We start from the raw sequence: 56,966 nt of genomic DNA, 5'->3' as shown, positions 1-56,966 counted from the left end.
TTAAGGTCCCGAGACCTAACAGCACCACTCTGTCCCACCCTTTCTCTCGTTATAACTTTTCTCTCTTCTCAACAAAGACCTTTTGAGGTAGGTGGGGCTGAGAATGTTCAAGGTCACCCAACAAGCTTCATATGAAGGAGCAGGGGAATAAACCAGGTTCTCCAGATTAGAGTTTACCATTGGTAACCACTTCACCATGCTGGCTCTGTGAAGGTTGACAGGCCATTGCAGAGCAGGTCCCCATAGTGCAGGGTTAGTGGGCAGGCACAGTTCAGTGCACACACAGTTCAGGTCCACACACCTCAGCCTAGGGCAGTGGTGGCGAACCTTTGGCACTCCAGATGTTATGGACTACAATTCCCAATTGGCCATGCTGGCAGGGGCTGATGGGAATTGTAGTCCATAACAAGGGCAAGGAGAAGATAAAGGAGATTCTTCCTGTCTGGGCAAAGTGCTCTGTCGTTACAACAAGTAGTAAAGATACTGGACAAACAAAGCTCCTTTCCTAGAGGTAGCTGGAGTATTTTTCACAAGACTCACAGAACTGCCAAATGGAATCCTTTCCATAGTATGTGCCCACAGTTGCTGTATTTACCTAATTATGAATTGGGGGTAGTGGGTGGTGGTAGGGGGTGACTTCCCCAATTACTTGCGTGAGTTTTGACTACATCTACATAAAGCTGTTGTGATACATGAAAGTTGGTGCTGTTCTGTACTTTATTCTTTGAAATGCATTTTTAAACTTCAACTTTGAGTATAAGGCCTCCGCTTTAGGCTGGAAAGAAGACACATTTTCCTTTCTAGGACACTTGATTATCCTGAGTAGCAGCACGGCCTTCTTTGCCATGACATTTCCTTCCAGTATTGCCGAACCTCTGGAAAGCTGCAGGGTAAACTCCTTGGCAATATTTCAGGGAAAAAAGCATTTTTAAAGTCGCAGTTTGTTCCCACTATGTGTACTCTAAACTGTGCTTTCATAATGGGTAGCTTGTTGAAGGGAGGGAGGAATATGAAACTTATGCAAGCATTTGAAATAAAAATGTAACAGTTTGCTTTGTCATAAATTGCACACTGAGCGTACACATGTCTGCATGACAGAATCTGCACATGTGCCTAGGATGAAATTACTGGAGACAAGATGCAAATCAGCTTGTATTAGAAGAAGAGTTTGGATTTATATCCCCCCTTTCTCTCCTGCAGGAGACTCAAAGGGGCTTGCAACCTCCTTGCCCTTCCCCGCTCACAACAAACACCTTGTGAGGTAGGTGGGGCTGAGAAAGCTCCGAGAAGCTGTGACTAGCCCAAGGTCACCCAGCTGGCGTGTGTGGGAGTGCACAGGTTAATCTGAATTCCCCAGATAAGCCTCCACAGCTCAAGCGGCAGAGTGGGGAATCAAACCCGCTTCCTCCAGATTAGATACACGAGCTCTTAACCTCCTACGCCACTGCTGGTCCCAGTATTACCCAGTCAAACTACATAGATACTCCAACATAACATTTGTGCAGAACCAAGTTTCATGCAACTATATAGGGAAGAATTGCATTTGCTCACCTAAAGTGGCTGGCCTAATTGGATTCCCTTGCAGCTGGGGCACAGTGTGTGTGTGTGTTGCACAGATATTAGACACCAATGCCCTTTTGTGCTAAAGGCCACACCCATAGCCAGAAATGTCATGGCAAGAGGGTTTGAGGATACATCTAGCCGAGAGGGGATAAATGCAAGACAGTCAGAATCTATACATGGGTTGCCCAGGGTTATATTTAAGAATATACAATAAAATTTATATTTAAACATCCCTTAAATAAGTGCCTGGTGCTGCCTGTCAGTCACAACAGTGTCTCTGTCCCTGTTGGTTGGAGCATAGGAAAGCAGAAACAGACAAGTTTTTAGGGCACTTTTATGCTGTTACCTTGTCCCTATTTTTCTCTGTTGCTGCCTCTGCTTTCTCTGTAGCGATGTGCCAATGTTTACAAGTGACCTTAGTGAGCAACCACACACAACATTGCCCCAGAGATCCAGAAAAACACTTTTAAGAAGCTGAACATTCAAGGAACGGGGTTGAACTTGATGAGGTCCCTCCCCCCTCCAAGGAAAAGCAGTTTGCATCTTTCACCCCATTATGAAGAACAAACAGCAAAGTATTATGAAAAAAATGTATTTCACTCATTTAAATAACTATAATTCAGCGTATTAAGGAAGAAAAACAGCCAATCACAAACGGGGGTGTTTTTTTTTACATAAATCAAATTAATTTAACCACACAATAAATTAAAACATTAAATATTAACTTTTTCAGTGCAACATATACAGAAGAACAAGTGTAACCTTGACTAACAATAAAACTTAGGTTGGTTATAAACAGTAAACTTAATTATGAAAAATGGAAGGGGTGTTAACAGATCAGTACTTTATCTGAAAAGGGGTCCTAGCATTAAAATTAATCTTTGAGGATAATAAAAATTGTGTCCAATATTAAAAATTGGCACCACTCATGAGAGCAAGTTTGGTCTTGTCAGAACATTTAAGACAGACATTTCTTTTCCATAAGACCCCCCCCCCCCCATATTCTGCAATAGTGGCCAAGCTTTCGATGAAGCACCAGTTTCAGATCAAAATGTTTTCCTGAGTAGCAACGAGAGCCCCATTCAAGAGGCAGAAGTGATACCAGCCTTCAGCACAACTTTCATTCTACTTGTTCCTAATGCAGATCTTTCTCATCGATCCTTCCCCACAAACAACAACCAGGTGGTTTTCAGCACCAAATCTAGTTTAGCGGTTGAACATCAGCGTGGATGCCATTTTCACTTCATAGATCACATACAGCAAATTTCTGGCATTATGTCTGGGCACCTAATGGAATGTCAACCCATGACTAAATATCTGCTGAAGTTTTCCTTAAATTACGACTTCCAAGCATCTGGGCCTCCCAAGGCGTCCTTTCAGGAAACAGATCCTACTTGATTATCCAGTGAAAATGAGCTGTCCTTTAGTAGCGACCTTAGCAACACTTTGGGATGAGAGCAGGACCAAAAAAAATCAGGGGCATTTCTCTTTTGAATCTAGTTTAATAAGTCACTTTTTAAAAAAGGAACAAGAAAGTAGTTTTCGGACAAGATTTAAACAAACTTGCCGCCTCCCCTCCCCCCCCTTTTAAGAGGCCATTCTTCTGGGGAAATTAAAGGATTGAGATGTGGGGAAAAGAACAACTAAAAGAACTCGACCATTATCAGCAACAAGGATTTACGAGCCAATTTTATAGTCAAATTCTTTTTTAAAAAGTTATGCATCAGGTTTGTTCTTGAACCATTGTATGGTTCTCAAGAGTGTATGCTTTCATAGCAATAGGAGTGTTAGTTAAGGTAATCCAGAAAAGAAAATCTTATAAGTTATGAATGAAATGACTTATGAAACACAGAATCCTTTGAATTTTTACTGGCAACATTTCCAAAATGGATGTTCTTTCTTTAACCTGGGAAAAATAGGGAGAAACTGATGCTTTCAGAGTAGAAGGTTCTACTTGCATAATTTAAAATTAAAATTATTCTTCTAATTCAGAAACACTTCTGCAACTTTTGGACCAAGTTTAGAACATAGCAATGGTTGTACTGTCGAAAATAAGTAACGTTTATATTCTAAACTGGAAGCAGGAAGCATTGGTCCTCACAGGGTCTGGATACATGCTTAGGAATGGACAATGCACCTTATAGAACAGATCTCTGTAGCCAGCAGTGTAATAAGACCAGTTCTGTTTCTGTTCTAGTATGTTATCATATGCCCACTTTGTAATACAGTGGGACCAACCTGCATGTCACACATCCAGAGCTCAGCTGATCTAGAAGACATTGCCCACGCCTTTAACAACAGATATTGGAACACATATTGCGAGTCCTTTCACAAGTCACTCCTGTCTATGGGACCTTGAATCAATTAGTCTACCTAACTGAGAAAGATTATATCTGTATACACAGGAGAACAGAGGCATAAGATCTGACATCATTCTGCTCAAAATGCTGCTTTACACCACTAACTTTTCTCCTTTGAAATAGATCAGGAAAGAATATGAATCTTATGTTCTTGTAGCTCCATGTTACCTGGAAAAATTTCATCTAGCCATTTTTGGGTGCAAAGAGAAGATGCTTCTAGACACAGAAACTGATCTTCTTAAATGGATGATTTTGTTCTTTTAAAATAATCTATGCATAGCTAGTTCCTCCTTTTGAGGGAAAAATGTAACAAATGCATGAACCCAAATTCTATATCCTTCAAGGATGTTCCATAAAGTCTCTTGGAAAACAGAAAACTAGCCCAACCTCTACAACACTTCCTTCCTTGTATAAGTCACCCCTTCGAGCACATTTCTCATGGCTGCGTAAACATGAAGCTGTCCAATGTGCAGTTCTCTTATGACCAGCTTGTATTCTTCATTAAAAGAGTCATTTGAGATTCCTTGTTTGTCATAACTTGGATATCATTTAGTCTGATGTGTGACATTCTATAAAGCCACGTGGACTGTGATTTCCCTCGGGCAAAGTTCCAGAAAGTCCAACACATAATACAGAGGAGACAGACGAGTAGCCAAAGAGGTGTGGTATCTGCTTGCCATTATCCTTCCAAATCTGGAAGAGTATTGTCTATATTAAACATTGTTCTCTGGAATATCTTAGTTGTCTTGTAGGATATGCAGTGGTCCCATCTACACATAGCAGTAAGAATCTCAGATGACCCTGGTCTCCATCAGACAACTGCAAAAGGAAAAAAAAAATCACATGCATCAAACACCTTAATGTTACCATCAGAGAAAGATTTATGATTTGAACTGTACAACATAATGAACTGCAAAACACAAAATCACAAGATATAGGGACAGTCAGTGCTGTGTGAGTGCGCATTCACAGAGCATCAAATCACAGCTGACCTATGACAACTCCATAGGTTTTCAAGGCAAGAGATGCTCAGGCCCCTTCCGCACATGCAGAATAATGCACATTCAATCCACTTTCACAATTGTTTAAAAGTGCATGTTGCTATTCCGCACAGTAAAATCCAGCTTCAAAGTGGATTGAAAGTGCATTATTATTTGTGTGTGGAAGGGACCTCAGAGGTGATTTGCCATTGCCTGCTTCCTCATGGGCTGAGAGAGTTCTGAAAGAACTTTGACTGGTCAAGATCACCCAGAAGGTTTCATGGGGAGCAGTGGGGAATTGAACCCAGTTCTCCAGATTAGAGTCTGTTGCTCTAAACCTCATGCTGGTTCACTTACTTACATATGTTTGAGAGAGAGAGAGGGAGAGGGAGAGAGAGCGACAGTTCGGTCCAGACTAAGGTTTTTGGTAACAAAATGGAAGGGGCAATTGTTACTAATACCCCCCTTTATTCTGTACCCTCAGGACCCTGCATTGCCAAGGAGAAGCATTTTGTGGAGATCAGTGAAAGTGAGGAGGTGGGAGAGTTTTGTCCTATGGTTGGATGCAACCACGTGATGACCCACAAAAACAATTCTCTGGCAAAAAAATATCAATTACCTTTCTAAAGCCCCTGAGATCTGCACAGCTGCATCTTCCCCCACCATTTGGAATTCTGTTCTTGACCTAGGCATCTCTGCCATGATGGTGTGTGTGTGTGTGGGGGGGGGCACTTTCCCCACTCAACACCACCAGCCATGATTTATAAACAGACAACCATCAGTATGGTAAAGAATTTACAACTTGACAAAGTCCATCATGACCTTTTCCACACAAGAGATCATGGAAGAACAAAGAGAGACTTTGTGAGAGCAAATTCAGATGACTTAAGCAATTATATGGTAGAAAGCCCTACTACTTGGGGAAAATGGCCACCGGTATTTACTCATAGCCCAAGCTCTTTCCCAAAGCTGCCAAAGACCTTTTAACAAGAAATGTTGAGGGACTCAACCAGGGATCAAGCGGGTACTTTATTATTATTATTATTTATTTGACTTGATATATTATTTATTTGACTTGATATACTTGGTCTTCAAACTGTAACTTGATGTACCCCTTGGCTTTATGAACTGAACCAAGCAAGCTACTACCATCCTTCAGGAAGTCACAAACAAAATTTCTGTTGCAGAAATTTACATACCTGTCTCAGAGTGGCAGCAAGATGTTCCTCCTTTCAGGAGCCCATTGGGCTTTTCATGCCTGCAGATCACTGTCCTGCACCACTCACAGCGTTTCTTTATTCTGCAACAGCTGTAACACACAATGTTAAAAGGCTATGAGGTTTGTGACCGCAAATAATTTTCATTCGGAAGGCAACTAAGAATGCCACAAACGTGCTAAAAGACAGAAGAGATTACAAAAACCTCCTAAGACAAACAAGTCTATTATGAACTTGGTATACCCATGCTGCCCTTGGTATACAAATGTTGCCAACTCCAAGTTGAGAAATACCTGGAGATTCTGGGGTGGACTCTGAGGACTGCAGGGCTTGGAGAGGGGAGGGACTTAGTGGGATAAAAGGCCACAGAGTCCACCCCCAAATGGCCATTTTTTCCAAGTGAACTGATCTCTGTCGCTATCCGGAGGTTGGCAAACCTACCCCCCCCCCCCTTGTAGGAACCAGAACTATTTTACCAAGTACCTCTACAAAAGACTGCCATTCCATAATGTTCCATGGTTGATAATTCGTGGGGAGCAGTGGAGGTCACTTCCTCTCACCTAAATTGTCCTTAATTTTGCCAGTTTGGAGCACTGATTTCTATAGATGTGCCCATCTGGAAATTGTATAGATTGTTCAAAATCTGGTCACCTAAACTAACCATCACCTCTTCTGTATGATCAAAAACTATAAGAGTTACTGTTGGATTCCAGCTGATCACTAAAATTCACAGACTCAAGTTTTGTGTGGTTTTTAAGCGTTCAGGGGTCAAGTCTCAAAATGTCATTGTGTTCTAAATTACTGTTGAAGGTTTTCACGGCTGAAATCAACTGGATATTCAGAGGGTTTTTTTTACTAAGCGTGCGTGGTTTGGCAGTTGTAGCTTCTAATGTTTCACCCACATCCATGGTTGGCATCTTCAGAGGAATGTCACGGTAAGATGCATTTCTCTCTGTGCCACTGTGTCATACAAAAACACATGTTGCCGTGACACCCTTCTGAAGATGCCAGCCATAGATGTGGGTGACACGCTAGGAGCTAAAATTACCAAACTACACCCACGCATCTTAGAAAACCTGCACCAGCCAGTGTTCTGAAATGTTAAAACTAGGAAGTTGCGATGGGAAGACCTTCATTTGCATTTGTAACTGGACAATTTGTTAAGACATTGCTTATTTTAGAAAGCAATTTCAGCCTGTAAGAACCACAACTCACAATTACACAGGGTCTCTGACACAGCTCATAATTATATGGGGCATCTGATACTGACAATGTCAGAGACCCTATATGATTGGCAGTTTTCCTCTAGATTCACTCAGGAATTAGCTACAGGTAAAAGTTATCCCATTACAATAACAAAAAGCATGGGAAGATGGGACAATGTTCTCCTCAAAACAAGGAGATTACTAGACTAATGTTACAATATTTGTTTATAAAAATTATTGTTTTGACATGTACATTTTATATTACTCACACAAAGTTGATCCTATGTGTAAATCTGGTTTAGATTATATTTCTACAGTGGTGTGTTTCACAGTCTGTGTTTTTGGTTTGTGCACAGCTATTTCTTTGCAATTGTTACCCAATCTTTTGTCAGCCTGACTGAAGCAATGGGGCTTGTCAAGTTCTCTGTCTACTGACATGTAGACCTTTTTTTGTTTTCTCCTCACTGTCAGGGAAATGCATTTCATGAACTAAACTGAAAGGTGGGCCAAAACTTCACAGAAAAAGGGATTAAGCAAGACATCTTGTAAGGCTGGCTGGGAAATCAGCCACAATACTACTACAGCCATTCCTCCAAATGACATGGTAAGGCCATTAATTTTAGCTGAACAGAAGCAATTCCAGTTGCAACACGCACACAACTATCCACATGTTCTCAGGACAAAGATACCAAAATACATGATGTCACAAGGAGGTGTAATTTTAGGACATTTTGGGCAGGAACAAAGACACACATTTGTACACAATACGGTATGTCTTTCTGCAACAGGACACAACTGAACAGCGTGCTATTTGTGGATTTTTAAAAATAATTTTGTCCTTTATAATTTCTGCAATATGGAACATACAAAAATAGTGACCAAGAGAAAAACCACTCACATTTTCCATCACCACAAAGATACCAACAAGTGATTTAAATTATAACACAATGACATTACAAATTGACTGTAATGTTGTAAACCATTCTGAGTCTATGTAAGTGGGGGAGGGGGGAAGGGAGAGCGATCTAATAATCAAATGAATAAATAAATGAATAGAACAAGCTGCTGAGAAGAATTCTTGTTCAGTGTCACTAAAATCTAATCCCTGTCAGCCTCCCAGGATCCCATCTTGATGGCTGATCACATCTTCTTCCACTAAGACACACATCTCCATTTGGTGCCTTCAGTTTCAGAGGATGTCATATCCAAGACTCACTCCTTGACCATCCTTCGAATATCTAGGTGATTACACAAAATTAAAGGGGTCTAGTAGAAAAAAATACAGCCTGAATAATGTTTATATGTATTTTCTGAAAACATATTAGGAATTATCTCCCCCTTGAAAATTGCTCAAGGGAAGAGTCCTAAGAAGATCCAGCAACAGCCAGTAAAGTTCAACTTGCTGGAACTGTGTCTCTTCAGAGGGTACTATGACACACAAGCAGCCTCGGTGCTCATGGGTTTGTCTACAGTATACAGAACTGACAAGCAGAAAGTGCTGCCCAAATAGATCATCCTGCATCTACCCAGGCTTGCAATCAACACCTGTGCCACTTGTAGACACTCATGTTACACCTGTGTCATGCTACCTCCATGTTACACCTGTGCCACTTGTAGACACCCATGTTACAGGTCAGAGCCCCCTTCTTCCCCATTTCCCAATAAAATCCTAACACAAAACAAGTGATTCAATAAGACGCAGATTCTCCTCCAACTATGTGGAAGTCATTTAAATCAAGATTTTCCTGTAGCCAAGAGCAAGAAACTTTACTCACTGTATCAGTACGCAGATCATGATAAGTACAGCTGATGCTACTATTGAGACCACCACCAACGCAGTTATGGTTTGTTGCTTCTGGTTAGCAGCTACTACTGCAAGGAGATCTGCATGTTCACAACGTGTTCCCATGAACCCAGAATGACAACTGCGAAGTGGGGGGAGAGAGTACATGTGCATGTTAGCCAACCAGCAAGTTTTAACACAGACTTTAAAACTGAATTTCATGTGATCAGCATACTGTAAGGTCTCTGAAACCAGAAAGTGGGGCGCAGGGAGGAAGACTACAACCTGCAAAGGCACTAACTGAAAACTCTACCTAGGTTCTTCCTTCCAAACATGCAACCATGCACACGCAGCGAAATCAGCATTCATTTCAAAGGGTCTATTGTCTAATGGTAAGGATGTACATGTTCCCAGTGTGGATTGGATCGGGTGGAGAAGCTTATGGAAGAAGCTTGTGGAAGAAGGGTCTTTCTTGAACTTCCTCTTCCCCAAGCGACCTGTTGCATTTGTCACAAAAATCTCCCGAGGTTTGCCAGAGTCAGTGAATACACGGCACCACAGGAAAGGTGGAAAGGCACTGTGGTGACAACAGGGGAGAGGGGGAAGAACATAAGGCAAAATTGCTTCCCACGGATGAAAGCCATCGACAAAAGAGCATGAAGATGATTTAGCCCAATTATCATGGCTGCAGCACCCCACACTACAGTGCAATGGGGCCATTCCTGACTTCACTAGGATAAGCAGAATGCTGCTAGGGGAAGGTGAGGGAAGCTAAACTCTTCTGACTCTTTTTGCAAGTGTTCCTATTGGATTCAGCCCAGGATGTTTCCTTTAGGAAAGTGTTAAGGCAACTGAAGAGCATAGGCAAAACAGGCATGCTCCCAAGAAGCTGATAGCTGCAGCTAGATTAATGCAGTAGACATTTTTCTGTGAGGTAGTGATTTACTCCCACATCCCTCCTCCTCTGGGTTCTGGATCAGTGCCTCTGCTTTTGTATTACTTTGAACCAGTTGACAGCTCATTCTTTAGACAGTCATGCTACAGCAACTTTCAGTGGTCTGGTAAAGCAAACACTAATGATACAGAAAAGGGTGGGAGAGATTTTTTTTCAAGTCCTCCATGTGGAGGGGGAAAAATCAGGAGTCATCTCAGCACACCAGGGAATGAGCACATGAACTCACCCGAATTGGTGTCTGGCAGTTTCGCAACCCTAGGCCATAGCCAAATGCACAGAGGTGAGAACTCGGAGATGTGAGAAAGCAAACTTACAGGCAAGTGGGTTTCTCCTCCTGCACCAGGAACCTGCAAGTACCATGGAAGCAGAACTCGCTATGAGCATCTGGACAGCTGTTAAAATGAGATATGACAGCAGCAGCCACTGGGGGACCTAAAAAGGGTAGATGAGAAAGAAAAGAGATAGGTTAGTTTTTAATTCCATTGTGGACAATCTCTGCCGCCTTCAGATCATATTGTTCCAAGGCTACTCCTGTTCTTCTGTGAGGATGTTGATCACTCATCGGAGGCTAATAGGAAAGGAATTCATGGCCACATGTGAGAAAAAATAAGAAAAATGGAGATGTTTGTGTGTGTACAAAAGATAGTCTGAAACCTAAAATTGCATAATATCAGGATTTAAAAAAAACAGATAAGTTTAAAAATTATTGTTAAAATACATATCCAAATGCTCAAAAAATTGGAAGAAAAATATTGCTTTCAAATTGTTAAAAAGATTAAGTATTTAGGGGTGATTATAACACACACTAACTTGACACTATATCAGAATAATTCTGAGGAAATGTGGAAAAAAGTAAGAGAGGACCGGAACGGATGGAAGAACTTGAACTTATTCCTAGGAAGAACTAAAATGAATATTTTGCTGAGATGTTTGTTTTTATTTCAAATTATAAACTCTGATAAACCACTGACTTAGCTGTGACTGGCTGCCAGAACGAACGGAGACTCAGGGCGGGAAAAACAATTCCCTACGATACTGGAATCATCCCGTGTTCGCCAGAAAATGCCAGAAAAGATGTACCTTCCTGGCGGTTTCTGAAAAACCCTGGATGATGTGGGTATTGCAGGGTTGACACGGGACTGAGCCGAATTCGACCCAGGAGCAGTGGGGAGTTCTCCCATTGTTCCGGGACACCTATCAAGGCTATCATCTGTTATTTCCCCCATGTGGAATCTACCTTAGAGGAATACATAAGGGAAAACAAGACAGAATATAAATTGAAATCCTTAGAAACTTTGGAAAAAGAAGGTAAAATAAAAGATTGGTGGCTTTATGTGCAGTTAAGGAACAGAAACACCAAAGACAAACAAAGAATTTGGATTTAAAAATAAGTCCACATTATTGATCATTCAACTGATAAAAAGTAATGAAAATTTGATTGGTAGAAAGGCGAGGAATGCCAGGAGACAAGAGGCTTTAGATAATAAATTTCATTCATCAGAGATTCTAGTGGCAAACAGGAGAAGACTGGACTGACAAAGAAAGTTGGCCCTTTTTTATAAGAAAGGGTTAAGAATACTTCACTGTTCAAAACAAAACCATAAATCTTGCATACTCATGACAAAACTTTGCACTTCAATATAGCACTTCCAATTAACCATCTAAGACAGTGATGGCGAACCTATGGCACGGGTGCCAGAGGTAGCACTCGGAGCTCTTTCTGTGGGCATGCGAACACAGAGTTCGTCATGTGGGAGGCGGAAAACCACCCCCCCCCCCACACACACACACATCTAAGCTGGCCTGGGCCACTGAGCACGACGTGCGCACACCGCGGTGAGCAGGGAGGACTTGGCTGGTGGGCCTGGTGCCTGTGCTCCGGGTGGCTGCTGCCTGAGGGGGGAGGCGCAGAGGAAGCAGAGATGCTAGAGAGGCACAGAGCGGTGCACGCGGGACTTGCTGGAGGCTAGAGCATTGGCCTCACTGAGTGAAGGACAATCTGATCAACTTGACACTGGCTTGATTTAGAGTTCTTTTCTATTCATTCATAATCAAGAATATATTATATAAATTCCATTAATATATTCATTAAACTATACATAGAATAGCTATTTTCTAAAACCGTTTTAATCCTAATATATATAACCTATTTAAACAAACTTTTTACACCTTCAGCAAAATTCATAAACTCGCTTAAAAATTTCATCAGACCTTGTTACAAAAATTACATCAAACCTTGTTACAAAAAGCACCTGGTATTTTAATCTCCTTTCCTTAGAGAAATTATCTATCAGACAGAAATAAAGAGGTTTACATCAACTGGGTTCTTTAATTATCTTGGTGTGTGCATGTCTTGCCTGACCTAGGTTAAAACCAGAAAACTTTGGCCAGCCGCAAAGGCTTCTGGACCGTATTTTACTTCTGTTAGTACAAATATATAAAGAATGTTTGACCTTAGAAACTGAGAGTGAATTTATTAAAGAATTTATTGTAATCTGGGCAAGGAATGTGGGTCACAGCATCCAGCTAGAAGACTGGCAGCATGCATTGGAAAAGGGTGTGAAATTCACAAACAGCTACTATATAAGAGAAAAAATATATATAAAATGCATTACTGGTGGTATTCAACACCATGAAGACCTCAAAAATGAGTAGTAATAATAATGATTTATGCTGCTAGAATAGTTTTCTGTTGTTGCTAGAATTACATTGGCTAAGAAACGGAAATCAAAGGAAGTACCCACAATTCATGAACGGCAATATAATATTATGGATTTAGCCAAGTTGGCAAAATTAACTAGATATAAAAAAAGATAAGTGGATTATGGATTTTAAAATGGAATGGAAGTTATGGATTAAATATATTGAGCAGAAATTTTAAAATAATAGTCTGACTTTAGGGTATATGATACAATAGGGATGGTTATATGATTTAAATATAAAATATGATTATTATATAGGGGTTTTTGTTTGCTTTCCTTTGTCTTTTAGATGGAAGGGGTTTTTTTTCCACCTTGGAGACAGAGACAAACCAAACAGCAAGGGTTTAATGGTTCTTTGAGTTCTTAGCAAGGAAAGTCAGAAGTTCCTTGTAAAAACTTGTTAAACGTGGAAAAAAGTGTGTAACATGACTCTTTTTCTAACGCTTTTTAGACAATTGTATTTTACTTATTAATTAAATAGTTAATTTAAGTAAGAAAGTCAAAGATGTTAATTCATTGCAAAGTTGTTAATTTCATTGCTTCAGAAAAAAAACCTGTTGCTTTGATTCCCACAGATCAATCCCAGAGATCAATCCTGAAAATCTTGCCTTTGGTCATCCTTTGCCTCCATGGCAGCTACGGGGATTTTGAATTCACGTTTCCTAGATGCATGTCCAACTTCCTAGTCAAGTCACACAGAGGTGTGAACATGCACTTGTTTCCCACTGCAGATTTTGTCTCCAAACTGCTTAAGATAAAATTATCAGGAACTGTTATCGTTCAAAGGCATCTTCCCTGAAAAGTTGTAGGCAGGAAACAGAGCACTCAACAATTTGTAGGCCAGGTTCACTGGAGAGGGAAGCGAATGTGGGGCTTTCCACATGCAAAGCATCTGCTCTACCAGAGAGTCACAGCCTCCACACTTCCTTCCAAATACAGGAAGAGGGTGATGCATGACCATCATTTAAAAGCTAATTAATTTTCATATTACATCTAACAGGCTTTCAAAACACTCATAAAACCCTAAACAAGCAATGCACTCCACAACATTAGTTGAGAAAGCCCCCTTAAGAAGACTCTGCTCCAGCAATTCTGAAGCCATTAAGCATTTGGCTAAGTCTGACAATAGGCTGTGTCAAAGGATTCCTTGGAAGAGTTTTATTTTTATTTATTTTATTCAGCTTATAGGCCACCCTTCCCCATATGAGCTCAGGGTGGCTTACAACAAGCAAAATCAACAATAAATAGTATATTCCCATCAACGTCCCAGTTCCATTAATATCAACCAAGGGGGATAATACAGAGATCTGAATAATAAACAGTAACACACACCCATAAAACCAAACCATTCATACACCACACAGAGAGAGAGAAGGAAAGAGAGGAAGGGGAAAGGCCCAGGAGAGAGGCCAGCTGGTTGGACATCATTGCAGCCCTCAACCATAAGCTTGGCAGAACAGCTCCGTCTTCCAGGTCCTGCAAAACTGTAGTAAGTGTCAGAGGGCCCAGATTTCACTTGACAGAGCATTCCATCAGACTGAGCCAGAGCTGAGAAAGTTCAGGCCCTGGCTGAGGACAGCCAGACAGCTTTCAGGCCAGGGACCATCAGTAAGTTGCTATTCATCAAACACAAGCCACCTTGAGCACATATTGGGAGGGTATGAAACAAGTACAAAGTCAGACTCCCTTAGAAAATGTGAGCAAAGTCCTCCAACAATGAAAAACCAGCAATGGGCAGTCAATTTTTCAGGGATCCTTTGAAGGCCGCATTTTTAACTGAAACGTTTAACCAGTTCAAATATTTGGGCATAACTCTTACTAGCAACCTTAATTGGGCAGTACATAGGAAATTAGCACTCGCTGCAGCTAACAACAGTGCCCTAGCAATTCAGCCACGCTTCTTTACCGTGGGCCACCTCAGTATATACCATCCAGATTGAAGGTGTGTTCAATGCTGTAAATGCTACTAGCTCCTCTATGGAGCACCCATTTGATCGGAGCTTGGTAAACAAAATATAAACACAGCCCAGTCCCGCTTCTTCCACAAAATTAAGGGCTTACCAAATTGTGCTTTATATATTCCCATGTTTAGAACTCGGGCAAATTATCATATGCCACGGTTGGTCTGGTTGAGAACTGCTCACAGATACTGGCTAATGTGATCCACTATTTGTGCAGGATCACTCCAGCCTGTTACACCCTCATGCTTTCCTCACTCATGCAAATCTCTAGGGTGGCTGAAACTAGTTGAGGAAAAATCAACACCTTTGGCTTTCATTAGAGTCGCTAGTCCCTCTTCCCCATCATCAGGCTATAGCTGTTTGAAAACTAAGTTACACAGGGAATAAGAGAGTATTGGATATGATAATGGGGCTGGGGCGAGGAAACGGTTCCCCTGACCTCCTGCTTTCTATTCCAATTGAACACAAGGACACATGGCCACCTCATTTTCTGGCAGTGGACCAACCCTAAATTAAGAAGAGCTTTAACACTGGCCAGATTCAATTCATCAGCCTATGCTGCTCTGCGGCAGATATCAACAAATTGATAAACAGAGGAGGCTAAGTGTCCATGCAATATGGGTCAGGTGGAGGACAATTCTCGATCAAGTACCCTTCATTGTGTAAGGTTTGCAAAAAATCAGAATGTCACAAGCAATCTGCACTTATCCCATTTCTGTATAACAATCTTAACTGATGCCTTAAGATACTCCATGCTTTGAATAACATGGATCCACAGTGTGTGAGGAATGTAGCAAAATTTCTAAGCACAATAATAGACGTGAAGTCTAGATGAATAAATTTTCAACCAATGTTCATGCGTATTATTATGACTACATAGCTGTGCAGTAATTTTGCTAGCTCTGTCAGCATCCATGACGTTTATGAGTTAACTTAGCTGGGGTTGAATGCTGTCCTATAGTTACAGAAGGACCATGTATATATTTTAGTATTTAGTATTTTAGTACCAGTGTCTATAATTGTGAGCAATAATGGGCAAATTTTGTATGCTGATTTTGTATGTTTATTTTATGCCAATAAAGGCTTGTGACTGAACTGAAACGTTTAAAAAACTTCACAGAACCAGGCAAATTCACTCAAAGCACTTTAAGTTGAAAGTCTTTAGTGTGTGTTAATAGTATCTGTCCACTCTTGAAAGACGTGGGAGCAGACAACTGGAGCTGCAAAAAGTTATTTATACAACTTCTTTATTTAAACAGTTTATGCATCTTCTTGAGGATTACAGAGTCCAGTTGTCCTGGAAGAGGTTACACTTCCCATGAAGGAACAAGTCCATTGTTTGGAGGTGCTGCAGGATCCTGGCCTATACATGGAGGTTCAGGTCTGCCCTGTGGTACAGAATTACCACTTTTAACAGAAAAAATCTAGAAACCGTGATCCATATTCCAATTACTGTAAAACATAGGTGTCAAACTCGCGGTCCTCCAGATGTTCTGGACTACAGTTCCCATCTTCCCCTGCCAGCATCATGCTGGCAGAGGATGATGGGAACTGTAGTCCAGAACATCTGGAGGACCGCGAGTTTGACACCTGTGCTGTAAAATATTCTATGTGGGGCTGCCCTCGAAAACAATCTAGAAACTTCAGTTGGTCTGAAAAGTGGCAGCCTGGCTGTTGTCGAGGTGAGAGACAGGGGTCATATCACCCCCTATGTTGAAAGATCTGTCCTGGCTGCCGATCTGTTTCCGGGCACCATTCAAAGTTCTGTTTTTGACCTTTAAGGTCCTAACTGGCTTGAGACCAGGGTATTTGAAGGACTGCTTCCTCCCTTATTTTCTAGACCACCAGCTAAAATCTTCCTTGGAAGCTCTGTGCTCCCATCTTCAAAGGTGAGGTGGACAGCAACCAGAGACAGAACTTTTTCAGGGGTGGCCCCCTGCATAGTACACGGTTTTCTTTTAGGCTCCGGGCCAAAATATTTCTGGCTACCCAGGCTTTTATTTAAGGGTTTTTTTAAAACGTTGTTCCATACTCTGCTTTTAGCCTGTTTAAGATCTATTTTAACCTGCCACATATTTTATGTTATGTCATGGTGCTTTTTTAAATGCTGACATTTAGTCACTTTAATGCAATTATGACACCTCTACCACCAGATTCTGCGCCCAACCAAAATGCATATGCAGCACCTATCATTTTCAAAATAAATAAATAAGCCGTCAGTGTGCCCCTAGAAGATGGGTGGGATGCCATTCGCTATCCTTTGCTCATGCAGTCTAGTGATACCACTGAAATTTGTGACTGTGAGGCTCCAAACAGGAGCATTTACAGCTCACAACACTCACCTTTCACATAAAGGGGTGCATTGCAACAGACTTTCTCCTGGACTTTGATTGTATATCCAAAGCAGCAACCACCACTTCTGTTCTTCCACTTCCTGCAAATTTTGTGTAGTGGTAGCCTCAACCCAACCAGTTCCTCTTCTACTTTTTCTCCCCTAGTGCCTTGAATGGTACTCTGGAAAACATCAGGCACGTGTGATGTGCTCTGATTTGACAAAAGTCCCTAGAAACTGCAGCAGAATCCAAAAATCTGGCAGCAGGGTGAGAGAAACAGAAGATACTTCTCCCCCTCCTAGCTAGCTGGCACTACCAGAGGCTAAATTAGGAAGTCAGAGGGTGGCGTCCAGGGCCATCCCAACAACAAGCCTTCCAGAAATTTTCCAGCAGTCGAGGTCCATTGTGTAAACTGGGGCCTCTATATTTCCCCTCTGCACTGCATTCTCCTGTTCCATCGAAACACATTTAAATGATCCACAGTTCAAGCCACGTGGGAGTGATCAATACAAGGGCATCCACAAGCAAGTACGTTTGTGTGTTCATAATTTAAATAGTCATTCATTTGCAAAATTGAGCAGCCGTTGGAAAACCTGCTGAGTGATAGTTAAGAAAACCCTGCATGAATGATGAGGCACAAGCATCACACAGAGAAGGGAGCCCACTGCCCGCCTCGTTTCTACATCACTGATCAACGCGTCCTGAACAGCTTTAGTTATGGGCCAATCGATGACATAGAGAACAAATATCCTGCTCTGCAGATCAGACATTGTGTAAAAGTACACCCGATTTCTATTTCAAAGCTCTTTCAACTTCCTGTTTCACTAAGTTAATGGCAGACCAAGTAGCAGAACTAATGAAAACCATCTTTTTGAATTTCTTTTCTTGTTGTTGGGGGGGGGGGGGGGGGGGAATTCTGGAAGACATTAATATTAGATTTTTTAAAGAGTTTAGTTAATGTTTTCACAAGAAGCAGGGGCTTTGTTCAATGCCTGTATTCCTCAAACAAAAGAGAGTGTTGGTACAGTAGCTGTGAATAGCAGTCAAACATAACAGGAAGTATTTTTCAGATCAGTCCAAGAAATCAAGTTCTAAGATTAAAAGATATGGAAGGAACAATTGTGCTTGCATGAAAATACCAGGAAAAGCAGAGAACTAGCTTTGGAAGAAAGTTTTGAACCAGCTTAAGAAGGAACGATGAGACACCGTCTGGCAAAAACCAAGAGACTGAGGCTGTCCTCGCCTTCTGCATTTTGAAGGGCAGAGATACATGGGAAAATGTTCATTCCCTTAACATTAATGCTTCAGAAACTGCACACCCAGGAATGTTGGGTTTCAATTGAGGAGAGAACCAGATTCAATCTCTTGCTCAGCCACAGAACTCGCTGAGTGACCTTGGCTGAGTCACACAGTCACACCAAACGACCTCCTGGGATTGCAGCAAGAATACAAGAGCCCACACACAAAGAGAGCTCCTTGAAGAAAGTGAGACATCAATATGGCCATTTGGGAATCTCTCTCACATTTCTAAATTAATTGTTTACTAGACTTTAATTTTCTAAAAAATATATATATGTAGCACATACACGGAAGACAAGTTTGTGATTTTACTTACGATGAAAAAAGGAGGCGAGAACCTTCTATATTTTAATTGTCTCTATTTCAGTAGTAGAGCTTGCATGAAACAGATTAAAGTAACCACGAAGCTACATTAAACGGTTGCTGATCTAGAAATCACTACTGTCCTACAAATGAACTTCAAAGGAGAAACCAACATGAAATTGCTGAATTATGATTAGTCACATTCAATGCCATCTCCTCCCTTGCCCAGGTCTTCACAAGGCCTTGGCATTTCTCATTCACCACATGGGCTGCCCTTGTATCTAGCCCCATATCATGACTCCACCCAATTATCTAACCAGTGGGATAAATTTTCCAATTTTACTGAAAACCTCGAATACAAATATCCTTCAGTTAATCCCCTTCTATTTGGGGATTTTAATGCCAGAATAGGTTGGGGCAACAATTTTTTTTACACAGATGTTGCCATCTGGGCATAGGTCATCCCATACAGCTGTCAAGTATCTCAGGTATACCCCTTTGCATTTCCCATACAGATGTCAACTATCTCAGGTCCATACAGATGTCAAAAACCATACAGATGTCAACTATCCCTTTGCATATGTTCCACATGACATTTCCGGGATTAGTTCCGATTTTATTCTAATCCTCCTTTTCTCATCAGAGGTTGGGACTGTCCTCACCAATTTGAGTTGATTAATTACTCTTTTGATTGGATCTTGTTTAAGTTGATTTCTTTGCAACATATCACAGGCAGCTTTTATTAGAAATGTATCTGCCCAGCAGATGGATTTATTTTCAAAACACTTCCATGCATCTGAAAACTGAACTCTGATTTACAAATCGTACGTTGGAATGAATGTTGTTAGCTTTTGAGGTACCATGGAACTAATGGCTTATTTGAAGTGCACTGTTTACAGACCAACAAGGGGATCCTAAATGGATTGTAGATTTCCATATGTCAATTTCTAGGCAAGAAAAATACTCTCACTAGTCACTCTCCAAGAGAAAGGCACAGCAAAGGAAGTTGTCTATTGATCTAACCTGGGCGGGCATTATTTATGACTGGGAATCAGGCCAAGAGTCATGGTATGTCTGGCTGTGTCTGGTAAGCAATTTGTCACAATAGGTCTCTAGACAGCTGCAATTTACAAGTTCACATCAAGGAACTGCTGGAATGGCACCTTGGATTGTCCTCAGGCTCCACATCAAAGACCTAAACCTTTTATTTTGTGCTCCCATCCCCACTGTAGTTAGACAAGCTCAGTTGACAGCCCATAAGTAAAGCTGTCTGACCCAGTTTTATTTCCACCTGTCCCATAACAAGCACCACCTGTGATGGTCTTAGACCAGAGGGAGGCCAACATTATGCTTGAAGAACACACTTTCAAACAAGCAAATAAATCGCCACAGCTCTATTACAGGAATCTATTACAAAACAATTCCCCCAGAGGGAAGAACCAGTCGCAACTGCTTGCTGCATGCATGGACCACGTTTTGGAGGTAACTGCCAGTGTAGGAAATGCATCTGAGTTACCATGCATTTGACAAAGCAGTTTGTGCCAAATTTCTTTTTAGTGACTTGCCTGATGTGGAGTGGCTATAATGTGCCCCAGGACAAAGAGAACACAGACTCCTGGCCTTAGCAATGGGAATCTTTACAGGAATGGGATCCCCACAGAACAGAGATATAGATGCCAGCCTGCAGGGGGAACCTAGGGATCCCCTGGAATTACAGTTCATCTCCAGACTACAGAGATAAATTCCCTTGGAGAAAATTGATGCTTTGGAGGGCCGACTCCATGTCATTGTACCCCACTAAGGTCCCTATCCTCCCCAGGCTCCACAGTCAAATCTCGAGAAGTTTCCCAGCTTGGGTCAGTCACCCCCACCACCCAGCCCCTGCCAGTGACCACAGGGGACCTGACAGTCCTAAAGAGAGGACTAGATCTGAGAGCTCCAGCATAATGGAATGGTTTGAGCACTGAATTAGGATCTGGGAGACCCAGGTTCAAATCTCCTACTCTGCCACTGAAGGACTCGCACACACTCAGCTTAACCTACCTCACAGAATTGTTGTGAGGATAAAATGTTATAAGTCACTTTGGGTCCTCACTGGAGTGAAAAGCAAGGTATAAATGAATACTAAATAAACCAAAGATCCCTTGGAATAAGAACGCTATGTGGATCCCAAGTCAGGAGTTTTCGGAGATCAGGATGATCCAGTTCAGGATCTACCAACAGAATTAAATTTTTACTTTTGCCTGCTCTGGTCTGAGACAACCAGCTGAAGATTTTAGCCAGAAATGCAGGAAGGGCGGGGGGGGGGGGGGGGGGGGAAGAGAGAGAGAAAGATCCAATGGAAATTACTCTCTAGCCAAGCACTTTTCATACACTAACCACTAGCAATGAGATTACACACACCACAGATTCTGGCAGAGACACAGCTAATTTATTGCCCTCTGGAAAGGTGTTTGTATGACAGCCTAACGTGCAGACTGGATGAACTTTGGTCTATGATCCCCAAGGGCCAGATTTCAGAGTCCTTTTCCAAATACAGAGGAACAGAAAGCATGTGTATATTTTAAACAAGCCAGGAAGAAACGGCATTATTAACTGGTCCCAACGGCTGCTTGCTCAGCGATGAGAGAGTTACTCTTTTCTCAGGTTGGCTTTCCCATGTACCAAAAAAACCCTGCAGTATTACTTATTACATTAAAGTTCTCTGGCTTCCATACTGCAAGTTTGTCTGCCATTCTGATCCATTTGAAACAAACACTCAATATCAAGTAAAAACAACATCCCACCAATATTTTATGTTCATGTCAATCATTTTGGCCCCAACCAGCAACCAAGGTGCAAGTATTCCATTCATTTACAGGTCCACAGCACAAGCAGAGTTTCACATCTCACAATTTTGCAACCTTCATTTTAAAAAAAGAAAATATGAGAACGAATAAGACTATGAGGACAGAACACCACATAAAAAGCCAAAAAGCTATAATTAGAAAGAAATGATACTGGACAACATTTGTATAGAGGTCTTTTAAGGTTGTTCCCTGTTCCCTGAACATAAATAAATTGGCCCCAATTTGAAAATGATTCATCAGTATACACAGAACAATTAATTCAGTTCTCAGACCATTAATTCAGTTCTCAGCAACAACAGAAAAAAGAGAGGAAAAGGTACCAGCAGCAACGAAAAATATTTATAGAGGGGGAGCCATGTTAACAAGTGGCTCTCCATCCATTACATCAGCAATACATACGCAGTGGCTCTTTGACATGCTACCTGTGGTCTTCTCAGCACTGAGGCACCTGCCCCATGCGCCAGGAAAATGAGCAAAGCCACTGTGGTTGGCAGGTCGTGCCCCTTTGAAACAGCTGCCACAGCAGGGGATGAAAAGACAGATAAGCTGCAAGCCACCCTGAGCTGCAAGTCTCTTGCCAGGGATGGAGGAAAAGAGCCTGTCCAATCCAACCCCATTCCACTCTTCTTTGTCAACTCAGAACGCTCATTCTAGCACAAGAGCAGCTGCCATGGAGAGCCAGCCGGCCACAGAATACAGTAGAACTACCGCAGCAGCCACCTTGGAAAAGAACAAATTGGCCACAGAGGGCCAGCGGTGTTTTTTCCCCTGTCCCCACTACAAGCTTCCTCTAGAAGCCTCCTCTCGCACTCTTTTCTTTAAATCTTATTTGTTTTTTAAAACCTCCCCCTCCATAGGGCCAAGACTTTGGAGGAAAGGATGAGGGCAGAAAGGGCACTGGGCAATTGGGGTGCAAAAGATATTTTTGCATTGACTTCCAGGCTGCTCTTTCAAAATGATTCCAAACGTCCCAAACCCTACACTGAGGAAAGTCCTATTCTATGACTAGCATGCTAAATGGAGAAAGTTTCTCTGCATTTATTCTGGTTTTGCTAATGACAGACAAGGGCATGAACAGGCAAAGGGCAATGGAGCCCCTTTCCCATTGCCCATGTTGCCAGCACAGGGTTCCAAGAACTTGCAGTTTTAACGGCAGAACACTGTGTCTGAACCCACAGTATGGCAATGCCTAGATTAGGAGCTGGTGGCCTAAAAGGATTTGAAATTGCCACCTCTGATCAGAGAAACAAGAGTTTCTCTCATACAGTTCCCTAATCTTTCGAGCATTCGAGGGGTGGGGTGGGGGGTGGTCCAAAGTTTAAAATATCCCACTAGCTTTGCTAATGTCTGCCCCAATAGGGGAACTGAATGATAGAGTCTTCCAAAAGAGGAAAATCTCCTACCCTGGCTTGGAAATTACATACTTTCCATGATTTTATGCCTGCCATTTAAAATCAGGTCGAACATCAGCCTAGAAAGGAGGTTTTATCCAACTGCCAGAAGTGATATTTACAAATACACCTTCCAAGAGACACAAAATGCCTTTCAACACTGTGCCATGCAAATAATCAGGGCTGTATGAATTGGCCCCTTACAAACCCTCCAAAGCAGTCTCTTTGAACCAAGGCAAAGCATGAAAAAAAAAAAAGATCAAGACATCCGGCTTGTTACAGCTCCATCGGTCCAAGTGACGGATCACGGGAGACAAACTCCTTACACATGTGCTCTGCACAAGCCGTATTTCTTCGGTTTTAGCACTCGCCCCAGAAAAGGGAAGTGTTGACATGTTTGCAACCTCCTCTTCCCCCCACCCCACCCCACCTCTTTCAGCTCTATCCATTCATAAAATCCACTCAACGTCCTCTGAAAGAAGGGAAATAAAATCATTTAGCACTTTTGATTGTACATGGGCTATTGTACAGGCAATGAAAGGAGCGGTTGATCTAATATATTCCACTTGGCTGGAAGAACAAAGACACGTATTTAAAAGAGGCTCCAAAGAAGTGAGTCAGGGTAATGGAGAGTAAGAGTTCTGGGTTCAAAATCTCTGGTCAGCCCACTCAACTAGGGGATTTGGGGCCCTTTCATTTACTTATTAATTCCAAGCTCCTTGGAAGGAGGTCAAGGACAAAAAAGTGAACTCATTCAAATTCTGACATTCCCTTGTTCGGCAATGCTGCGTACTACCAGCAACCTGAGAAAGGACCGATCATTTCCTTCACATACAAAATTCAATTTCAGCATTTATGCCCAACATTTCTTGCTCAGGGAGTCAAAACACCTCACAGTGACAAATATATAATATAATTAAATCAAGTCAAACTAAGCAAAGCAATATAACTTGGGCTGGAGCTTCCTTATCCACAGGAATCATCTGCAAGCCACAGGCTGAGATGACAAGAGCCAAGAGCCATTGGAGGATTCCCAAGGGCTCGTGCCTCTGGCCATACCCAGTCCTTATACCTGTAGGCAGATAGGTGACACACACACAGTTGAGATGGTTCCAATAATCCTCCCTCGTCTCAAAACAGGAGAACTTTTAACACCCAATGCTAGTCCCACCAACTATTTATTTATTTTATTTTCATTTATAGTCTACTTTTTCACTGGGACACAAAAAGGATTAAAAATATGAAAGAACTATTCAATCAATAAGCTGATTACAAGATCTGAATGATAACAATATTACAACCTAACAGCAAAGATTCCTAGTAAAACAACATAATGCAATGAGGAAGGGATTGAAGAAGTAGAAAAGGAAAGACAGAACCCTCACAGCATTCCTAATGGAGTTCACCTCCAAAGCAGGTCTGTTATATCACAGGTCTACTACAAGAACGCCTTCCGGAACAATTCTGTTTTGCACTTTTGGAAAACAACAGAAGCCAGGGGTCCTTCCTAGTAGCCTCCAAGAGACTTTTCCATAACATGGGAACCACCACAGAGAATGGGTAGGAAGGGGCAGTTGTTGATTTTACCTATTTGCAGGATGGTGCCTTCAGAAGGCTTTCCTGAGTATAGCTGTCACAGTGGAACATAGCGGGAGAGGCAACCCTGCAGGAATGTGGATCTAGTACTTTGAAGAACTTTGCAAATGCTAGTTAAAACTTTGAACTTAGAATAATATCTGATTGGTTACCAGTGCAGTCTGCACAGGATAGGAGTGATACACAGATTCTTTACACAAATTCATCATGGAAACTTGCAGTCATACAGCAGCTGAGACCTCCCCCTCCCCCAGTGGCAACTCCAATGTAAAAGCATATCAGGGGCCCAAATTCAGATCACCTCCGCCCTGGTTCAGTTTTGGGGAGCTGAAACCATCTGGGGGCCTCAGAAGGGAGTTACTCGCTGCGGATCCTGGGTCCCCCTTCCCCCGTGACATTGTCCCAATCCAAATCAAACTCCTGCAGCGCTTTCACACGGAATTGCCACTGGGGACTAAAAGTTACAATATGGCTGTCAGCTTTTACTGTAACTTGCATGACATGTAATGTGTAGTTTGACTCTCAGGTTGGGATCCCATCTGACTGAGACAGAAAGAGTGGAGCACGCAGTTAATTTTGCTATTCTTTCAGTGACTGACTTTATAGTATTAACCAAGTGTACCAAAGAAGTACTATTATCCCCCCTCTCATTTTTCCATGAGTTACTTAACAGCTCTGATACCATGAAACTCTAAACTACTGGACTTTTATTTATGGCTAATACCGTTAGCAAGAGCAAGATTGAATCCTCCTGGCAAAAAGTCAGAACTTCAGGAATAACCCATACAGTTATTTAAAGTTGTGTACACACCCCTATATAAAAAGGCAAAAGTCCATTTTGAGTCTGGTTTTAACACAGGGCAGAAGGAACCAGGTCTGGTGTGTGTATAGGAGGGAGAAAGTGTTCATATGAACAGATAACTACGCATATATCTGTATAACTGCAGAACTGGAGAGCAAAGGGATCTTCATGATTGGTCTTTTCAACTCATTAGAAAGTTATCTAACAATAAACAACTGGTCAGTTGTCCAGACATCTTGACCTTTATCAAGTAGCCCCACGCAAAAGTACTTTGTCCAAGTATTGAGCATTTCAGGCTACTGCTGACATTCTGGACTGGACTAATATATTATACTTTGCCTGGCCTTCAGATTGGGCCAAAAAACTATCTACAAAGTCATGACCTTGTTAAAGAGCCACAATGATGCTGGCAAAAAAAAATCACTGCTTCACCAAAGTCTTTGCCTTCTTTGAAATTAATGCTAAGAGTCTCTAGGAACACATCTTCAACACAGGCATTCTGCCAGAATTTTCTCTGCAGCAACCAACAACTAGGGAGACTGGTTATGAAGCAAGCAAGAAAATCTCATTCATAGCCACTGTTATGACCACAGCTAGCATCAAAGCAGTAAGAGGAAGGGACGGAGATGCGAATACACACACAGAACCTTGCTCAAATTTCCTTGTCATAAAATAGCTTGACAAACTTACATGAAGTAGCCCCAACAGAGTTTGTGGAGAATTTTACTTCTCCAGCACAATGTTACACAAGCGTATTTGATACAATGGGTCCTTCTTCCTGGGACATTCACAGTCCACTCATGCCACTGAAATAGGAAGAGAGCAGATAATCTCTTCCCATTTTGTTCTCCAACTTGATCTTAATCTTTATCCTCTTTTTTATCCTTCCTGAATTAGGTCACCTCTGAGCCCGCACAGCTAGACACCAACATTCCCTCAACTCCATCACTACTTGCTGAAGACTCGTGGAATCCTTTGCTAACTGCAGAGAGCCAATTTAAGAGCCAAATTGTTCCTTCAGCAAAACCTGCCAGCAAAACGTGGTGAAGAAGCCACCCGGAAGAAGGTACCTGTCATACTAGGCAATGATTTTCACACAGCCATTGCTGCTCCTTATGGTTGTTTACAATGAGTAACCCACAAAGCAAGAGGGAGAGTTTCCCTGTTGATATTCCAACCATAAACCCTGATCAGCAACTACACTAAGGTGTTTACTCCAACTGGTAACAGCTCTCCAAGATCTCAGGTCTTTCACATCACCTACTACCTAATTCTTTTAAGTGGAGATGCCAGGAATTGAACTTGGGACTTTCAGCATGCAAAGCTGGCACTCCACCACTGAGCCACATTGCCTTTCTCCCCATTGCCTGCCTGCATTTATCTGTAGCCTCCAAGCACTGCTTTTCTCCAGTACAGCAAATGTATACTGAGAGGGGGATGGAAGAGGAATGGAAGACAAGAAGTACTACAAGAATAAAAGTAATAAAAGGCAGAACAGCTAAAGTAACCAGTTTCCCATATTGCTTTGTAGCTGCTTGACAACAGATGTGGGTATGGGAACCACAGTTGTTGCCAAATATAGTTCCAGCCTCAAATCTCAGCCATTCCTAACTCCTCATTGCAAACCCTACAAGAGAGATATCTCTTCAGGAATTCTTCTACCGCGCTCCTAACTTATGGCAGCAGCATGTTGAACAGCAAAATGTGTTTGGGGGTTGTAAAATGCCTCCATGCATGCCTTTACATCCCTATGAGAATAGTTGGAACACCCCCACCCCCCACCCCCCCAAAAAAACCCCACCCCTAAGTCAAAGGCACCAAATCCAGGTGCAGCTTTCACACTTTTAATGCCGCCAGAAATTCTAAAAAATACTCTTAAGACTTTGTGGCTGTGAGCACTCAGAAAGTAGACAAAGCTTAGGAGACCTTGCAGTTTGAAGCTGAACACTGCATCAGAAGCGTTAAGGATAATAAGCTGGACAAGAATATTTTTACCCAGCAAAGACCCGACTCATCTATTTGTATTGGCCACGCTGAAGCAGCTGCAAAGCGGACTGTAAAACCCCCTTCAGTTTAATAGCCTCACATCAGTGAAAATGGCATGACAGCATTCATTCAGCACACCTCTTGATTATCTGCTTAGCAACATTCGACACTGGGAACTCAACACCTCTCAAGGGACCACAGAGCCAGAGTAGCTTGCTACAGTTGTATGCTAGAAGTCTTTAACAGGAAGAAGCGTATGCACTGCAATCCAGGTATGGAAAGGAAACACTACAACATTCGCTTACTCAGATGTCAAACTAGCGGCCCTCCAGATGTTATGGACTACGGTTCCCATTATCCCCTGCCAGCATCATGATCGGAACTGTAATCCATAACATCTGGAGGACCGCAAGTTTGACACCTACTGGATACAGAATTCAGTTTTCCATTAATACCATATTATGATAAAAAGACAGCAAGTTTACAGTTTTCATGAAACTAAACTGAACAAGATTTCTGGCGATCAGCAATTGGGCTTCAGACTCCAACACCACTCTGATTGGCCAATCCAATATTATGCAAAATAAAATCATATGGAAAGTTGCTTTATTTATGCAGGACAGAACACTTCTCAGTACATAAATCAGAGTACACTGCCCAGCACTGTGAGTGACAATAGTCCAGAAAACAGGGATAGATTTGCCCTCATCATTCCTACTGTCCCTTTATCTAGCTAGATGCCATTCATAATCTGGAAAACCCATCACAGCCAACCAGCTGTTAATCTGAAGGAGGAGGTGACTCAGCCTTTAACAACACAGGGCCACTTCAGTTGGTCTGAGATTTCCTACCACTAACTTCGGCTTCAAACCACACAAACATGCAGACCATGTGCAGCATCACTCCACCTTGAGATCTACATGCAGATGTCCTATGGTTGCCAGGCAACTGGTGGGGGATGTTGCTAAATCTAGGCAGGGAGGCTTTTGGAGATTTGGGGATGGAGCCTGGGGAGGACAGGGACCTCAGTGGAATGCAATGCCACATAGAGTCTATCCTTCAAAGCACAGGTGTCAAACTTGCGGCCCTCCAGATGTTATGGACTACATTTCCCATCATCCCCTGCCAGCATCGTGCTGGCAGGGGATGATGGGAACTGTAGTCCATAACATCGGAAGGGCCGCGAGTTTGACACCTATGCTTCAAAGCATCCATTTTATCCTGGAGAACTGCTCTCTGTCATCTGGAGTGAGCCGTCACTCCAGGGGATCACCAGGTCCCATCTGGATGCTGGCATCCCTGTGATGTCCTCAAATGGAAGGAAGTGGCATCAGAAAGAGACAGCTTGTGAAACTGGGAGACATTTACATGCTTCTCAAGGCTGGAGGTCTATATACTCAGGATACGAACGGCTTGCCTACAACTGAACTACAACTCTGTAGGAATGATCTCGCAGCTGTGGAGCAGCTTTCGCCTCCAACTCCCCTTCCCCCCCCCCCCCATGACTGAACAGCCTCATTAGATAATACTGACATTTGATTAGTAGCAGACAGATCCGTTTAGCACAAACCCGGCCTCCTGGGAAGTGAGCTCTCCCTTTGATCTGTTTCATATATCCCTCCAAGAAAGCCGCCTTAACTAAACCCAGATAGGACAACAAACTGCTCAAACAATGCTTAACCCAATTTAGCTTGTGGCAATCATCAGTTCCCGGAAGTGCCTCATTTGGACGAGGTTTACTATGTTAATCAGTTTAACCCACAGGAAGGGAGGTTCTTCTCCCAAACCCATTGCTGGTTTTATGCTCAACTTTGCTGCTAATTTTTCACCCTCTTTCTCCTTAATGCCAGTGTGGAAAATCACTTATCATTTGCAATATCCCATCACCAACAAGACAGCCTGCTCTTGGTCTTTCAAAGGGTCCGTATGACACCAGTAGGGTTGCAAGACCCCTGCTGGGGATGGGAAATTTGCCAGTGGGGGCTTCCCACTACTTCTCAGATGGCTGGCAAGGGGAGAAATGGACCTAAAATAAGGGGAATCAGCGGTGTCCTGACCTGCTGGTGCCACTCCCCATGCACCTGGAAGCATACCACCCACAAGGGCTGCCATCATCTAGTAAGTTCCCCACCACCACTGTTGCCAGGAGTTGACCTGGCGACCCCAGGTGTGAGAGAGAGCTAACATCTTCTAAAATATATTTTGAACTGGACATTTCGAGTTTTTCTTCTTCCCATAATACTAGAGGTTGATACCAGCTCTATCCAATGTACTCAAGTCTCTCTGCCATTCAACACAGGATCCAGATTATCAATGCAATCTGTTGCACAGTTATACCAGCCCCATCCTGGAGTAACTCAGCACAGGATTACACTATGCAGGCTTTAAAAGCAGGGTTTGCAATATCTTTTCCGTCCTCAAACATCCAGCCTGATGAACAGCCCTGGAGGCTTTTGCACGGTGTTACGTTATTTTAATTAGGCCCAATAAAAAGCACGACAAGACTCATGTTTGGGTATTTTTCTTCAGGCCAAGAGAGCTATTTCGGCAAAGTCACCTATCAGATCACTCTTCAGTAGCCAGCACACAGGAAACTGGTAGTTTCAGTAACAGGTCTCTTGATTGCTTCCAACTGGAAGAGAACACTTATAGATGGAGAATACTTAGATGCGTACTAAAAGACTGCCACCAACTGTGATCCCTCTTATACAGACCTTGAAGGGGGAAACAAACTAGCTTCTCAAAGTTCACTTAAAGGTATACACCACAGCCACCCTTAAAGCTTTTGGAGGGGGGGGGGGTCAATTTTATTGGATGGGAGTACTCCCACCAACACTGCATTCTCTTAATGCTCCCTTGCACAGGGCTTGAACAGCAGGGCACAGCTCTGCCTAGGCTGCCGTACACTCCATTCTTATCAGGCCTTGCTGGAATGAGGAAAGAGTTATGTTTGGTTAAACATAAGCTGGCATCCGATACTTCCTTCCATTTTTGTTAGCTAAATGCACACAAGATAACATTAGTGATAAGGGAGACACCAAATTTCCTCTTGGTTTCATCAACAGTAATCAGGAATAAGTAAACAGAGGCATTATTCAAAACTGAGGCAAGCCAGAGAACCCAGCTGAAGCAAAAGCTGGAATCATAGCTGCATCTGTAAAAACGGGGGAGATGAGAATCTTGTAATTATGCATTTCACTGCTGTTATGTCAGAGTTTTCCCAGGCAGGATAGGATAATATTGCCCAAATTGCTTTGGAAAAGGAGTAGGAGAAAATGGGGGAAAGGGAAGGCCACTGGTGAGTTAAATTTTAAAAATCCAATATTTGACCCTTGACAACATTTTGTGAGTCAAAGAGGTCACTTCAGTTTGGGTCAGGTCAAACAAGAGCCATGGAAGACAGAAGGTCGACTTCCAGGCAAGCAACAAACCCTGGCTTGATACTACTCTGGCTTTCAAGGGGTCAAACTATACAGGGCACCAAGAAGTTCATGACTGGATCCATGACATGAAATTTACTCTCAAAGAGCAGAATGAGGAAAGCCCACACAGTGCAGATTAAGGCAATGGTCCTGAGGAAGACGGTGTTAATCCCCACTCCTGTCTTTAACTTTCACAGGAAGGGAAGACAATCATAACACTGGTTCTTGTTTTCTGCCCCCTCATTCAGTTTTCCCAACAAAGCCTGGCCTTGCCAGCAATTTTTAACCCTGATAGAGGGGGGAAATATTGACATCAGGGCTAAGAGTTGCCCTCCCCAGGAAGAAGAGACAACATTTTCTGGACTGTATCACTTCATATGAAGATTCACTGCTACACACCATGGGAAAATACCATGCCAGGAAGAAGGCAAGGCTGAACTCTTTCTCAGCATGCTGGTTTTGCACTGTGGGGAGTATTCAAACACGCTTTGCCCTCAGCTACAACCTGAAAGGATGTCGTGCAGGAAAAGCTTCACAGACTGGACCGACTGGCCCATCAACAGACTTCATCCAGCAGCCCTGCAGGATTGTATCGTGCCAACAACAGGAGGCAGACTTCATCCTTGGAACACATGACTGAATTTCTAGGTTCATGTGTAAAGAGCCCTCTGTGAAGCATTGTAGAACGAAGACAGTCCAAGAAATGGCAGATTGATTCACAAATCTCCTAAGACTTTCCAGTGGAACAGAGTATAGTATAGTTCGCCAATCCCAGTCCTTCTTGGGGACAGTGAATGGAGACCTCCTTGTCATGCCCACAGCCACAGGGTGTGTCTGGTGATGGGCTACATACATCACTGTATCTAGAGAAGCATCCGCTAAAAAGGAGACAACCTTAAAGATGCAGTTTGCATCTTCTGTAACCCTCCTATTATCTGGAGGGACGACTTGACTCAGTTTCCTGGTCCAGACAATGGAAATCTTGGAAATGGGAGCTGACGTGGCCACTGCCCTGAGGGCTAGGGCCAGGGCTTCATGAGACTTCCTAGAAACAAAATCTGCTTTCCTGTCCAGGGGATCTTTTATTGTTCCCGGGCTTTCCACTGAAAGGAAATCAGTAGACTGCAGAGAAGCAATGGGAGCATCCATTAACAACAGTTGCAAAATTTCCATAGCATGGGGTGCTAAAAAATAAAACTTTTTTCTGGAGTTAGAAAATTGCCTGTTTGCTGGAGGATTACTGCATTTAGCCTTCACCAGCCTTTCAAAATATTCTAGAAAGAGGAACAACTTTATCCAAGGAGGTAAATATCAGAAAGATTTCCTTGGCCCTTTTGATCTGGATTTACTCTTTATTTACTCTCGGGATCAGGAGCCTCACAGAAGTCCACAGCCAGGATGGTCACAGGAAGAAGAGATCCGGTAATCTTCCCCATTAAACAGCCCAGCAGGCTGACCAGTTATGGTTGTCTCCTCCTCACAGGAAAACTGCTCCTCGTTTTCATTATCTGGATTAGAAAAGGGTGTCATGTTGCCCGTGCATCTGGAGAGGAAGCCTTCCTGGTTGCCTTAATGGACCATCATCTGGGAATCTGATCATGTTGTGTAGCTTGTCTCTCCTCGAACCCAGATCCATCTGAAGGGGATTGGGAGGGGAGAACGTGGGATGAGAGTGTTGAAGCCCCCTAAATGTGGCTGGAACTGAGGAGATCTGGAGGTGCTGCAGTTCCTCTTGTATGGCTCTATTAACTATTTCTGAAACAGATATTGACAAGATGGCTGCCCGTGGGCGTGCGCAAATACATTATCCCCGGAGTCTTCACATTCCACATGCTGAGTAATCCTTTTCCTGTGAGGAAAGGCCGCCACTGTTGCTGCTTCAGACTGAACTGGCTGCCACAGGAGGCGCTTCTGTAGTTTGATCCTTTTTTGTCGCTTTTTCCTTAGGAGCACTTTGCTATTTTTCTTTTTGTGGCTGGGAGGCCCAAGACTTTTTTTGCTCCCCTTTGCCTCTCCCCATAATGCCATGGGCCTTCAGGGTCCCAGCTGCTGTGAGGACAGCAGACCCAGGTTTGCATCCTCACTGGAGAGGAAACCATCTGCAGCCGATCTGCCACGTTTCCTGGCGGCCTCCACAGAGGGGAGGAAGGCACAGGCTTTAGAGCACAAGTGTCAAACTTGTGGCTCTCCAGATGTTATGGATGACATTTCCCATCATCCCCTGCCAGCATCATGCTGGCAGGAGATGATGGGAACTGTAGTCCATAACATCTGAAGGGGCGCGAGTTTGACACCTAAGCTTTAGAGGGCTTCAACAAGGCAGAGAAGAGAGGAGAAGCTACCAGACTTGCTAAAGTTTTGATCACAAAACACAGCAAATTGAGATGAAAGAAGTGAGGAAAATGAAACAGAGGCAGCCAAGACCTGTCTCAGCTATTCTCTCTAGGGAAGGGAACAGGAGGAAGCAGGGGAACAGGAAGTGGAAGTTCTGGTCCTACCTCTCTAAGCAACCAGTGGGAATAACCCTAGCTTTAAGATACCCTTTCCCTCTGAGAGAATATAAAAACTTGATTTTTTAAAAAAGAAGGTAGAACCCTCAAGAATCTAACAGATTCAGATTGCAAACAGGGGACGGTCCCCAAGTGCTTGGCAGGACAGTGGGACTTGGAATGAAACATTTTTGTAAAGGCAGGAGAACTGTGTTCATTGACCAGCATAAATGCTGAAGGCAGACGAAGCGGAAAAAATAAGCCCTATTATTTTGTGCATGAGAACTATTTTTAAATAACTTTGACCCTGCTTTGGGGCCAAGAGCTTCAAAGCAGCTCAGTTTCAAAGCCACTGCAATGTGCAACAGTATATTAAACTCATAATTACGATAAAACAACTATCCACTGGAACACCAACTAGAAGATAAAGCAGAACATCACAGCTCAGCAGATGTTCCTCTAAAAAGCAAAGTTGCAACCATCTACCTGAATGCATGCCAGAGAAGTGCAGGGATCAGAGTACTAGACTAGGACCTTTGGGATCTGAGCACATTCCTTCTCTGTCATGAAGTTCACTGAATGACATGGGCAAATCACTCTCATTCTGACCTATGCCACAGGACTTTGTGGCATGCTGGCTTGAATTCCTTGGTCAGGATAAAAAATTGTTATAAAATCTCCATAGAGCAGACACTTCTACTAAGCCACAGGTGTCAAATTCATGGCCCTCCAGATGTTATGGACTACAGTTCCCATCATTCCCTGCCAGAAAGATGCTGGCAGGGGATTATGGGAGCTGTAGTCCATAACATCTGGAGGGCCATGAATTTGACACCTATGCACTAAGCTAATACCCTCACCCCCCCCGCCCTCCTTGGACAATCTTCAGTCTTGCAGAGGCCAATGTCAGTGCAAAAGCTCCTTTGGAATCCCTGGCCCAAGACTGCCTTGTGATTTAAATTGCTTTGGGATTTGAACAAGTGGTCATGCTGCCTGCCAGCAATGCTCTTCAGTTGCAATGGGCCACATTCAAGTCCCTGAATCACAGTGACCAAGCAAAGTCCATTATATTTCATATAGCTTGTGTGATACTCACCAGTCAAGGCCAATGTTGTATTCTCCAATGCATGGCACAGGGCTACTAGAATACCTAGAAGGAAGAGAAGGGGAAATCCAGGTTACAAAAGATGAAAATAGTCTTTAAAATAGCACACTTTATAATGAACTGCTCATAATATCACTTAATCAGTTAGAACAAACATTTTTGAAGTTCTGGGTTGCAGATAGTCTATGCATACCTACAACTCAGAGCTCAAACACCAAATACTCTGTGGTAACCCAGCAAGAGCAACTATCGTTTGAGGTCTGGAATAGGGTTGCCAACCACCAGGTGGAGCCTGGAGGCCTCCCTGAATTACAACTGAACTCCAAACGATGGAGATCAGTTCAGTTGGAGAAAATGGCTGCTTTTCAGAGTGAACTCTACAGCATTATGTGTCACTGAAGTACCGGTAGCCCCCTTCCCTAACTCCTGCCTTCCCTAGGCTCTGCTCCTGAATCTCCAGAAATTTCCCAACCTCAAATTGGCAACCCTAGTCCAGAGATTACTTGGAAGGAAGGCTGTTGACCTTTGGGATAGGAGTGGGCTGCATGGCTGAGGTAAGGTTCTTCAAAAGCACAAAGAGGAAAGAAACTCCATTCATAATCAAGGACACACCCAAGTAAAACACCTGTCCCAGGTGCTTCTTATCATGAATTACTTCCTACTGCAACCAAACTGATATAGCTCTTGGCACAAGCACATAGACTTTTAACACAGGCCAAAACTAGGTTTTCAGAGCCAGTGTGATGTAGTGGTAAAGAGCAGGTGGATTCTAATCTGGAGAACCGGGTTTCATTCCCCACTCCTCCACCTGAGAGGCAGAGGCTTATCTGGTGAACCATATGTGTTTCCACGCTCCTACATTCCTGCTGGGTGACCTCGGGCTAGTCACAGTTCTTCAGAACTCTCTCAGCCCCACCGACCTCACAAGGTGTCTGTTGTGGGGAGAGGAAGGGAAAGGAGCTTGTAAGCCACCTTGAGTCTCCTTACAGGAGAGAAAGGAGGGGTATAAATCCAAAACTCTTCTCTCTTCTTCTCTAGGTAGTGGAAGCCTAGGCAAAAGGAACAGTGGGTGGAAGGTAAGCATGGAGCCCTACATTCCATCTCTAAGTCACTTCCTATAATCCCCCACAGGATTCATGATCTTTATTGGCAATAAGAACATGCATCTCTAACCTCTGCTGAGAAAAACTGGCTGTCAGGGGGATTTGCAAGGGAAATATCACTGGGGAACAGAAGGGTAAACCAGACACCCCTTCTACCTACCCCCCACCCCACACTCTGTATCCATTTGTTTGGGGGAAGCAAAAAACTAATGGCCACTGAAATTAAGTTTTGACTCAATACTGTATGTATTCACTCTATCATGGAACTCTAGGAACTGTACATGTGTGCCTCCCATGCAGGCTCTGACCAGATGCACAATTTTGGCACAGGCCTTCTGACCATAACTAGGTCAAGCCTTCTGAGAATTGGAACCCACTTTTAAACCAGTCTCACTTGCAACGTCCTAAAGGAAAAGGGGAAGACTACCATTAAGGCAACACACTTTCAGTTGAAACACCACTCAAACATTTCTTGATGCAACAAACGGTAGTGAACTTTTGTGTGCTCTTTGTATATACTCACACTTACAGGACTGAGGGGAAAAAGAGAAGGATACTGTAGATTATTTCCCCATCCTTAGAAATCCCTATCAGTTTCTGGACAGTATTCCAGAAGAAGGGATGGGGTTGCATAGAAGAATACTTTTGGCAACCCAGAAGCGATAGGGCAGCTGCAGGTATCCCCTTGCCCCCTACAGCCAGAAAAGTTCTGCCACATTCGAACACAACTGAAAACAAGTCCCAGGATGGGGCTATAAAGACACCAGGCTCATTTCTCAGCAGTTGGTGAGACAGGGCCAGGAAGGATAAGCCTGCACAAAAGGACCTCTCAGGTTGCCACTCACTTGCATGGGGGAAAAACCCAGTCACACACTTTGAACAAACATTGCTTTGGGAGCAAGAGCACAACCTGCCACCCTGCACACAAGGCAGCCAAGTCCCTAATGATAAAGTGCAAAGCTTTCCTAACTCCAGAGATCCTTGCAATATCTGATACCTGCACACACAAACACTCCAACGTTATGACAGGCGTTTTGTTTGCCATTAATAAAACAGAGTTAGCTTCTCATTATTAATATCTATAATTGAGGATTTGCCAGTTACAGGAGAGAGGAGCTGGTGCAAAACTGATGGTTGAAATTACTCAGAACTGTCCCAGGAATGGATCTGGCTCAGATCCCAACTGTTACAAGTGAGCTGTCCGACCAGCCAAGCTGCAAACCGTAAATATGCCAACAGCCTATCCAGGCGTGATGGGGACACGCAAGAAATACTTCCACCAACCTCATCCTTGGGATTGCTGCCCACCATGAATCAAGCTGGGGGCACAGACTGCTCCGCTCCCTCAGGAGTGGCCTCTCTCCAGCCCAGCCAGGGTTTAGCACCCGCAAAGAAACAAACATCAGACCGATTAGCTCAATTGGGCATTTTGAGCTATTAAAAAATTAATCAACTCGCCATGTTCAAAGCAATGGTCTTAAGGGAACATGAAGGCATGGAAACATCTGGAAAACACATCCAACAGAGGTTTGAAACACTGGCCTACAGAGAGCCCTTTCACACAGGTAGTTTGATAGTTTCCCCTCTTCCCGTATCTTCACTACAACACTATGCAAATCAGCATATAAAAAGCTGCCTTCTGTAGAGTCAGACCATCCACTGGCAGATCCCAGGATTGTCTGCTTGGGGGCAAAGCAAGAATCCCATCAAGCTTCAGGCACAGATTTGGCTCCACCACCCAACATGCTCTTGGTTCTAAGTGCTCAAGACTGTATCTTGGCTCTGCTGCCTGCACAACATGTGCTGTGGCTCTGATTGATGGTCCCTAACGTGGGACTCATGGAATTTGGGTCTTGCACTGTACTACTGACTAAGTTAGGGAAGCATTCTGTTTTTATCTTGCTTCCCCAGTTTGTGGGGAAAGACAGCCATTTTTTTAAAAAAAATTAATAGTGCTAAAAGAACATCACAGCCACAATCATTGCAGTCTCCAAACTAAGTACTACCCTGTGCTGTTCAAGGTTGGTCTTTCGTTTGAGGAATATTGTGTTTACGTGGGGTTGGAAAAAGAGGGCTGGCAGGCATCTCATTCTACCACATTAGATGTGGAATTCTACCAGGTCCAAGTCACTAGAACAGGGGTCTGCAAGCTGCGGCTCTCCAGATGTTCATGGACTACAGTTCCCCTCAGCCCTGCCACTTGGCCATGCTGGCAGGGGCTGATGGGAATTGTAGTCCATGGACATCTGGAGAGCCGAAGGGTTGCAGACCCCTGCACTAGAACTTTATCCTGCTTTACTCCACCACTGACAGACAGAAAAGAAGCTTCTTTGTACTGCTCCCCCCACCGGAATACTTTAGAGATATGCCTATCTAGTTCTCTCGAAACTAAGCTCTGCTCTTATCTCCCAAGAGACTGCTCTTCCAATTAAGAATGTCAGCCTTTCCCCGGCCACCTGCTCCAAGTTACCCTGGATGCAGGGGAAGCTGTGAGAATTCAGACGCCAGAAACAGTCTTCCCACCCCCCACCCACCCCATCCCACCCCTTTGGGCCTTGGAAAGCACGGGCTGAGAGGCACAGGTAGACAGACCATCGTAACAATTTCATTAAAAAGAAAAATGCAACTTCACTTGTATTTGTAGTCACGGATTACTAAAAAGAGAACCACAAAGCTCAGCAAGGAAGGTCTAAAAATAAGCAATAAATGCAATCTCCTCCCTCTACAAAGATCAGCCAAGAGGCAGACAGAATTACCTTACAATATATAAAGGTATCTCTTTAGGGAGGTGGGTTGGTCTGTTGCATTTTAAGCTATGTTTTTAATTATGATTTGCAAGCCCCCTTGAACCATAAAGAATGGACGGATACAAATATTTTAATACTTTACTAATACCAGATTTCTTTGTCAGGCTGTACTTGGTTGGGCCTCTCTTTCTCAGGCATTCTTGTGTTTGTCTCACTTGCTCTCAAGACTTTCCCATTATAAACCCAGCCTTCCTTCTCAACCAGTTCCTCTCTTTTCACAGGCAACCCCTTTAAGCATCTCAGACAGACGCATAGCGGCAATGGGAACATCGGAGGTGGCTTGGCACCGCCATTGCTGTCACGTGTCGGGGCGGGGGCGGGAGGGGATGTGGGGCAGCTCATGCTCCGGGCGCAGTTCCCCCTCCCTTCATCACTGATCTCAGACCCCTCCCATTCTCCCAAAAATAACATTTCTGGGTCCCCTCTAGCAGATTTCTATGAACTCACTGGTCATAAGATCTGACTTCTGAGGATGCATGAAGCAACTTCTTGCACTATGGAAGGGCAAACCTGATCAGCAACCTTTTGCCTACTGTGAAGATGGCTCTACATTGATCTCTGAGCATTAACAGAGTGTACAGTTGCAATTTTTTGAATGCTACTATTTTGCTACACATCCTCTGCCCCTTTAAGTAAATTATGCTAACTTGATAAGAGACTGTTTGCAGAATAAGCAAGAAAAAAATAGTTTCCTGCTTAAAATATGAAGAGCCCTGTGGGCACAGAATGATAAGATGCAGCACTGCAGTCAAAGCTCTGCTCATGATCTGAGTTTGATCCTGATGAAAGTTGATTTCAGGTAGCCAGCTCAAGATTGACTTGGCTGTCCATCCTTCCAAAGCTGGTAAATTGAGCTTGCGGGAGGCAAAATGTAAACAAGTGGGGAAGGCAATGACAAACCACCCTATAAACACAGTCTGCCTAGTAAATGTGATGGGGTGTCACCCATGGGTCAGTAATGACCCAGGGCTTGCATAGGGGACTACCTTTACTTAAAATATAGAACACATGAATCATTCTGTGATTCAGCATCCTATACAAGATTGTGCACATGTATTGTTCCTCTGCTAAAGGTCCAACTGTGCAAAAGGGACATGGGTCAGTTCTATGCCATTTATACATGTTACCTTCATTTTGGAGAGTACATTCCTCCCATTATGCACACATTTTCCCCACTTTGGCACTCATCCCGCTCTCAGATCTGAGAATTCCCATGGTTTCCAAACGCTCTGCAAATGCAACTTCTTTTCTCCCTTCTTCAGGAAAGTGAAGGAGATCCCTATGTTGTGTTACCATTTCCTCAGATTTTTGCACTCCTTCCTGCCTTTCCCCACCCACACACACCCCAGTAGTTCCTCCCACTCTACCATTGCAGGATGATCAGAAGGTTAAGAACATAAGAACAAGCCAGCTAGATCAGACCAGAGTCCATCTAGTCCAGCTCTCTGCTACTCGCAGTGGCCCACCAGGTGCCTTTGGGAGCTCACATGCAGGATGTGAAGGTTTGGGAAGGTCTCCCCATTGGCTTCTTTTTTTAACAAAAAATTCACAGCTAAAGTCCCTTGATGGAGTGCTAAAACTAGTGAAATTGACAAGGCTGGGTTCATTCATAAAGATCTTGCAGGTCTCCATCATCTCTTCTCCCACACCCCCACCCCCGCTGCCACCGCTTTCTTTCCTCCCTCCCTCCTGCAAAATTTTTTTGCCTGTATTTCTTGGCATGACAGACCTTGTCATCAAACTGTTTCAGCGATCTACCAATAGGCAACCGACAACACACACACACACCCCAGAAGGAGGCAGGCAACCTCCCAAAATGGAGGTTGCATGGCAACAACAAAAAGGCGGGCAGACAAAATAGTGGATTGGTTCAGATGGGGAAACAAAGAAAAGTGAGGGGGGGGGAGAATGGTGTAAACAGGAAAACCCCACTACAAAGCAAAGTTGGAGAATCGACAGCTTCTCAGCCATGGGGTAAATAGTGCGTGCATAAATGGCTGTAGACTCTTCCCTTGTCAGCGCATTAGCTATAATATGTTTACTTCCAGCCATGTGTAAAGTTTTCATATTGATTTCCTGTATTTTCTAAAACCAGTGACAGGATGTCAATATTATAGAATTTTGCTGGTAGTCTGTAACCATTGCAAAGATGAGAGAGCAGCCGGGAAATCCTGAAATCCTGAAAATATGGTCTCATCTTATCCAATATGAAGATAACCAGCAGTCACGGCCCCTGAGCAGCAGATAAATTTCCTGCTGTGACAAGCAACTGAGTGCTTCACTCTCTTGCATTCCTGTGGCAATACAGTATGCCAGTGTCTGAGGCATCAGTTGCCATGTAAAAGTATTTGTCATCTGAGCTCTTGATACAAGCAAAGAAATTAAAGCTTCCTTTAACTGGTCAAAAGCAACTTGACACTCTGGGGTCCAGGACAATTTGTCAAGCATAGTTTTCTTTGAAAGGCATGGAGGGCTAGGGCAAAGGGTCCAAACAGGTAAAAACCTGTATTAATAGAGTCAGCGGTATGTAGTATTTAAGAGCAGCGGATTCTAATCTGGAAAACTGGGTTTTATTTCTCTCTCCTTCACATGGGTGGCAGACTCTAGTCTGGTGAGCCAGGTTTGTCTCCCTGGTCCTCCACATGAAGCCTGCTGGGTGATCTTGAGGTAGTCCCAGTGCTCTCAGAACTCTCTCAGCCTCATCTACTTCACAAGGTGTCTGTTGTGGGGAGGGAAAGCATAGAAGAAAGCCACTTTGAGATTCCTTAAAGGTAGAGAAAAAGCAGAGTATAAAAGCCAACTCTTCTTCTTCAACACACTGCTAAGCTGAGAAATGATTTAACCTGCTTCACAGTGGGTAAAGTGTTCACATTCTTGAACATCCCTCCCCCAGACACACTCCTTGTCTCATGTGAATACAACTCTTTCTCTCTGCATCCCAAATACACAACCTCTGGCCTAGCAAACTGGTACACACTCAATTTTATAGCAAGGCCCACCTTCTGAACTGCACTGAACACTTTTTTCCCAACAGACTACATGCCAAGCCATCTACTTACTAAGAATCTCAATGTCATTTACATTAGTTACAGCAAACTCCCGATCCCAGGGGTAGGGAACCTGCGGCTCTCCAGATGTTCAGGAACTACAATTCCCATCAGCCCCTACCAGCATGGCCAATTGGCCATGCTGACAGAGGCTGATGGGAATTGTAGTTCCTGAACATCTGGAGAGCCGCAGGTTCCCTACCCCTGCCCTATCCCATTCAACAGGCTGTTTACCTGCCTCTGAAAAGATGTTGGAGAATTTCAGAGTCCAAATGGAAGGACCTTGAACTCATAAAGGCAATCAGGTGTGATTGAAAAGCAGTTGCCCTGGCCTCTTTCTCCAAAACCATCTGTTATAATGGTAATCACCTTAACGGGCCACAGCATATCAGCCAAGTATCCATTCTAGACATGGTAAGCTTTTTATAATCCATGCAAAACCTTACTGAACTATCCAGCTTAGCCACAAGAACAACAGATGATGCCCAAGGGCTCATGATAGCTTAAATCAATATTAAAATCAAGCATGTCTTTAACGTCTTTCCTCATTATCACTTAAAGCCTTTCCATTAATTCTATTCAGAGAGAATTAGTGTAGTGGATGTGTTGATATAGTACTTAATGTGAACCATTTTCCCAGGCCCAATCCAAAAAATGGGCAAGAACTGTCAAAAAATTCACACAACATTCTTGTACAGACTCCTTCCAGTCATCCCAAATCCTACCTTATCAGAGGATTAGACCAACATGTCAACAAGGCCTTATTCCCATTCCTCCATACTGTTCACCTTCCTCAGCACCATCACATCACAATCAACAAACAGCTTTAGTACATTTACATAAACCACTTAAGGTTTTTCCCTACCCTGATCTAATGCAACAGCACACGTAACGGCATCCAGCTTGTCCTTAATCACTTACCCTATCCAATACGGCTTTCTTTCTGTCAGCATCTTGTCTCTTAGCTCGAATTCTTTTGAGGAGTTGGTTTTTAAACCCTGTTTTTCTATCCCATAAGGAGTCTCACAGCAGCTTACAATTGCCTCCCCTCGGTTCAGAAAGAACTGTGACTAGGTATGGGGAAGGGTTGCAAGCTTTATGAGCTAACTTTGAAGTTTTCTAGTGTCTTTCAAGTTAAACTCTAGTGTTACAAGGGACAGGGTGATCAGAACCTCTCTGTGAGCTAACTGGAACCATCTGCTAACCACAAGCCCCCATTGGACATTAGCCTTCCTTATTTTCATGAAAAATGGGGCAGGGGCCATGCTGGGGAATGGTGCTCAAAAGACACACATGTAGTTCCCTAGCCAGTTTGGAGAAAAGTGTGACTAACCCAAGGTCATTCAACAGGCTGCATGTGGAGAAGTGGGGAATCGAACTTGGTTCACCAGATTAGAATCTGCTGCTCTTAACAGCTACACCACGCTGGCTCTCAGGAGGCCATCGTCGCCACCCCAACTGGTTTGGCTAGCCTGGGCTTCTGCTGGAGATTTCCAAAGAAAACCTATATCCCTTAATCTCTTACAGAAATATGGGACTTAATATCCTACAGCAATGCCACTCAGAGGCTATTGTTAGTATGGCCTTCATCCCCTGCTTTATGAACCATTGGGTTTTCATATTATTCCTTACACTGTGTGCTACAAAATGCCAGTTTCCATGTTTGTATGGGTGGATAGCAGAGTGTCCAAGCTGAAAGCAAGCCTAAGGCAAAACAATCTGTTTGCAGAGATTAGATCTATGAGTTACTCCAGTGATACAGTCTGGACGCCTCATAACAAGGACATGCATCTTTGATTATCCCACCCTGCCAGAATACCGTGTTAACATAATGGAATCTGTAGAATGCCTGAACACCACACCTCGCTAAGCTGTTTTTTTGGAAGCCCCTGATACTGTGCTCTTGAGAAAACATTTCTCCAAACAATTGCCTCTTCCCTGCATTTCCCCCACCTCTCAGGTACGATCTCCCTAACAACAAAATCCCTTCCTGATTCACTCAAGCCTCAGCCAAATTTGAATACTTAAGGCAGAGACTTTAGGATGCACCTCTGCATAAACCATTCAAGGTATCACTGATATAATCTAGGACCAATTGGCCCCATTGTCCTGGGAAGTAGAGACAATAGATAGAGCTGCTAATTAGCTCAACCCCGCAAGTCCAGCAAGGAAACCCCAAGCAGTTGCTAAGTTTGAATTTCCCGCCTTACCTGCACAAAGGGGTATAAAAATACTGCTCACCAGAGCCTCAGTGCTCATTTCTAACCTGAACCTCCCTTGGTTAAGTTAGTGTGAGACACCATATATTGTCCTTCGCTTGAGTCCCTATGCTGGCATAGAGATCCTTGCCTTCTTCTGGAACTTCTCTGCAGATTTTAGGTAACGTATAAGTCCCCTGCTTCCCCAACTCCCATTCTATCATCCAACTCTATCCTTTTCCTCCCTATCTATATATCTGGGAACTGTGTGTATGTGCCTTAACGTCTCACTGTATGATTGCTTGCAAACAAAATTTATATAAACATATTTAAACTACAATTTGGTCTCTTTTGTGAATTCTCTGCGGATAGGTTTCAAGTCATTTCTGGTATAGTTGTCTAAAAAGATCCCTTCCCAGCCTACCTCTTGTATTGCCAAGCCAAGTAATTCCCCATTGCTATATAAAAATAAATTTGTATACTGTTAAGCTGGGTAACACTATGGAACCACGTGTATCTTCTAAGCACCATTCCCCAGCATGGCCTCTGCCCCAGTTTTCATGAAAATAAGGAAGGCTAATGTTTGATGGGGTCTGTGGTTAGAAGATGTCTCTTATAACACTACATTTTAACTAGAAGGACACTGGGCAACTTGAAAAGCTCACACACAGCTTTGTATCATAAGCCTGACTTGTAAACCCTTCCCCTCACCTCAGATACCCAAGGGTTGGCTAAGGTTTAACAGAGGTAGGGGAACACAAGCCTACCTGCACAGAATTATTCTGGTAATGTAAAAGGTTATAGTCATATATTAGTATATCATAATGTATTTGTGTTTGGTGGAATGGCACATAAGGCATACAGTAGTCATTTGGCTTTTTTGGTTGATGGTAATAGCAAATGTGGCTCACTATGAGCCACGGAGTACCACTGCACTACTGAGTTCTTTGCTTCTGGGACTGAACCTTCCCAATTTGCAAGACCTGCTCTACTCAGTTATATTTTGGGACAATTCAGGTCACTAGAAAATGACTAACAGCACCTAGTGAGGCCAGCTTGCCCCCAAGAGTACTACACATTGCAAAGCTTAACCAAGTCCACTAAACTTCATCCAATGCTTCTTAAGCAGCAAGAGATGCTTAAGTAGTCTTTCCCTAAGCTGGCCCTGATCCTACACCCCCAAGATCTTCAGTGAAATATACTTCCCTCTCCCAACCTGCTTAATGTTATTCCAAGAACAGGTCCAGGAGCCCTTCTATAGGAATTCCTCTACCTCCTTAGATTTTCTGTCTCCAGGTTTTCTGAGCCAATACTTGAACATTTGGTAGCCACTAATAATTGGAGACAATGGTCCCTGTCACGTTTCTACCCCCTGAAGCACTTTTCCCTCAACCAATGAGCTGCCAATATCAGACAAATCATCTTCCTCTTCTGGAGAAATGGCACTATCACCTGTGGTATGGCTAGTCTCTGTTTTATATCCCTCTATGCTCCACGACACTGCCTGAGTATTATGAGGGCTGCTTCCTTCCCAGGTGTCTTGAGCTCATCCAGTCCCCTAGATACTCTAGAAATAGTCTGTCGCAGCTGCCTGTGGCTTTTGTCTTCAAACAGCATAATTACAACCTCTCACCCCCATGATCTCAAGCTCCTTTGTCATTCCACCGGGAAAGTGGTCACAGGAACAAGAAGCAAGTGTACTGGAGCCTGTCAAATTCTGAAGGACTGCTGAGGTTCAATCTCAGACAGAGACAGACATCACGTTACACTGCACCAGGGAAACAGATGCTCCTGGTCTTGTTAGCCTCAGAATTAATCAGTATTTGACCACGACTGACTTTTGCACTTTCCACAAGTGTAGAACAATATGTGGGGTTTTCTGTGAGGCCTGGCAGCTCTTTAACCTGGAGTACAGCTGAAGGTTTATACACAGGCTTGGAGGCAAATGCTGGCAACTTGACATACACAAAACTTCCCCACAGCTGTAGCAGGTTCTCTCTTTCTGACTGGATAAACTGGCTGGCAGTGAGCCCCAGCCCCCATGTGCAATTCTTTTTAGGCATCCATCTTTTGGGGTCCCTTCGATTCTCTCCTAGATTGGGAGTTTCGACCTTCAGAGTCTTTCCAACTGAAGATCAGCTGGACTTTGGTTTCTGCCATTTTTACCAGATTTTACCAGATGTTTACATCCCTTGGAAGGCAGAAATAAAATGGAGTAAGAGCAATTAAGGTACTGAGCGTTCCTATGGATCACTTTCAGCTCCATCTGTCCACATATTGAACATCTTAGATTAGCTCCAAATTCAAGAAAGGATTGCCCTGCAGAGGTGCGACAGCCCTGTTGAGTCAGGGAAACAATTAGGCCCCAGACCTACTCAAATGGTGCTCTTTGAATACAGGGTACATAACAGATTTCCTCCCCTGAGGCATGTTCTGGAACACCACCTCCAATTCTCCATGGATCATATAGTCTTTCAAAGGAATAAGGAAACGTCACTGAAGTCCTTGATTTGCAATGCAAACTAGGCAAACAGTCTTTCTTCATCAGTTCCAGTGTCATTTTTCCACAGCAGTGAGCTATGGAATTCTTTTTTCTTCAGTGTTGAGGTAAGGTGTAGGACGCAAAACCACACAGTTCTCTTAATCTTACTTAGGGACAAAAATGGCACATGTTTCTAAATTTCTAAAGCCAAGCTCCCTCTGATCTCTTTTTCTTCAATGGTAATTTCTTCTAGCTGAAACATCTCACCACATTATTCAAGGAACCCAACAAAAAAATCATCTGCTCCCTCACAAATGGAGACACTGGAATGCTTCCGGCGTTCACCAAGTGATTTTTTTTTTTGGCAGGCCTCTTCAAAGAATTCTGTTTCACCTGTGTGATCTGGAGAGGGGGGGTAATTTCTCTTCTGTTTCCACCTTTGCAACCTCACCCTCAGGGCAATTCTTCTCTCCTTTTACACAGCACTCAAAAAGACAACATTCTAGTACAGCTAGGTCGTACCAAGTTAGAGATAGCCCAATTCAGAACAGATATTTTCACCTCCCCCTTTTCATAATCATGGGGAAAGCCAAATGAAGTTGGCTATTTATCTGGATTGTGGATACACTGGTACAGAAGGTATATTACGGGTATATTGGTACAGAAAGGTGTTTTTTTTCTCATCAAGTTATCACTGTAAGCTCAGGAATTCCATTTCATTTTCTCTTCATTTCATTTGGGCCGCTATTCTCTGCTTACTCATTGCCTTTCCAGCCTCAAAGCTCTTTCTCCTGTCTCTCTCACACCTCAACTGCTCTTACCTCCATTGCTGTACTCTAATCTTTTGAGCTCGATCTCTCTGACCAACTTTGACTCATCAGCGTATTACATCAAGAGAGCGCCTAATTCCTTTGCGCTTACATCTAAGATATGGAAACTGTTTTCTCTGCACTGTTCAGTTAATTCTGCCTTATTCACGAACAAATATTGGACTGCCAGTTTATTCCATTCCTACTCTGTAGAACTGTAAACCAAATAAAACACGGGAAATTACTGATCCATATCTCAATTTCTATGAGTCTATTGCTAACAAGTACTGAGGTCAAAGGATGTGACTTTTTTGTTCTGTTGGTTACCCTCCTCCACATCTAGGCAAACTGGAGACCAGCAGGCATAACTTGATCTGCAAGCTACTGCATACTGGTGAAGAAGATTTTTGATGCAAATTAAATGTTGCAAAGTGGTGATTTTTCTTCCACACAGATACTTGTGGGGGAAGTGTTATTTTACCACACAGGGTAATTAGAAGTTCACCCCATTAAGTACTGAGAATTCAAGTGCTCCTGCAGCTCATGATGGCTTGCGTAAATGTCTTGCAAAGGACAGAGCATACTGAAGAAGGCCGCACCAGATTACCAAGAAAAGCCTTTCAAAAGGCAACAGGGTCCGAATTTTAACACCAGTCTCAAAATATGTCTCGTAATTGGGGTTAGCTACACAACTTAAATCAAAATGAACTATTTTAAAATTATATCACATTATTTGTAACAGCTTTATGATTACAAGCACTTCAGATGAACTCTGGCACCCAACGGAACCATTATTAATGATCTGGAATATTGCTGCAATGACTGAACATAAATATTGATTAGGAATACAAAAGGACAGAACATCTAATACAACCTACATAAAGTGAACCGATTTGATTTCTATGGAGAAGAACCAAGATGGTTGACACTTTCCAGCTGTTTGATGAGACACTCTTTTTTTTACCAGACTCAGGAAGTCTTTGTTGATTTTATGCAACCCAAAAGCTCCTGCTTTTAGCCTGCCATGTCTCCATGCCAACTTTCTTTCACCATGGGATTCATGTGTAGGGTTTGCTGGGGAGCTCTTACCCCTAGAACTGACTTGGACTTGACCTGCTCAAAGCAGTGTCATATCATGCACCCGAGTGTGTCCTTTTAAAACAATGGGGTTTTAAATATCATGAGCTACCGTGTTTCCCTGAAAATAAGATAGTGTCTTATATTAATTTTTGCTCCCAAAGATGCGCTATGTCTTATTTTCAGGGGATGTCTTATTTTTCTGTGTTCTGTTCGTCGGGCATGCTTCCAAACAAAAACTTTGCTGTGTCTTACTTTCGGGGGATGCCTTATATTTCGCACTTCAGCAAAACCTCTACGACGTCTTATTTTCTGGGGATGTCTTATATTCGGGGAAACAGGGTAGTACATGTTTGCCCTGGTTTCCCACTTGTACTCCTGAACTCTAAAAAGGTGAAAAGTGTCACAAAAGCCAGTCATGAACAGAACTAACATGAAGACCCTGTGTAATGTACAAGGCCCACCTCTGCTTGGCTGAGCCCTTCCTCAAAGCTGTCCAATTGGCTACTGCCAGGTCTATTCTGCAGAGTGTAGGCACTTTCCAAAGTAATGCAACTGGATGTGATCAGCATTCAGAAGCTGGCTGGTTCCATAAGACTGCTCCATCCTTTTTCTATCTTACAAAGAATTTGCCAAGATACTAGGGCCCTTAACAATGCCCAGTGGCACTTACTTGCAAGTCACCACGCACTGGATCAGGCTGCATAGTATTTGTATGGTTCCTGTGCATGCTAACATCTGCAGCGGTTCAAAAGTAACATGGAAGAGAGGACAAGTTTACCCAGCAACTGGGTTCGAGGAAGTTGCTATCCCATGTACAAAACACGAGAGAATATAATTCAAAGCAGGCCTAGTTAAGGATGGGAAGTTCAACCACAACAGAAGTCATACTGCATAAAGAAAGGCAACAGAAGAGAGATGTTGGGTAAATGGAGCTTCCTGGCAAAAGAGTAATTTCCCAGCTTGAATAAGAGGAAACTGAAATACAGACTACACTCACACCAGCTGTCGTATAATTGGAAGAAAGCTCAACTTCAGTATCCACACTATTTAAGGCAACAGATGCTCAGTCAGTTATTTACCCTTGGTTGGAAAACCATAAGAATTGAATGAAGGAGGACCATGACCCCCATCTGCAAACAGGGAGTTATTTTTGGTTGTGGCGTTGAATCGTATGAAAGCAAGGTAGAGTTAGAGTATTGAAAGAAGAATACTGAGGGGTAGACCAGAACACAATAGCTCCCAAGTAAATCCAGAGAATCCTTTCTTGGCCACTTAACAAAAGGCTTCTGTAAGGTTACCAGGTTGCAGAACCACCTTCTGTTACAAGATCAAAGAATCCAATGTGACAAAAAGATATCAAAAGCTTATCTACTTTTTGTATCTAGCATGCTTTCTTTGATTTCACTTCTTTTATTGACAAGATATTTTAAGAATTCCTTGAAATGAGGCTCTCTTATCATCCCTTCTCTGAGAATCATTATTGTGTACAGGCTGGCTATACAACTGCTAAATAACAATTCAGCCCATTAGGAAACAACTTCTGTACCTTGCGTTGAGAGCGTAAATTAAAAGGGTTAGCCATGCCCATGTAATATCGATATAAGGCTACCCTCCATACCAGAGTGGATGCTGAGTGATCCTGGCTTATCCAGGTCATCAGAGGAAGCTCATGGCTGAAGGGGTCTTGCCAGCTCAATTAACTACCATGCTAGACCACTAAGCTACAATACCCAGATTTCCAATGGGAATTGTAGGTCATATGTTGAGACCGAGAGTGCGAATACACATCATCAGATATTGCAATAACATATTATGTTTCATCCACACAGGAAAATCCAGTCACAAATTACTGCTATGGTGCAAGAACAATGAACTACCCGATGATGTGTGGATGAAGCCTGGAATGGGGGAGACCCAAACTCCAATGCAACCCCTTGGGTGTCCCTGGATCCATCACTCTCCCAGCCTAACACACCTCACTCACAGGGCTGCTTTGAAGATTCAGCGGGCGAAGAATGAACATGTACATTTTTCTGAGTTCCCTGAATGAAGGAAGAATTAACTGACAGAGGTGGCGACCTCGCAATTGAAATTGACTTGTCTACTGAGGAAAGGGATTCAAAAGGCCACATCAATCATGTCAACTGGATTCTTCCCAGAAAGGCCCACTTTCAATTTCCAACTAGGGAACTTAAAATTTTCAAATACACCTCAGTTCCTTTACTCAGCCAGCAAAGTGGCAAGTTCTGGTGGCCAGACCTAGATAGTGGAGCGGAACTGCTACACGAAATTGAAGTAGGCAAGCAAACCAACAGGAGATGGTCCATGTAAGGCTGACATCAAGAAATGCAGATTGCCCACAGTGTCCACTGGCAAAGAGAAGGAGCACAGGGAAAGTGGCAAAACTCAGTGCCTGGGTAAATGGGCTTTGCATGTCCAACATCCCATGTCCAACCCACAATTAAAGGATCAGATGTGGCAGAGTTAAGAAAGATATCTCTCGTGGATACTTAACATTACTAATGTATATGGATCAGTGACCTGACTGGGCAGAAGACAGCGTCATTTTCAGCACATTTACAGAAAAACTGGAAGGTGGATTTATAACAAAGTAAGTTCCTCCAGAGACCTATTCAGCAACAGAACCAGACCAGGATGTACATAGTACAGCCCTGACAACTCTGCTCAGCCGCCAAAAGAGCCAGTCTGAATGACCCTCTAGTTTGGTTCCTAAAAGAAAGTGGTTCAAGAAAACAGGGTCAAGACTTTGGGGGCTCCGATAATTACAAAAACTGATTCATATTTTCCTTCAGCTGACATTTTCATGGAATACTTTAAATGAATGCGGTTGGAAATTTATGCCTCCTTAATTTAATTTTTAATTGAACAGACCACATCATTGTGAAATTCCTACCAAACCACTAGTTTAATACTTTTGGTCAGTATGATGTTAATTTTAGTTTTCCCTATTTCGCCAGGAAAAATTGGGAATAGAATATTCTGGTGCCCTGGACTCAACTACTGTTTTCCTGGGAAATTTCCAGCTGTAAAGGGGGTGGGGGTAGGAGAGAGACTATTTTGTTCACACCATTTTCTTCTGTAATACTCAGTCTGAATTGCTGGTCTTTGACCTATACAAGTTTCTTTGCCAAAACATTTACAGGTGTGCCTGGAAGATATCACAGCTTTGAAGGCAAAAGGAGGATAGGAACAGACCAGAAACTGGTGGTGGAGAATATGTAGAATTGCAACCAGCTTATGGTGACTCAAAGGAGTCTTCAAGGCAAGAGATGTTCAAAGGTGGTTTGCCACTGCCTGCCACTACATAGCTACCCTGGATTCCCATGGTAGTTTCCCATCTAAATAATTACCAGGGCCAACTTTGTTTAGCTTCCAAGATTCACAGAAACTAGGCCAGCCTAATACACTGGAGTTTACAGGAAACTGCTAACACTATACTGCACTTTGGAGGCCATAAACGTTTTGGAGCAAAAAGAGTCTCCAAATATACAAGTCTTGTGTGCAGACTGACGCAGTACACTTTAGATATAGCCAACTTAATCAACATGGATGGTTGTAAGTGGACATTTTGAAAAAGAGAAGGCATCCCGCAAATACTCTCATCAGGAAGTAGCTGCAGCTCACTGTCATGAGCCATTTTGCATATGGTTCAGCAACAAAATCCGATTTGCTGCCAAGTCAGGCACTGCTGCCAACCCCAGCACCTGATCAGTGCACGTGTAATTCCAAACACATTCAAGAGCACCACTATTTGGCAGTGTTCTGCAGTCGGTTGCTACTCTAGCACCAAAAATGGGTGCAGCTACATTGCCAGCTCTGACACCCATTTGTCCACCTTTAAGCATTTTCAGAACTCAAGCTGAAAACTGCAACTCTAGAATCAGCCTTAAAATATAAGAAGCAACCTTGGTTTCTCCATGTAGAGAAAAATTAGGATCCATACTACATAATTCATGAGGTAACTCCACATACCATGAAAAGCGTCACAAGATGTACCTGCAACATCAACAGCCAGCTTCCTAGCCTATTAGTAGAGTTATACAGCTCAAACAGCTCCTTACAATTAGATTAAGTACAGTGCTACACTGCTGTCCATCCTGGGAGCTCAGTATTCCCCTGTTCCACACCTTTTGCTGTGGGGGGGAAGGGACAAATTACCTATCCCACCACTGCATCTTTCAAGACAGGCCCATCAAGCACTGACTGCTGGCATGAGCAGCATGTGTGGTTGGGGGCATCAGAGATATAGCACCATGAAGAGAATTTCCTATTACCTGAAATGCATAATTTTCTGTGGCTAGTCATCAAACAAGACATACAGGCACAACTGAAACCAACTCTTAATACACCCAAGCATGTTCCAATTCAAGACATTCAACCACTGGCCCAATTCCAATCTCTCCAGACTTTGTTTGAGTCAAATTCAGTTTTCTTCAGTCCCCCCACCCCAATGCAGTGCACGTGTGTACATTTGGGTGTGGGGATAAATATTAACCTGGGACACAGCACACAACTGTCTGTATTAGAATAATCAAAATTAAGATAACCTAGTTGGGACTGTAGAGGTCCCAACGAGCAACAAGGCTTCTGCAAGAAGCATTTCTGTCTGACTCTAGTTGCAGCCTCGTGTCTGAAGGGCCCTTTTAAAGTTCACACACATATGCCCATCACTTCATGACTTGCTGCTGATTGTGCGAATCAGCACCCTCAAACAAGTATTGTGTTTGAGATGATGCAATAGGAAAGTTCCATCGGTGCCATTTGATCTGCAGGGGCCCCTGGCAGGTGTACATCAGTGCCATGTCGTCGCTACAGTCATCAACCAGCAAGCATGCATGATCCACCCATATGAGAAACAGATACCAAAATTAATTGCATCCAGCTGAAACTCTGACCCAGAATTTGCTATCGGAACACCAAAAGCAATTAAGTCCGTCAAGCGCAAGCTGAAATTTGCAGCCCAGCTCTCAGAAGTCAGTCCCAACAAATTCAGTCTCAATGGCTCCCTGAGCGAGCACCATTAGCAGCCCAATTTTAGAAGAAGACTCCAGTGGGAGATTCCTCAAAGAAAGAACAAACATGCTTTGGTTTATGTTACTCTGAAGTGTGTAATTTACACGGATAGCGCTTCAATCCAGATCTATTTTTATGGTGATCCTTTTAAAAGCAACAGTTCAGCTTCACTCCAGCAACTCTCCAGGACAGCATTCTCCAGAACTGTAGTCAAGATACCCTGACGGCCAACTCGACACGAAAAGATGCCTTGAAGTTTGAGGACCATCACTGCAGCAGAGGCATCTTTCTCAAGAGGAAAGGGGCCATCTTTTGCTTCCCCATCCCGATAGACTTTCCTGCATCTGGAAGTCACGATTTGCTGTAGTTGGATACTCCCCACACCAAGTCTGAACTGCATTTAGTCTTCCATTGTAAAGACTTCTCACATTGCAGACATTGCCTCTTACACTATGTACTGAATACCTAGCCTGATAAAGGTTTCTGAGCTTGGTCGGCCTTATTAAAAATGTATTCCAAAACTACTGCTCTACAGAAAGTGCTCAAGGGTCACTATAGTGAAAAAATAATGTGGGGAGATTAAGACAGGGGGCATTACGTTTTTAACTCTTGGATGTTTTTGACTTGTGCCTTCCTCAGCAAACACTGAGTTCTTGGGTTTCAAGCCATGTTAAAGCCAGGTGCTCACCTATAGACACAAAATGAACCTGCTTCTAACATCTTGAGACTGAAGGTTTTTTTCCTATCAACTCGAAGGCTTATGCATGCACTTCTGCTTTCAAATCTGTTGCATCTTTGTATACACCAGTGGTTCTCAACCTTCCTAATGCCACGACCCTTTAATACAGTTTCTCATGTTGTGGTGACCCCCAACCACAAAATTATTTGTGCCTCAGTTCTTAAGACCATCGGAAATATGTGTTTTCCGATGGTCTTAGGCGACCCCTGTAAAAGGGTTGTTCGACCCCCAACAGGGGTCGCGACCCACAGGTTGAGAACCTCTGATATACCTTATGGAGGGCAGATGTCCCCTCCTAGACAACCTGTCTCTCCATATTCTTGGAAACTTTCTGAGCAATCCTAGGAAAAGCTATACCCTGAGCATATTGACTTCAGTGTATTCAGAAAACTCACTCGGCTTAGAATTGCGCTGTTACACTGTTGAAAGTGAACACAAATGAACCTGCCTTATCCTAAGTCAGTACTGTCTATTCAGGACTGGCAGAAGCTTTCCAGGTCTTAGGCAGTGGTTTTGCAACTCACCTGCTACCTGATTCTTCTAACTGGGTTACCAGGGATTGAACCCAGGACCTTCCGCATGCCAAGCGGCTGCTCTACCACTGAGTTATGGCCCATCCCCTAATCTAGCAGCCAAGCTTTACAAATAATGGCTAAAGCCAAATCTTCTGCCAGCCACTTTGGCGACATCCTGCCAAAGCCAAGGTAGAATTCTGTTTCTCTGCTGTTTTGACCCCAAACACACCCTTTTGGATTTTATTTTTCCCATGTGCCAATTAAGTTTGTAGTTTGTTTTTCTACTATTTTCTCGTGAGATATACAGACTCAACCCTGTATCGTTCGGACAGTAATACAGCATTGCCCATATAAATGATGAACCCTATACATATACACTGCTACTACAGTAACCATGCTTATCACAAATTCACCCACAAAAGCCAGCAAGAAACAGAGATCCTGCTAACACAGCCATAATTATTAACCCTAAACAAAACCCAGGAATCTTTCCTCATTCCTCTTAAAGACCCAAAGTTGTACTGAAATGCAGCACCGTTTGGTTCCAAATCTCTCCCAGACAGCAAGAAAATCCTAAACTACTGCTAGCTAACCCAAATGGAGAGGGGGCGGGGAGTAGCTGCTGTTTTAAAGCGGTATTCAGCACTAAACTCCACACAAGAGTTTGGAGCCAAGTCTGATTTTTAAAACAGACGCCTGGATTTGCCATAGCATCTCCCACAAACCCATGTGCATAGACATGTGTTTTTTTAAAATGGTGTTTTCAAAAAAAATATATTCCTACAGCAGCCTATCTATAATTACTCAACCATTTAGCATTTGTTTTCTTTTTTTAAAAAAGACTCCTAATTAGTCATCACAAAAAGTGCCCCAGTCCATAGCCCTATTCCGGAGGGGGCGCCGCTGGGTAATTAAGGGCAGGATCCGGGCAGGCAAAGTCACCCTACATGAGACTGGCCTCCTGCCTGTCTTTGCAAAGAATCTGTTTACAAGAGGGCTCTCCAAAGATCACCAGGGACAAAAGACATCCCAGCATCCGTTGTCCCGTCACCAAAGCAAACCGTACGAGAAACACGGGGGGGAGGGGGGAGGGGGGAGAGCGAGAGAGCAAAGAGCTCTAAGCAGGGAAGGGGACCAGCCGACGCGAGGAAGAAGCGCACTCCAAGCGGCAGGCTCAATCCCACGTTACCTCCCAGTTTCGGGCCAGGTGGAAGAAACTTGGGAGGGAGCGAGAGAGCCACCCAGCCACCCTCTCTCTCCCAAGCCGCTCCCGGGCAGGTTGACTTCACGGTCAGCTCCGCGCGGGGCGAAGGACGCTGCCCTGGAAAGGCGCCCGGGGGTCCGCGGGGTCTCCTCGCCAGTAAGCGCGCTCCGGGCAGGCAGGGGACGGGGAGGAAGCGCAGCGAGCCCAGGAGGGAAAGGGGAAGACTCTGGCACTTACCGAGGGTGAGCAGAGCGAGCTCGGAGGCGACCCAGCTGACCATCTTGCCGGCTGCGGGCCGAGAGCCGCTCACCTTTCCGCCACTTGGCCCCGAGCGGAGCCAACCATGCCCGTCCCGGCCCCGGCCGAGGAACTGCTGCTCCCGCTTCTGCTGCTGCTGGAGAGATGCTGGAGGCCGCAGCGGAGAGGGAGGGAGGGAGGAAGAGAGGCCGGTCGGCTCCCCCCACCTGCACGGGACGGCCCAGAGGCGGCTTCCTGCGGCGCAACGAGGCTCTGCTGCTGGCTCCTCGCCGGCCCGTTTCAAGGTGCGCTCTGGCAGCCGGAGTGGCCCGGCCGCGCCTCCTCCTCCTCCTCCTCCCTCCCTCCCACGCCCCCCTGGCTGGTTGGCTCAGGAGCGGAGCAGGGCCGGTGCAGCAGGCCAGCGCTAGGGGGCGCCCGCGGGCAGCGCACCTGCCCGACTTCAGGGCGAGTTCCGACGTTCACGCGTGTACTCGTGCCTTGCAAGCACTTGGGAAGGGACTTTGGCGCGGCTTTCGGGCCGCAGGGAAGTTGCTTGCCTCAATCCGGTGTGAGAGGAGCAGCCGAGACCGGATTACCTTTTAGCTGCCCCCCCTTTCTCGTCCCCGATGCATGTTAAGTATTTAGGAGTATACTATATCTGAGCATGGAGGTTCTACTCTTAGCAATGAATATTCACCTGATTCTTTAGGAGAACTTCCCATTGAAAGAACGTGGTTGACCCAGGCCTGAACCAGCAAAGTAACGCTTCAGTTCAGTTCATAGGCCTTCTCTAAGATCCCTTCTGCACAAGCAGAATAATGCACTTTCAATCCACTTTCACAATTGTTTTCAAGTGGGTTTTCCTATTCTGCACAGCTACAAAGTGGATTGAAAGTGCATTATTCTGCATGTGCAGAAGGGACCCTAGAGAAGGCCTATGAACTGAAGGGTTACTTTGCTAGTTCAGGCCAAAGTCCCCCTCTTCCGGTGTTTTGTTTCTCCTGTGAGATTTCTGGAAGCCACCCAAACAGTCATGGAAGGCAATTGGCATGCTGGGCTGTCCAGGGCATATCAATCACCCTGGTGTAGTAGAGGGTCAGACCAGGATCTGGGACATCTTAAGATTGGATTTCCACTCAGTTGTAAGAGTTCATGAGATGTCCTTGAATCAGTCACACTATCTCACCCTTGACCTACTTCATAAGATTGTTGTAAGGACAAAATGGAAGAAGAATAAGAGTTTGGATTTAAACCCCCCTTTCTCTCCTGTAGGAAACTCAAAGGGGCTTACAAGCTCCTTTCACTTCCCCCCTCACAACAAACACTCTGTGAGGTGGGTGGGGCTGAGAGAGTTCCAAAAAGCTGTGACTAGGGGAGACTGATGATGTAAGCCGCTTAGAGCCCCCATTA

General features: G+C 43.7%; 1 protein-coding gene across 1 annotated transcript; it reads right to left on the bottom strand.

Moving 5' to 3' along the window:
* Positions 1-2,139: 2,139 nt before the first annotated feature.
* Positions 2,140-55,879, bottom strand: TGFA (transforming growth factor alpha). Its single transcript, XM_048513426.1, has 6 exons — positions 55,557-55,879; positions 34,293-34,346; positions 10,378-10,495; positions 9,101-9,250; positions 6,103-6,212; positions 2,140-4,742 (listed from the first exon to the last, which is right to left on the bottom strand). The coding sequence occupies exons 1-6, from the start codon at positions 55,597-55,599 to the stop codon at positions 4,735-4,737; spliced, it is 483 nt and encodes a 160-aa protein (XP_048369383.1). The 5' UTR covers positions 55,600-55,879; the 3' UTR covers positions 2,140-4,734.
* Positions 55,880-56,966: the final 1,087 nt, after the last annotated feature.

The sequence above is a fragment of the Sphaerodactylus townsendi genome, linkage group LG12, assembly GCF_021028975.2.
Source record: "Sphaerodactylus townsendi isolate TG3544 linkage group LG12, MPM_Stown_v2.3, whole genome shotgun sequence".
Classification (NCBI taxonomy): Eukaryota; Metazoa; Chordata; class Lepidosauria; order Squamata; family Sphaerodactylidae; genus Sphaerodactylus; species Sphaerodactylus townsendi.
This window is presented reverse-complemented; position numbering and strand designations above follow the sequence as displayed.

What these genes read in the sequence shown, in the direction of transcription:
- TGFA (XM_048513426.1), bottom strand. Translation starts at nt 55,599, where the DNA reads ATGGTCAGCTGGGTCGCCTCCGAGCTCGCTCTGCTCACCCTCG. An exon ending in TACAACATTGGCCTTGACTG is followed by an intron (nt 10,496 to 34,292) that starts GTGAGTATCACA and finishes TACCCTTTTTAG; the next exon opens with GTCCCCCAGTGGCTGCTGCT. An exon ending in GAGGAGAAACCCACTTGCCT is followed by an intron (nt 9,251 to 10,377) that starts GTAAGTTTGCTT and finishes CCCACTTCGCAG; the next exon opens with TTGTCATTCTGGGTTCATGG.